The sequence below is a fragment of the Ochotona curzoniae genome, unplaced genomic scaffold, assembly GCF_017591425.1.
Source record: "Ochotona curzoniae isolate NIBS_2020 unplaced genomic scaffold, NIBS_Ocur_1.0 contig_4502, whole genome shotgun sequence".
Lineage (NCBI taxonomy): Eukaryota > Metazoa > Chordata > Mammalia > Lagomorpha > Ochotonidae > Ochotona > Ochotona curzoniae.
Genome location: NW_024466308.1, coordinates 1 through 53137, shown reverse-complemented (window position 1 = coordinate 53137; position 53137 = coordinate 1). Strand labels below are relative to the sequence as shown.

Genomic DNA, 53137 nt, shown 5'->3' with positions numbered 1-53137 from the left:
CCACCTGCCACAAGACACCCAACGGCTGATGTGTGTTCTCCACAGAGTTCCTTCTCACCAGGACAGGTAGAGTAGCAACATGCCTGGATCCCTCCTTTGTACCGGCTGCTCTCACAGCACGCAACGGCATAAGTTGTGCAAGCCAGGGGGACAGGCACCCTCACCAGTCTGGTGAAGGAGCTGCTGAAGAAACCATCAAGGGGTGGAGTCGGGTGCTGTGGGGTGGTGCTGTGGGGTGTTGTCCCAGTGGGTCAAGCGTCAGCCTGCCAGGCGGATGGTCTGTATGGGCGCTATTTTAAAGCCTGGCTGCTTCCCCTGCGGTCCAGCTCCCTGCTGGTACTCCTGAGAGAGCAGCAGAGGATGGTGCAGGGGCTTGTGCCCCTGTGCTCCTGTGGGAGATCTGGAGGAAGCTCCTGATTCCCAGGCTTGTCCTGGCCCAGCCACTGCTGGCTCTGGTGGTGGTCCCTGGGGAAGTGAGCCAGCAGATGCAAGAAAGATTGCTGCCAGTTAAACTGCATAACCACCTGGAAAGTGCACAATCCAGGAGTGAGAGACCTGGGAGGGAAATAGTGGGTTCCCCCCCTCTTGGGTTACGACTTCCACGGGTTGGCACAAAAACTAGGACAGGGGTTGGGGTGGCTAGACAGAGAGGCACTCATCGACACCCGTGAGGGCTTGGTTGTTGAGCTGCTTAGATGGATCTAAACTTCAATGCCATTTGCCGTGTACGAGAGCCAAGGGGGATGTGGGACAGACTACACTGGTCTGCTACACATACTGGCAAACCAGGGTAGGGGGCAGGCCTGGTGGGGATTATTGCGGGTCGCTCTCACCAGGCTGCAGCTCCCACGGGTTTATGTGAGGGCCAAGTATGCGCTGTGCAGAACCAGTCTGGACTGCAACACCCATTGGTTCCAGTGGAAAGCAGGGCTGAAAACAGAACCAACCCGGCAATTGCAACCACCAGCTGACCAGGGTGATGGACTGTGCCGGACCCTGTACTTGCTGGTGCATACAAGAATCTGGCCTGGGAACACCTCAGACGAAGTTTCTTTGGCGATCTCCCCAATTGAAATGCCAGACTCAGAACCCTAACCATGAAAGGACAGAAGATGGAACAAGTTCATCAACCACCTCAGCTATAGGTTGGCAACAAAATACCGGGCAAATAGAGACGCTATGATGGACAATGTCAATCAGTGGATTTTTCAACGACCTCATCGTGTTTGGAGGGGCGAGATTGGCAGCGATTCATAACTGGTGAACTATTGAAACCTCTTGAGCGAATATCTCAGAGCATGCCCCACTTGCAGGACTTGGGGTGGGTGGGTGGGAAACTGGCTGGGGCTTCTCCCTCAATATCCCCCTTTACCTCAGATACATGAAGGAAACAATATGGAAATAATAGTCTTACCCACTTTCCTGTAACCCTTGACCCTATTTACCCAAACTAACTATGCAAAGATAGTCAAAAAAAAAAAAAGAAAGAAAGAAAAAAAAAAAGAAAGATTGCTGCCTCTCCCTGTCTTGTTGCTCTGTGCTTCAAAGAAAATAGGACAGAGGGAGGCTGGCAGGTAGGCAGGCAGGAAGAGACAGAAAGCTGCTGGGCTCCTGGGAGGGAGTGTGCTGTGTCCTGTGCATTGCTGTGCTGTGCTGTGGCTCTAGACTGCTTTTTTCCGTGCGAATGCAGACCCCGAGGGCGTGCGTAAGGCTTCTGTCATGGAACTCCTGTGCAACCTCTGTCAAGAGGGTCTTGAGAGAGAATGCCTCTCTGGGCTGGGTCCGCTTCCCTTGATCTGGCAGGAGAGGCCTGGAGGAGCGTCCTGCAGTGAGTGCTATTGGCCACGAGAGGGCGCGCAAAGCTGCCCTTTGTATCCCGGGTGGGCTCGGGCCTTCTGAGTGCTAGACAGCCCAGCCGTGAGTCGCCGCAGCGTCAGGTGGGGGTCCCGGACAGCGCTCCCGGACACGTGTCGTTAAAAGACCAGGGGTCCAAGGCCGAACGGCCCGCATATCAAGGCCCAGGAGGGGGTGTAGGACGCTTGGTGCCTAGCATGAGCCTGGGCCTCTGTGGTAAAAGTGTCAGGGTGCCTTCACCAGCAAGATACTCCGTCAGGACACCCAAAGAACTCTGGGAGTTGCAGTCCCATGTCAGTGTGCGTGCTCAGGGCTCTGTGGGAGTTGCAGTCCCACGTCAGTCAGCATGCTCAGGGCATTGTGGGAGCTGGGGTCCTAGGTCAGCACGCTCAGGGCACTGTGGGAGTTCGAGGCCCACGTCAGTCTGCGTGCCCATGGGCTCTCTGGAAGTTGTAGTCCCACGTCGGGCCACTTAAATACTCTTGCCGCTGGAGTGATGAGGCATTTTGAAAAAAGATGTTCCACTAGGTAGCCTTCGAACGGGCGCTCTGGGACAATAGACACCATCCCCTTGTCTCTCGAGGTGCATTCTGAGGCGTCTATATTCCCAGCACCTTTCCCCCTCCACCCCCCCCTCCGCCGAGCACAATCGAGCACAGCTGAGCCCAGCCGAGCTCAACCGAGCAGGCATGCAGTGCTGTGTTCGTGTTGCAGTGCAAGGAGATGGTCAGGCTTTTATTTTTATTGGAAAGGCGGATATACAGAGAGGAGGAGAGACAGAGAGGAAGATCTTCTGTCCGATGATTCACTCCCCAGGTGGCCGCCACGGCTGGAGCTGAGCCAATCCGAAGCCAGGAGCCTCTTCCGGGTCTCCCATGTGGGTGCAGGGTCCCAGAGCCTTGGACTGTCCTCGACTGCTTTCCCGGGCCACAGGCAGGGAGCTGGATGGGAAGCGGGGCTGCTGGGAGTAGTACCGGCGCCCATATGGGATCCCGGGCATGCTCTTAACGAGGACCTTAACCACTGCGCCACCGCACCGGGCCCAATGGCCAGGCTTTTGGGGCACACTTGGGAACTTGTACTGCAGGTGGCAGAAGTCATGAGCAGGTATGACGGTGGCCGGGGAACCACTTGGGCCTGGACAAGGGAGCGCTTTCAGGGCCTGTGCTCCTGGCAGCACAGGCCTGGACCCCTGGACTGTTTCCCCGCAGCCCTTCCTGCCCTCTGCCCTGAACCCTTCTTTTGGAGAGGCTCTTTGGGGAGGTGCTCCCCCGTATCCCTGCCCTCTACTCACACACTCGTTACCCCCTCCCCGCTTGCCCGTGCCTTGGCCGTGCACCCCAGCCCCTCCTGGAGGCCCTCCACAGCTGTCCTGCCTACCCCTGCCCGCTCAGTGCTTGATCCAAGTTGTCCTGTTAGACACCGCTTTCCTGCTCGCTTGCTTAGTGCTGGTCTCTGGCAACAGGTCTGTTATCCTCCTGCTTTTCGGCAGAAGCCCTGCCCTTCCTCGTGGGTGTCTTCAGGCTCCAGGCCTTCTCCGGCGCTCTCTCTGGTGGCTCTCCCTTTCACAAGACACTTCTCGCCTCACCTGGTCGCTCGACAGCTCAAGCCCACGTGGATGGCTGCGGCCTCCCCACAATGACCTGCTTGCTTGCTTGCTTGCTGTTCGTGTGTCAGTGCTCATGACCCCCTTTCCCAGGTGCTGGAGTCTGTCCCTGCCCTCCTGCCTGCCTGCCCACTGTCTTTCTCTCCTACAGGGCCCGTGTGTGTATGTGTGTGTGTGTGTGTGTGTCCATGAGGGCCCACAAGCCTCCTCTTGCCACAACCTCGGTGGCATGGGTGTCCAGCGTGGCCTCCCATGCCATCTCCGGGCATGGGCTCATGAGGACCCCTTTCCCTTTAAAGTCAGGGGCTCCGAGGAAACACTCGAGGGCTTAGGCATCCCTGTCGTGTGCATTTGAGGCAGGAATTTGGCCCCACGGCCTCCAGCCAGATGCTGCTGCCCTCTCGTTCACCAGGGAACGCTTCACCCTCCTCCAGGGCCATCCCGGACTCAAGACTCTTTCTCCTGCAGGCCAGCCGTGGACCATCGGCCACCGCTGACGTGCCACCTGCCACAAGACACCCAACGGCTGATGTGTGTTCTCCACAGAGTTCCTTCTCACCAGGACAGGTAGAGTAGCAACATGCCTGGATCCCTCCTTTGTACCGGCTGCTCTCACAGCACGCAACGGCATAAGTTGTGCAAGCCAGGGGGACAGGCACCCTCACCAGTCTGGTGAAGGAGCTGCTGAAGAAACCATCAAGGGGTGGAGTCGGGTGCTGTGGGGTGGTGCTGTGGGGTGTTGTCCCAGTGGGTCAAGCCTCAGCCTGCCAGGCGGATGGTCTGTATGGGCGCTATTTTAAAGCCTGGCTGCTTCCCCTGCGGTCCAGCTCCCTGCTGGTACTCCTGAGAGAGCAGCAGAGGATGGTGCAGGGGCTTGTGCCCCTGTGCTCCTGTGGGAGATCTGGAGGAAGCTCCTGATTCCCAGGCTTGTCCTGGCCCAGCCACTGCTGGCTCTGGTGGTGGTCCCTGGGGAAGTGAGCCAGCAGATGCAAGAAAGATTGCTGCCAGTTAAACTGCATAACCACCTGGAAAGTGCACAATCCAGGAGTGAGAGACCTGGGAGGGAAATAGTGGGTTCCCCCCCTCTTGGGTTACGACTTCCACGGGTTGGCACAAAAACTAGGACAGGGGTTGGGGTGGCTAGACAGAGAGGCACTCATCGACACCCGTGAGGGCTTGGTTGTTGAGCTGCTTAGATGGATCTAAACTTCAATGCCATTTGCCGTGTACGAGAGCCAAGGGGGATGTGGGACAGACTACACTGGTCTGCTACACATACTGGCAAACCAGGGTAGGGGGCAGGCCTGGTGGGGATTATTGCGGGTCGCTCTCACCAGGCTGCAGCTCCCACGGGTTTATGTGAGGGCCAAGTATGCGCTGTGCAGAACCAGTCTGGACTGCAACACCCATTGGTTCCAGTGGAAAGCAGGGCTGAAAACAGAACCAACCCGGCAATTGCAACCACCAGCTGACCAGGGTGATGGACTGTGCCGGACCCTGTACTTGCTGGTGCATACAAGAATCTGGCCTGGGAACACCTCAGACGAAGTTTCTTTGGCGATCTCCCCAATTGAAATGCCAGACTCAGAACCCTAACCATGAAAGGACAGAAGATGGAACAAGTTCATCAACCACCTCAGCTATAGGTTGGCAACAAAATACCGGGCAAATAGAGACGCTATGATGGACAATGTCAATCAGTGGATTTTTCAACGACCTCATCGTGTTTGGAGGGGCGAGATTGGCAGCGATTCATAACTGGTGAACTATTGAAACCTCTTGAGCGAATATCTCAGAGCATGCCCCACTTGCAGGACTTGGGGTGGGTGGGTGGGAAACTGGCTGGGGCTTCTCCCTCAATATCCCCCTTTACCTCAGATACATGAAGGAAACAATATGGAAATAATAGTCTTACCCACTTTCCTGTAACCCTTGACCCTATTTACCCAAACTAACTATGCAAAGATAGTCAAAAAAAAAAAAAGAAAGAAAGAAAAAAAAAAAGAAAGATTGCTGCCTCTCCCTGTCTTGTTGCTCTGTGCTTCAAAGAAAATAGGACAGAGGGAGGCTGGCAGGTAGGCAGGCAGGAAGAGACAGAAAGCTGCTGGGCTCCTGGGAGGGAGTGTGCTGTGTCCTGTGCATTGCTGTGCTGTGCTGTGGCTCTAGACTGCTTTTTTCCGTGCGAATGCAGACCCCGAGGGCGTGCGTAAGGCTTCTGTCATGGAACTCCTGTGCAACCTCTGTCAAGAGGGTCTTGAGAGAGAATGCCTCTCTGGGCTGGGTCCGCTTCCCTTGATCTGGCAGGAGAGGCCTGGAGGAGCGTCCTGCAGTGAGTGCTATTGGCCACGAGAGGGCGCGCAAAGCTGCCCTTTGTATCCCGGGTGGGCTCGGGCCTTCTGAGTGCTAGACAGCCCAGCCGTGAGTCGCCGCAGCGTCAGGTGGGGGTCCCGGACAGCGCTCCCGGACACGTGTCGTTAAAAGACCAGGGGTCCAAGGCCGAACGGCCCGCATATCAAGGCCCAGGAGGGGGTGTAGGACGCTTGGTGCCTAGCATGAGCCTGGGCCTCTGTGGTAAAAGTGTCAGGGTGCCTTCACCAGCAAGATACTCCGTCAGGACACCCAAAGAACTCTGGGAGTTGCAGTCCCATGTCAGTGTGCGTGCTCAGGGCTCTGTGGGAGTTGCAGTCCCACGTCAGTCAGCATGCTCAGGGCATTGTGGGAGCTGGGGTCCTAGGTCAGCACGCTCAGGGCACTGTGGGAGTTCGAGGCCCACGTCAGTCTGCGTGCCCATGGGCTCTCTGGAAGTTGTAGTCCCACGTCGGGCCACTTAAATACTCTTGCCGCTGGAGTGATGAGGCATTTTGAAAAAAGATGTTCCACTAGGTAGCCTTCGAACGGGCGCTCTGGGACAATAGACACCATCCCCTTGTCTCTCGAGGTGCATTCTGAGGCGTCTATATTCCCAGCACCTTTCCCCCTCCACCCCCCCCTCCGCCGAGCACAATCGAGCACAGCTGAGCCCAGCCGAGCTCAACCGAGCAGGCATGCAGTGCTGTGTTCGTGTTGCAGTGCAAGGAGATGGTCAGGCTTTTATTTTTATTGGAAAGGCGGATATACAGAGAGGAGGAGAGACAGAGAGGAAGATCTTCTGTCCGATGATTCACTCCCCAGGTGGCCGCCACGGCTGGAGCTGAGCCAATCCGAAGCCAGGAGCCTCTTCCGGGTCTCCCATGTGGGTGCAGGGTCCCAGAGCCTTGGACTGTCCTCGACTGCTTTCCCGGGCCACAGGCAGGGAGCTGGATGGGAAGCGGGGCTGCTGGGAGTAGTACCGGCGCCCATATGGGATCCCGGGCATGCTCTTAACGAGGACCTTAACCACTGCGCCACCGCACCGGGCCCAATGGCCAGGCTTTTGGGGCACACTTGGGAACTTGTACTGCAGGTGGCAGAAGTCATGAGCAGGTATGACGGTGGCCGGGGAACCACTTGGGCCTGGACAAGGGAGCGCTTTCAGGGCCTGTGCTCCTGGCAGCACAGGCCTGGACCCCTGGACTGTTTCCCCGCAGCCCTTCCTGCCCTCTGCCCTGAACCCTTCTTTTGGAGAGGCTCTTTGGGGAGGTGCTCCCCCGTATCCCTGCCCTCTACTCACACACTCGTTACCCCCTCCCCGCTTGCCCGTGCCTTGGCCGTGCACCCCAGCCCCTCCTGGAGGCCCTCCACAGCTGTCCTGCCTACCCCTGCCCGCTCAGTGCTTGATCCAAGTTGTCCTGTTAGACACCGCTTTCCTGCTCGCTTGCTTAGTGCTGGTCTCTGGCAACAGGTCTGTTATCCTCCTGCTTTTCGGCAGAAGCCCTGCCCTTCCTCGTGGGTGTCTTCAGGCTCCAGGCCTTCTCCGGCGCTCTCTCTGGTGGCTCCTCATCCCTTTTCACAAGACACTTTCCTACCTGGTCGCTCGACAGCTCAAGCCCACGTGGATGGCTGCGGCCTCCCCACAATGACCTGCTTGCTTGCTTGCTTGCTGTTCGTGTGTCAGTGCTCATGACCCCCTTTCCCAGGTGCTGGAGTCTGTCCCTGCCCTCCTGCCTGCCTGCCCACTGTCTTTCTCTCCTACAGGGCCCGTGTGTGTATGTGTGTGTGTGTGTGTGTGTCCATGAGGGCCCACAAGCCTCCTCTTGCCACAACCTCGGTGGCATGGGTGTCCAGCGTGGCCTCCCATGCCATCTCCGGGCATGGGCTCATGAGGACCCCTTTCCCTTTAAAGTCAGGGGCTCCGAGGAAACACTCGAGGGCTTAGGCATCCCTGTCGTGTGCATTTGAGGCAGGAATTTGGCCCCACGGCCTCCAGCCAGATGCTGCTGCCCTCTCGTTCACCAGGGAACGCTTCACCCTCCTCCAGGGCCATCCCGGACTCAAGACTCTTTCTCCTGCAGGCCAGCCGTGGACCATCGGCCACCGCTGACGTGCCACCTGCCACAAGACACCCAACGGCTGATGTGTGTTCTCCACAGAGTTCCTTCTCACCAGGACAGGTAGAGTAGCAACATGCCTGGATCCCTCCTTTGTACCGGCTGCTCTCACAGCACGCAACGGCATAAGTTGTGCAAGCCAGGGGGACAGGCACCCTCACCAGTCTGGTGAAGGAGCTGCTGAAGAAACCATCAAGGGGTGGAGTCGGGTGCTGTGGGGTGGTGCTGTGGGGTGTTGTCCCAGTGGGTCAAGCCTCAGCCTGCCAGGCGGATGGTCTGTATGGGCGCTATTTTAAAGCCTGGCTGCTTCCCCTGCGGTCCAGCTCCCTGCTGGTACTCCTGAGAGAGCAGCAGAGGATGGTGCAGGGGCTTGTGCCCCTGTGCTCCTGTGGGAGATCTGGAGGAAGCTCCTGATTCCCAGGCTTGTCCTGGCCCAGCCACTGCTGGCTCTGGTGGTGGTCCCTGGGGAAGTGAGCCAGCAGATGCAAGAAAGATTGCTGCCAGTTAAACTGCATAACCACCTGGAAAGTGCACAATCCAGGAGTGAGAGACCTGGGAGGGAAATAGTGGGTTCCCCCCCTCTTGGGTTACGACTTCCACGGGTTGGCACAAAAACTAGGACAGGGGTTGGGGTGGCTAGACAGAGAGGCACTCATCGACACCCGTGAGGGCTTGGTTGTTGAGCTGCTTAGATGGATCTAAACTTCAATGCCATTTGCCGTGTACGAGAGCCAAGGGGGATGTGGGACAGACTACACTGGTCTGCTACACATACTGGCAAACCAGGGTAGGGGGCAGGCCTGGTGGGGATTATTGCGGGTCGCTCTCACCAGGCTGCAGCTCCCACGGGTTTATGTGAGGGCCAAGTATGCGCTGTGCAGAACCAGTCTGGACTGCAACACCCATTGGTTCCAGTGGAAAGCAGGGCTGAAAACAGAACCAACCCGGCAATTGCAACCACCAGCTGACCAGGGTGATGGACTGTGCCGGACCCTGTACTTGCTGGTGCATACAAGAATCTGGCCTGGGAACACCTCAGACGAAGTTTCTTTGGCGATCTCCCCAATTGAAATGCCAGACTCAGAACCCTAACCATGAAAGGACAGAAGATGGAACAAGTTCATCAACCACCTCAGCTATAGGTTGGCAACAAAATACCGGGCAAATAGAGACGCTATGATGGACAATGTCAATCAGTGGATTTTTCAACGACCTCATCGTGTTTGGAGGGGCGAGATTGGCAGCGATTCATAACTGGTGAACTATTGAAACCTCTTGAGCGAATATCTCAGAGCATGCCCCACTTGCAGGACTTGGGGTGGGTGGGTGGGAAACTGGCTGGGGCTTCTCCCTCAATATCCCCCTTTACCTCAGATACATGAAGGAAACAATATGGAAATAATAGTCTTACCCACTTTCCTGTAACCCTTGACCCTATTTACCCAAACTAACTATGCAAAGATAGTCAAAAAAAAAAAAAGAAAGAAAGAAAAAAAAAAGAAAGATTGCTGCCTCTCCCTGTCTTGTTGCTCTGTGCTTCAAAGAAAATAGGACAGAGGGAGGCTGGCAGGTAGGCAGGCAGGAAGAGACAGAAAGCTGCTGGGCTCCTGGGAGGGAGTGTGCTGTGTCCTGTGCATTGCTGTGCTGTGCTGTGGCTCTAGACTGCTTTTTTCCGTGCGAATGCAGACCCCGAGGGCGTGCGTAAGGCTTCTGTCATGGAACTCCTGTGCAACCTCTGTCAAGAGGGTCTTGAGAGAGAATGCCTCTCTGGGCTGGGTCCGCTTCCCTTGATCTGGCAGGAGAGGCCTGGAGGAGCGTCCTGCAGTGAGTGCTATTGGCCACGAGAGGGCGCGCAAAGCTGCCCTTTGTATCCCGGGTGGGCTCGGGCCTTCTGAGTGCTAGACAGCCCAGCCGTGAGTCGCCGCAGCGTCAGGTGGGGGTCCCGGACAGCGCTCCCGGACACGTGTCGTTAAAAGACCAGGGGTCCAAGGCCGAACGGCCCGCATATCAAGGCCCAGGAGGGGGTGTAGGACGCTTGGTGCCTAGCATGAGCCTGGGCCTCTGTGGTAAAAGTGTCAGGGTGCCTTCACCAGCAAGATACTCCGTCAGGACACCCAAAGAACTCTGGGAGTTGCAGTCCCATGTCAGTGTGCGTGCTCAGGGCTCTGTGGGAGTTGCAGTCCCACGTCAGTCTGCGTGCTCAGGGCATTGTGGGAGCTGGGGTCCTAGGTCAGCACGCTCAGGGCACTGTGGGAGTTCGAGGCCCACGTCAGTCTGCGTGCCCATGGGCTCTCTGGAAGTTGTAGTCCCACGTCGGGCCACTTAAATACTCTTGCCGCTGGAGTGATGAGGCATTTTGACAAAAGATGTTCCACTAGGTAGCCTTCGAACGGGCGCTCTGGGACAATAGACACCATCCCCTTGTCTCTCGAGGTGCATTCTGAGGCGTCTATATTCCCAGCACCTTTCCCCCTCCACCCCCCCCTCCGCCGAGCACAATCGAGCACAGCTGAGCCCAGCCGAGCTCAACCGAGCAGGCATGCAGTGCTGTGTTCGTGTTGCAGTGCAAGGAGATGGTCAGGCTTTTATTTTTATTGGAAAGGCGGATATACAGAGAGGAGGAGAGACAGAGAGGAAGATCTTCTGTCCGATGATTCACTCCCCAGGTGGCCGCCACGGCTGGAGCTGCGCCAATCCGAAGCCAGGAGCCTCTTCCGGGTCTCCCATGTGGGTGCAGGGTCCCAGAGCCTTGGACTGTCCTCGACTGCTTTCCCGGGCCACAGGCAGGGAGCTGGAAGGGAAGCGGGGCTGCTGGGAGTAGTACCGGCGCCCATATGGGATCCCGGGCATGCTCTTAACGAGGACCTTAACCACTGCGCCACCGCACCGGGCCCAATGGCCAGGCTTTTGGGGCACACTTGGGAACTTGTACTGCAGGTGGCAGAAGTCATGAGCAGGTATGACGGTGGCCGGGGAACCACTTGGGCCTGGACAAGGGAGCGCTTTCAGGGCCTGTGCTCCTGGCAGCACAGGCCTGGACCCCTGGACTGTTTCCCCGCAGCCCTTCCTGCCCTCTGCCCTGAACCCTTCTTTTGGAGAGGCTCTTTGGGGAGGTGCTCCCCCGTATCCCTGCCCTCTACTCACACACTCGTTACCCCCTCCCCGCTTGCCCGTGCCTTGGCCGTGCACCCCAGCCCCTCCTGGAGGCCCTCCACAGCTGTCCTGCCTACCCCTGCCCGCTCAGTGCTTGATCCAAGTTGTCCTGTTAGACACCGCTTTCCTGCTCGCTTGCTTAGTGCTGGTCTCTGGCAACAGGTCTGTTATCCTCCTGCTTTTCGGCAGAAGCCCTGCCCTTCCTCGTGGGTGTCTTCAGGCTCCAGGCCTTCTCCGGCGCTCTCTCTGGTGGCTCCTCATCCCTTTTCACAAGACACTTTCCTACCTGGTCGCTCGACAGCTCAAGCCCACGTGGATGGCTGCGGCCTCCCCACAATGACCTGCTTGCTTGCTTGCTTGCTGTTCGTGTGTCAGTGCTCATGACCCCCTTTCCCAGGTGCTGGAGTCTGTCCCTGCCCTCCTGCCTGCCTGCCCACTGTCTTTCTCTCCTACAGGGCCCGTGTGTGTATGTGTGTGTGTGTGTGTGTGTCCATGAGGGCCCACAAGCCTCCTCTTGCCACAACCTCGGTGGCATGGGTGTCCAGCGTGGCCTCCCATGCCATCTCCGGGCATGGGCTCATGAGGACCCCTTTCCCTTTAAAGTCAGGGGCTCCGAGGAAACACTCGAGGGCTTAGGCATCCCTGTCGTGTGCATTTGAGGCAGGAATTTGGCCCCACGGCCTCCAGCCAGATGCTGCTGCCCTCTCGTTCACCAGGGAACGCTTCACCCTCCTCCAGGGCCATCCCGGACTCAAGACTCTTTCTCCTGCAGGCCAGCCGTGGACCATCGGCCACCGCTGACGTGCCACCTGCCACAAGACACCCAACGGCTGATGTGTGTTCTCCACAGAGTTCCTTCTCACCAGGACAGGTAGAGTAGCAACATGCCTGGATCCCTCCTTTGTACCGGCTGCTCTCACAGCACGCAACGGCATAAGTTGTGCAAGCCAGGGGGACAGGCACCCTCACCAGTCTGGTGAAGGAGCTGCTGAAGAAACCATCAAGGGGTGGAGTCGGGTGCTGTGGGGTGGTGCTGTGGGGTGTTGTCCCAGTGGGTCAAGCCTCAGCCTGCCAGGCGGATGGTCTGTATGGGCGCTATTTTAAAGCCTGGCTGCTTCCCCTGCGGTCCAGCTCCCTGCTGGTACTCCTGAGAGAGCAGCAGAGGATGGTGCAGGGGCTTGTGCCCCTGTGCTCCTGTGGGAGATCTGGAGGAAGCTCCTGATTCCCAGGCTTGTCCTGGCCCAGCCACTGCTGGCTCTGGTGGTGGTCCCTGGGGAAGTGAGCCAGCAGATGCAAGAAAGATTGCTGCCAGTTAAACTGCATAACCACCTGGAAAGTGCACAATCCAGGAGTGAGAGACCTGGGAGGGAAATAGTGGGTTCCCCCCCTCTTGGGTTACGACTTCCACGGGTTGGCACAAAAACTAGGACAGGGGTTGGGGTGGCTAGACAGAGAGGCACTCATCGACACCCGTGAGGGCTTGGTTGTTGAGCTGCTTAGATGGATCTAAACTTCAATGCCATTTGCCGTGTACGAGAGCCAAGGGGGATGTGGGACAGACTACACTGGTCTGCTACACATACTGGCAAACCAGGGTAGGGGGCAGGCCTGGTGGGGATTATTGCGGGTCGCTCTCACCAGGCTGCAGCTCCCACGGGTTTATGTGAGGGCCAAGTATGCGCTGTGCAGAACCAGTCTGGACTGCAACACCCATTGGTTCCAGTGGAAAGCAGGGCTGAAAACAGAACCAACCCGGCAATTGCAACCACCAGCTGACCAGGGTGATGGACTGTGCCGGACCCTGTACTTGCTGGTGCATACAAGAATCTGGCCTGGGAACACCTCAGACGAAGTTTCTTTGGCGATCTCCCCAATTGAAATGCCAGACTCAGAACCCTAACCATGAAAGGACAGAAGATGGAACAAGTTCATCAACCACCTCAGCTATAGGTTGGCAACAAAATACCGGGCAAATAGAGACGCTATGATGGACAATGTCAATCAGTGGATTTTTCAACGACCTCATCGTGTTTGGAGGGGCGAGATTGGCAGCGATTCATAACTGGTGAACTACTGAAACCTCTTGAGCGAATATCTCAGAGCATGCCCCACTTGCAGGACTTGGGGTGGGTGGGTGGGAAACTGGCTGGGGCTTCTCCCTCAATATCCCCCTTTACCTCAGATACATGAAGGAAACAATATGGAAATAATAGTCTTACCCACTTTCCTGTAACCCTTGACCCTATTTACCCAAACTAACTATGCAAAGATAGTCAAAAAAAAAAAAAAAAGAAAGAAAGAAAGAAAAAAGAAAGATTGCTGCCTCTCCCTGTCTTGTTGCTCTGTGCTTCAAAGAAAATAGGACAGAGGGAGGCTGGCAGGTAGGCAGGCAGGAAGAGACAGAAAGCTGCTGGGCTCCTGGGAGGGAGTGTGCTGTGTCCTGTGCATTGCTGTGCTGTGCTGTGGCTCTAGACTGCTTTTTTCCGTGCGAATGCAGACCCCGAGGGCGTGCGTAAGGCTTCTGTCATGGAACTCCTGTGCAACCTCTGTCAAGAGGGTCTTGAGAGAGAATGCCTCTCTGGGCTGGGTCCGCTTCCCTTGATCTGGCAGGAGAGGCCTGGAGGAGCGTCCTGCAGTGAGTGCTATTGGCCACGAGAGGGCGCGCAAAGCTGCCCTTTGTATCCCGGGTGGGCTCGGGCCTTCTGAGTGCTAGACAGCCCAGCCGTGAGTCGCCGCAGCGTCAGGTGGGGGGTCCCGGACAACGCTCCCGGACACGTGTCGTTAAAAGACCAGGGGTCCAAGGCCGAACGGCCCGCATATCAAGGCCCAGGAGGGGGTGTAGGACGCTTGGTGCCTTGTGGCTTCAGATCGGCTCAGCTCTGTCAGTTTTGGCCGCCAGGGGAGTGAAGCAGAGGACAGAAGATCTTTCTCTCTGTATCTCCTTCTTTCTGTATATCTGTCTTCCCAATAAAAACAAATCTTAAAAATCTCTGAAGTCACAGGAGAAGAGATGCCCACAAAACAATATGGGAGAGGGGGCCCAGCACGGTAGCCTAGTGGCTGAAGTCCTTGCCTTGCGTGCCTGGAGTTCCCATATGGGCACTGGTTCGTATCCCCACAACCCACACTTCCCATCCAGCTCCCTGCTTATGGCCTGTGAAAGCAGTTGAGGACGGACCAAGCCCTTGAGATCGTATCCTGCACCCATGTGGGAGACCTCAGAGAGGCTCCTGGCTCCTGGCTTCAGATCAGCTCAGCTTCGACCATTGCAGTCACTTGGGGAGTGAATCATTGGATGGGGGAATCTTCCTGTCTTTCTTCCTGTGGATTTGACTTTGCAATAAAAATAAATAAATGTTTAAAAAGAAATTTGGGAGAGAAACTAGTTGGAGTCACTCTATGCGTATCAGGAAATGTACATTGAACAGAAAGCTCAGAGGTGTGGCATATGCAAGGGCACATACAGGCAGCTGTTTCACACACACAAAGCAGAAAATACAGAACTCTGAATTCAGCCACCCTACAAAAATTTCCATAAATAAGTCATATGTTTTATTTAAAGATTTATTTTTATTATTATTTTTTTTATTGGAAAGGCAGAGAGGAGAGACAGAGAGGAAGATCCTATGTCCGATGATTCACTCCCCAAGTGAGCGCAAGGGGCCGATACTATGCCGATCCGAAGCCAGGAGCCTCTTCCGGGTCTCCCACGCGGGTGCAGGGTCCCAAAGCTTTGGGCCGTCCTCGACTGCTTTCCCAGGCCACTGGCAGGGAGCTGGAAGGGAAGCGAGGCTGCCGGCGCCCACATGGGATCCCGGGCGTGCAAGGCGAGGACCTTTAACCACTTGCGCCACCGCGCCGGGCCCAATAAGTCATATGTTTTAAAAGTTTATACACATAGGGCCCGGCATGATGGCCTAGGGGCCAAAGTCCTCACCTTGAACATGCCAGGATCCTATATGGGCGCTGGTTCTAATCCTGGCAGTCCCGCTTCTCATCCACCTCCCCGCTTGTGGCCTGGGAAAGCAATCGAGGACACCCTAAATCTTTGGGACCCTGCACCCACATGGGATACCCGGAAAAGCTCCTGGCTCTTGGCTTTGGGTTGGCTCAGCTCCAGCCATTGCGGCTGCTTGGGGTGTGAATCATTGGACGGAAGATCTTCATCTCTGTCTCTCCTCTTCTCTGTATCTCTGCCTTTCCAATAAAAATAAAATAAAATTGTATTCAAGTCTGACCTGGCCCACCTTGGAAACCTACGTGGTCGGTCTGCAGCACAAGAGTCACGTGTCCCCGCACGCAGGGGCGAGGCCAGATCGTGGGGGCCGGTGTTGACGACAGGTGCCTAATGTCTTCCTCGGTGCGGTGGTCACTAGGGCTCAGGCCCTAGGGTCGGAACCCCTCCCTGCCCACAAGCAGAGCCCTTTTTGGGGCATTCAGAACCGTGCGCGTGTGGATTCCAATAGCGCCGTCTCCGGGGAGGCTGGGGACGGGGAGCGGGTGTCGGGGAGCAGCGCCCGGCGCCGGGAAACCGGGAGAGGGGGCGAGCGCGTGGGGCGAGCGCGCGCCTCTTCCCGCCCGCCCCGGGCAGAGGGCTCCCACCCCAGGCAGCTCCACTCCTTCCGGCTGCCCCTGAGCGCCCCCGCCCCGCCAGTCTGCCCCTCGTGATTGGCCGCGGGTGGGTACATGGTAGCGACCACTCCAGTCCTGGGCCAGCGGGCGACCGTGCCTCCGGTCCCGCGGGAGTGAGGAGCTCGTGCGGCACGTCCGCGCAGCGGAAGCGGGAAGTGGACGGTATTGCAGGTGAGTCGGCGTGGCGGGCGGGAGCCCTGGACGCCCAGCACGGGGTGTGAGCCTGGGCCTCCACCCGGGGCTGCACCCGGGCCCAGAGCAGCGAGAGCAGCGAGAGCAGCGGGCACGGTAGGGCAGGTCGGTTAGCCCGGTGGAGGCCCCGGCCGCCCGGTGCGCGCGTCCTTCCTTGCCGTCTGTCTTCCGGAGCTCCCCCACCTCCACCGCCCTGGTCTCCCGGAGCCCCGGTTTCTCTGAGGACGCGGGTCCAGGGCTTGGGACGCTGGCGCCGGGAGTGAAGACCCGTGAGAAGGTGACCCCGTGAGGGGGCGTCGGGACCCTGAGGGGTGTCGGGACCCTGAGGGGGCGTCGGGACCGAGTGAGGGGGTGTCGGGACCCTGAGGGGCGTCGGGACCGGGTGAGGGGGTGTCGGGACCCTGAGGGGGTGTCGGGACCGGGTGAGGGGGCGTCGGGACCCTGAGGGGGCGTCGGGGCCGGGTGAGGGGGCGTCGGGACCCTGAGGGGGCGTCGGGACTCTGAGGGGGTGTCGGGAACCTGAGGGGGCATCGGGACCCGGTGAGGGGGCGTCGGAACCCTGAGGGGGCGTCGGGACTGGTTGAGGGGGCGTCGTGACCCAGAGGGGGCGTCGGGTCGGGGTGAGGTGGCGTCGGGACCCTGAGGGGGCGTCGGGACCCTGAGAGGGCGTCGGGACCGGGTAGGGGGTGTCGGGACCCTGAGGGGCGTCGGGACCGGGTGAGGGGGCTGACCGGGTGAGGGGGCTTCGGGACCGGGTGAGGGGGTGTCGGGACCCTGAGGGGGTGTCGGGACTCTGAGGAGGCGTCGGGACCCTGAGGGGGCGTCGGGACCCTGAGGGGGCGTCGGGACTGGGTGAGGGGGCGTCCGGACCCTGAGGGGGCGTCGGACCGGGTGAGGGGGTGTCGGGACCCTGAGGGGGCATTGCGACTGGGTGAGGGGGTGTCGGGACCCTGAGGGGGCATTGCGACTGGGTGAGGGGGCGTCGGGACCGGGTGAGGGGGCGTCGGAACTGGGTGAGGGGGCGTCGGGACCCTGAGAGGGCGTCGGGACCGGGTGAGGGGGCGTCGGGACCCTGTGCGGGCTGACCGGGTGAGGAGGTGCTGGGACACGGGTTGAGGACATGTGAGGAGCTGCTGGGACTCGGGGTCGGGACGCAGTGAGGAGGCGGTGAGGGGTCAGGACCCCATGAGGAGAGAGCTGGCACTGTAGTGAGACCTGGCGGTGGCACAGGGCACCAGGCGAAGTGGAGGCCTAGGCTTTAGCCCGGGAGCATTTTTGGTAGGCTCTGGGTACAGACCCCGTTGCTCATGGCCGCCCTTTCCGGGGCTGAGCTGTGGAAGCTGAGCGTTTTCAGTGAGCAGCAGCGGCAGTGGGCAAGTGCCCCGGAACGCCTTGGGGGCCTCCCCGAGGAAACAGAATCAAGTTTAACAGAATCAAGTTTATCTTGTGCGGAAAAGGGAGGCTCAGGGAAGTCAGATGACTGGGGGCAGGCTCTGGAGTAACAGTTAAGTCTGCTGGGGATCCCACCTATCGTTGTGAGGTATCTGGGTTCAAGCCTGGCCCCCAACTGCACCCTGGGAGGCAGGGAAGCAGTGGGTGATAGCTCAGGTGGTCGGTTTGTGTTGTCCACGTGGGAGGTCCATACTAATTTTCACCTGGCTTTGCATAGCCTCTTGTGAATATTTGGGGAGTAGACTAGCAGGAGTTCTCTCCCCACCTCATTCCAATGACATCAGTAATAGTGTTGACAAAGAGGAGGACTAGTGCTGGCCACTCTCCCTTGGGGTCACCCTCTCAGGATTCAGACTTTTTCTGGTGGAGGGTAGAAGGAAATTTTGCAGGCGTGTGGTCCTTGGCCATTCCCAATTGGGCACCACAGCTGATCTGGCATGGAGGTTGCAGTGTGGCCTGCTGTGTCACATGGTCTGATCTTGGTCTTTGTTGGCAGAGTGGTATGATGCAGAGCTTCTTGATGTTGCTGAGGGAGCACGGGAACACCCACCCACCCCCGGCGGAGCTGGTGCCCCTCGCGGGCAGCCTATGCCGTGACATCCAAGATGACCTCACTCAGATGCAGCCTTTGGTTTCTGCCATTCTGGACAGCCAGCTGTGCCCGCACCTCCTGGACAATGCAGATGTGGCCCTGGTGTGTGCCCGTGTCCCGGCCCAGCGGGAGCAGCAACAGGCGGCCTGCCGGCTTCTGGAGGTACATGTGGGCTCAGTGGCCATTGGAAGGAGGGGCAGGGTGCACCATTCAAGCATTATCCGTATGCCGGGAGCTAGCAATGAGTTGCTGGCCCACATCTCACAGACCAACCCCTTAGGGCTGCCTGGGAGAGGTGTTTTATACAAAGATTAGTTCCGGTAATTCTCACTTGAGTGAGTGACAAGCAGCTTGGGAATCTGAGTACTGGATGTGCATCAAGTGGTGCCAGCTCATAAACACAGCAGGTGGAGTGAAACCCGATTTCTTTCTGGCTTTGAAGCGCTGACAGTGATCAGAAGGCCAGGTACACCCGTCATCACCCCGGTCCCCAGTCTGGCGGCACCTGGAGTCCCTCTCAGTATGTCATTCCCTCTGCAGGAGGCCAAGACCTTGCTCTGTGCAGTTGATGTCTCCCTGGCCGCTTGATGTCACTTGTTCCAGGTTCTAGCTTGTGCCTGTTTATTCCTTTCCCACTGTCGCCCTCAGCACTGCTAACCGTGGGTCCATCCAGACCTGGTTCTTCCTACCAACATGTGGCTTTAGTGGACTCTCCTTGACAGGGTTGTCGGGTGCCAGGAGGCAGCCGTGAGCTGGTGCAGCTCTGGAACGACATTCACTATGACCTGGCCAGGAGGAAGCTGGGTGTGGCTGCGCTGACCCCGGTGCAGAAGTTCCGCTGCAGGAAGAGATACTGCTGGGCTTTAGCTCTGTGTGTCAGGGGCTCCTGAGGGGGGTTGGCCATGCCCTTACGTTATTTTCTGTTGCCAAGCAAGGCTCACAGGTCTTGTTCTGAGTGCTACCCCACCCCTCCCTGTGGCTCCTGGAAGAAGAGATGGATTGTACTACAGAGGCTTGCTTGCAGGGAGGCCAATGTGAGGCAAGTCCTTCAGAGTCCAGCAGTCAGTGAGCCTGGGACCGCTAGGGCTGTGTGACCCACCACACAGAGGCTGACAGCCTGCCAGTGGAAGCCCAGCAGAGGCAGCCACTTGGTGACCAGTGTAGGGGTGGCATCTGTCACTCAAGCTGTTTGGGGAGCACTCCCTGGGTCTGGATGCTGGGGCACCCTAGGCTTTGCTTTCCTGCAGGTGGCACTGACACGAGACCACGGAGTGCTAAGCGGATCGACCGTCGCTAGCGGGAGGGTCTCTGCAGAGACCATGGTCTGAGGGGGCTGGGCTGTGGGGAGGGGCTTCTTCAGTGTTGGTAGTGCAGGTCTATCCCAGCCTTGGAAGGAGACCCTACCTGAGGGATGGTGGTGGTCTTGTGAGCACCAGTGTTTAAGGCAGAGAGAGTGGCAACCTCAGAGGTCTGGCTTAAGACCTCTGGTTTAGGGGATGTCCGCTGGCTGAAGGGGTGTTCACAGCCTTTGGAAAATGCAGCAGTGACCTTCGCCTGTAACCATAGGGACAGGTGGTGGCTGAATTTTCACCTGCGGGGAGAGTGACTGATGAACCACAAGGAGAGCCCAGGGCTGTATTCTGATGGTGCTGGCTGACCCTGAGGGCTGTCAGGAAGGGTGGTGTCTCTTTGCGGCTCAGGCATTGTCCAGGACCCAAATCATGGCCCAAGAACAGTTGTATGCAGTGAAAAGGGAAGAGATTCCAGGGCTTTGGGCCCTGGGTTGGAACCAGGAGTGTGGTGGTTCTTGTTTAGGCACACAGGGCAGGGGTGGGGTGAGTGGTTCCAGGGAGATGAGCTGCATTTGGGATGTGTAAGGTGCCCACTGCATTATGTACGTCCACATAGGCTTTGCAGCTGAAATCTTCAACTGAAGTGATATTTGTCCTCAGTAGAAATGAAGATATATTCAGTGGTGGCGAAAAACTGTGACCAACTTGGACATGTCCTCTGCCTAGCTCCAGGAGGCTTCAATCTCAGGAGTAGTGCTGGGGATGTTGTCCAGTGGCCTGAGCAGCCTAGCTGCTCCTCATACCCCCTGCAGTGGTCAGCTGAGGAGTGGCCAGGGGGTGAGGGGAAGTGCGGGGTGTGGCATGCAGGGAGGGAAGTCCAGGGTGATAAAGGAGAACAGCAGTGACCCTCTGCTGCCCGTGGTGAGGGGAGGAGCTGGCTCAGTGACCCTGGGTGAAGCTAGAGAAGTTTTACTGGGAGAGCCCTGACTGAGGCAGCAGCCGGAGGGCTGGGGGGAGGTGAGAGCCGCCAGAATGTTTACCAGCCCCGATGCCTCTGGTGCAAGAAACACTTGAATTGGAATGGAATCTGGAAGGTCCTTAGGGAGGCAGGGAAGTGGAGCCAATACACAGAACATCAGCTGCAGCCTCATTGCCGGGGTCCCATGGGTTTGAGGGGTGCAGTGGGCTGGCAGGCACCATGGTGGCAAGTCAGTGATGATAACTCAGTGAAATCTAGGGAGGAAGTGCTGGGCAGAGAAGGGCACAAGGGTATGGGGGTGGGGCTGCACTGAGAGATGGGTGGGAAGGCCAAGGACTTTGCCTCATAAGTCCCATGGGCAGACAGGGAGGACAGGGAAAAGCCATATGGAAATGTGAAAACATAGGGGTGGGAACCCAGATCCTGGAGCCCTCTTTGGGGGTCTTGGGGCTGAGCTCCCCGCCATGGCCTGCAGGTGTGTGGGTTAGACGCTGATTTTCACTTGTGGGACAGGCTTGCCTCAGAAATGTTGCTGTCACAGGGCAGGGGACCGCTGGGCCCCCTCACTGTGCTGTTCTCATCTCCTCCAGGAATCCCCCACCCGCAGGCCTCTGCCCGGATGGCCTCAAGAGTCGGAACTTCCCCAGAGAGGTCCGCAGGAGGCTTCAAGACTTTGCCTTGGCCGTGAGCATTAACCCCAGCAAGGCTCAGCGGGTAAGAACAGGTGGAAGCCTTACCTCTGCCTCAGCTGCCTGTCCCTGGGCCTTTGCCCCCACGCCTGTTCTTTATCCTCTTTTGGGAGGGCGTGCCCTGTGCCTAGTCTACAGAGGGCAGTCCCAGTCGCCTTCTTAGGTTCTCAGTGTGGCTGTAGGCATGGAGGCTGAGATGGCTGGTACTGGGTGTGGGTTGAGGGTAGGGGCATTGGCCCACAGTGCCTGGTTCCTGCTCCCTCAGCACATCCGTCCCGCGGTCGCATGGCTCCTCCTGGTGGCCTCTCCTGTCTGCTGCTTACTGGGCTGGGTCCCCCCCCTCTCTGCTGGGGCTTTTGCTCAGGGTCGCCCCATGTGTGGGGTGCATGGTGCTGGGGGCGGTGACTGCACACAGCAGGCCCCTCCCGAGGTGGCCTCTCCTGTCTGCTGCTTACTGGGCTGGGTCCCCCCTCTCTGCTGGCGCTTTTGCTCAGGCTCGCCCCATGTGTGTGGGGTGCATGGTGCTGGGGGCGGTGACTGCACACAGCGGGCCCCTCCCGAGGTTCAGGACACTGCGGGCCCGCTCTGCAAGGTTCAGGACACCGCGGGCCTGCTCTGCAAGGTTCAGGACACTGCGGGCCTGCTCTACAAGGTTCAGGACACTGTGGGCCTGCTCTGCAAGGTTCAGGACACTGTGGGTCCGCTCTGCAAGGTTCAGGACACCGTGGGCCCGCTCTGCAAGGTTCAGGACACTGCGGGCCCCTTCCGAGGTTCAGGACACTGCGGGCCTGCTCTGCAAGGCCTGCTGAGGCTCTGCTCCCTAGGACGCTTGGCCTGGCCTGACTCCCGAACTGAGCCTGGGCCTGGGAGGTGTTGTGTCTTCTCCAAGCAGGTGGCTAGGAGAGGCCCTGGTCAGCCACCAGCGCAGCGGGTGCCGATTCTGCTGCCTCTGGAGGGGTCAGCTTGGTTTCTGTGGAAGTGTGGGCACGGACCAGGAGTTAACAAAGCTAATTGTGCTGTTTTCGGACAGGAGAGTTTGGCTTGACTGCAGAGCGGGTCTACAACTGGTTTGCTAATTACCGGCGGTGCCAGCAGTCCCTGCTCCAGCATGTGCAGCCAGCCCAGCGGGTGGTGGCCAAAGACCCCGGTACAAAGGAGAGACGTCTGGACCGCTGGTGTCATTGGTCCGGTGGGTGTCTCCAAGGCCCTAGCATCATGGTATCTGGAGGTTTGCTTTCTGACAAGCCCCCTCGTTGCATTAACTGTTACGGGACGCTGGAACAGGGGCACTGTGGCTATAGGTGCAGACCTCACCAATGTTCAGCACAGTCAAGACCTCACCTGGTGGCCAGCTAATCCTGAAGGTAGAGAGAGTCAGACTGTGCCGAGGAATGGTGTAGGTGAGGTTGTAGGTGCCCGGCCCCCCGCCCGTGTGCCCAGATTGCCATGTGGAGATAGATGGGCATCGGTGTGGGGATCAGGGAGTAGATGTGGGTCTGGGGATAGCTCACAGCAAAGATTGATGACCCAGTGGCCACACCCTGCTCTACTTGCTGGAAGGGAGGCCGAGATAGAGTCCCGAAGCCTCTCCTTCCCTCTGTTTTTTTCCAGCCTGGCCCAGGGACGGCGTACCTCCGCAGTCTCCAGACGCCCTCCAATGACCTTGGGAGGCCCTGGCCCTGGTCACAGACCTTCCTGGAGCTGAGACGATCTCAAGGCCCCTGGCTCCCAGGTACTGTTGTCCTCACGTGCTATGGGGCCATCTCACCTGTTCGTTCGCCTTCTCAGCTGAAGGTGAGGATGGGAAGTGGGCGTGAGTGTGCTGGGGCCACCGCACAGGTACCAGGTCAGTGACTGCTGATTGATTGGAGGAAGGGGAAGCCACATCAGAGACAGAGCAGCTGTGACTCTGGAACCTGACATGGAGCGAGGCCCACCTTCATGTGTGTTTGGGAAAAGGGGGGAGATTGACTTCGCCTGCAGACGACCCCAGCTTTTGTGGTTTGTGAGTCTGCTGTAGTCTGTCTGTTGTGCATCCCGTGCGGTCAGCACCTTTCTCCTTTGCAGAATGCTGTCTGAGCACTCTGCTTTGTGTACTGCCAGGAAGACCTCGCAGAAGGAATGTGGGAAGGAAGAAGCTGAGCACCTGCAGCAGGCATTTTTGAACCTTGGAGAAGAAGTATATGGCTTTATTACAGGAAAACCAAGTGCACTTTTTAAAACAATGTATTTGAAAGGAGAACAAGAGATTTTTTTTTTTTCTATTTTATGGTTCATTTCCCAAATGGCTTCAACAGTTGGAGCCAGGTGAGGCCAAAGCCAGGAACCAGCTCTTTCCGGGTCTTGCGTTTGGGTGGCAGGGGTCCCGGCACCCAGGGCGGCATCTTTCACTGCTTCCCCAGGTATATTGCTGGGGAGGTAACTTGGAAAGTGGAGCAGCTGAGACTGCTGGGTCCAGTATGGGATGTCAGAGTTGCAGGCCACAGCTTAACCCAACACACTTCAACGCCAGCTTCGAAAGAGTGTGAGTGAACCAAGAATCCAAGCTCAGACCAAGGCTGAGGCTGAGTCCTGAGGGCAGCTGGGGGTGTGGTTTCCTAGTGGTGAGGTGTCCAGAAGTCACCTAGGGGGAGGCCATGCTGCTGCTAAGTGAAGGATTTTTAAGCGTGTAGTGTTTTTTCTTGGCTTATTTCGTTAGTCCTTCTCACAGTAGGCAGATAGAGAAAAGGAGGAACAGGTCATGAAAGAGTTTTAGAATTTGATTTTTGCTGCTTTTCCAACCAGCCCATATTTGTCTGCTGCCTCATAAAGATAAGGAAAGTACAGAGAGCTCGGTGTTTGTCAGCTGTGGGCCTGAGGTTCATGTCAGGTCTGATCGTTAGGTCACACGCTTGTGTTGCATGTGGTCCCTCCTGAGGACATTTGTACCTGGGCCTCTGGTAGGTTCGTATGACCTCGATTCCAGCTGTAAAATGGTGTGTTACTGAAGTCCAGGGAGGGGATGCAGTGAGCGTTCCTTGAAATGCAATGCTTCGTTACCAACTTCTGCCTTGTATGCCTTTAAAATCAACTGGCATTTATTTTCTGGACTATTGGGCTTTTGCTAATCATGTTAAGTTGCCAACACTGCATTGAAGCTCATTGTAAATAAACTATGAATGCTTTTGTGGTTGGTCTTCATGAAGTAATCTCTGGAAGCCAGGTCTGGTGCAGTCTAGCCCTGGGTCTGGCGTTGCAGTGTGGTGCGTAAAGCTGCCCCTGCAGTGCCGCCATTCTGTGTGGTTGCTGGTTTAAATTTTAGTTGCTTCCTGCTGATAGCCTGGGAAAGCAGCAGAGGATGGACCAACTCCCTGGGTCTTTGCACCCATGTGGGAGACCCAGATGGAATTCCTGGCTTTGGACCGGCTCAGCCGAGCCATTTGGGAAATAGACCAGTGGATGGAAGATTTGTCTCTATGTGTCTTCTTTCTCTTTCTATAACTCTGCCTTTCAAATTAATCAATCTTTTACATAAATGTCTTTTGTATTTCTAGATTTTTTTCGTAGGAATACAGTCCTTGTAGTGGCAGTCATAGGTTTAGAATAGGGGCCTGGCGCGGTGGCGGGGTGGTTAGGGTCCTCGCCTTGCACACCCGGGATCCCATATGGGCGCCGGTTCTAATCCCGGCAGCCCTGCTTCCCTTCCAGCTCCCTGCCTGTGGCCTGGGAAAGCAGTCGAGGACGGCCCAAAGCTTTGGGACCCTGCACCCGCGTGGGAGACCCGGAAGAGGCTCCTGGCTTCGGATCGGCATAGTATTGGCCCGTTGCGCTCACTTGGGGAGTGAATCATCAGATGGAAGATCTTCATCTCTGTCTGTCCTCTCTGTATATCCGCCTTTCCAATAAAAAAAATAATAATAAAAATAAAGAAAACCCTTCTTCTTAAAAAAAAAATAGAATAGGAGCAGTGTGTTAGTGCTGTGCTGGGCCCTGCAGCCTTTGTGGTTGAACCTAGACGAGCCTACATTGTGTAGCCCCCACTGTCGATGGAGGGACAGTCTTTGCTATGTTTTCCAGGTTCCTGCAGGGTGGTGAGATGCACCAGGAAGAGCATGGCAATGATCCTGCCTCCGTCCTCACCATCTGCCCTGGCTCTGGTCTCTGCACTCTGCCTGCCAACAGTAGCGTTGTGGAGCCCTCTCTGGTGGCCTCTGAATCGTGGTTGATGTCCCTTGCGCTTGCATCCTCCAAGGATATTTCCTTGCAGGCTGGACATCTGGTCCCCGGTCACAGGCAGGACTTTGTGATGCACCCTGCAGATGATGCTCTGGCTGTGTCTGTCGCTGCCCTCAGCGATCCTAACCTCACAGGTGAGTCTACTTGGAGCAGACCGTGTCTGCACCCGTTACTGACCTACTTAGATCCTGTTTGTTGGCGGGGAGAGCCAGGCTCTTCTGCTGGGACTCCTGGTCTTTTAATTAGACCCAGACTCAGTGCCACCATAGCAGAGACTGCCCCACAGGCATCCTGGATCACTCATCCTCTCTCTTTTTTTTTAATTTATTTTTATTATTTTTTCATTGGAAAGGCGGATATACAGAGAGGAGAGACAGAGAAATAGAATTTGAATAAATAAAAATAGATAGATATAGAAATAGGAATGTAAAGGAATATAGAAAAATATATAAATAAATAAAACTAAAAATAAATTTAAATATAAAAATAGAAATATATCAATACATAAATAAATATAATTTGATATATAAATAGCAATTTAAATAAACATAGAAAAATATATCAATAAATAAAAATATAAAAATATAAATGTATCAATATATAAATAAATATAATTTGATATAGAAATATGAATGTAAAGAAATATAGAAAAATATAAAAATTAATCTAAATATTAAAAATATGAATATATCAATATATAAATGAATATTTGAATAAATAAAAATAGATACATATATAAATATGAATGTAAATAAATATACAAAAATATCAGAAATATATATAAATATAAAAAATATAAATATATCAATAAATAAATATAATTTGAATAAATAAAGATGGATATATATAAATAGGAATGTAAATCAATATAGAAAAATATATAAATAAATAAAAAATATAAATATAAAAAATATAAATATATCAATATATAAATAAATATTTGAATAAATAAAAATTGATAGATATATAAATAGGAATGTAAATAAATATAAAAAATATCCGAAATAAATGTAAATAGAAAAGATATGAATATATCAATATGTAAATAAATATAATTTGATATATAAATAGGAATGTAAATAAATATAGAGAAGTATATAAATAAATAAAAATAAAAATAAATAGAAATATTAAAATCTATAAATATAAATAGCTATGTAAATATGAAATGGTGAAATAAATATAAATAAACATATAAATAAAAACAGACATAAATATAAAAACTTAGATAAATAAATAAAAATAAATATATCAATAAATAAAAATATAACTATGCCGATCCGAAGCCAGGAGCCTCTTCCGGGTCTCCCACGCGGGTGCAGGGTCCCAAAGCTTTGGGCCGTCCTCCACTGCTTTCCCAGGCCACAGGCAGGGAGCTGGAAGGGAAGCGAGGCTGCCGGCGCCCACATGGGATCCCGGGCGTGCAAGGCGAGGACCTTTAACCACTTGCGCCACCGCGCCGGGCCCAATAAGTCATATGTTTTAAAAGTTTATACACATAGGGCCCGGCATGATGGCCTAGGGGCCAAAGTCCTCACCTTGAACATGCCAGGATCCTATATGGGCGCTGGTTCTAATCCTGGCAGTCCCGCTTCTCATCCACCTCCCCGCTTGTGGCCTGGGAAAGCAATCGAGGACACCCTAAATCTTTGGGACCCTGCACCCACATGGGATACCCGGAAAAAGCTCCTGGCTCTTGGCTTTGGGTTGGCTCAGCTCCAGCCATTGCGGCTGCTTGGGGTGTGAATCATTGGACGGAAGATCTTCATCTCTGTCTCTCCTCTTCTCTGTATCTCTGCCTTTCCAATAAAAATAAAATAAAATTGTATTCAAGTCTGACCTGGCCCACCTTGGAAACCTACGTGGTCGGTCTGCAGCACAAGAGTCACGTGTCCCCGCACGCAGGGGCGAGGCCAGATCGTGGGGGCCGGTGTTGACGACAGGTGCCTAATGTCTTCCTCGGTGCGGTGGTCACTAGGGCTCAGGCCCTAGGGTCGGAACCCCTCCCTGCCCACAAGCAGAGCCCTTTTTGGGGCATTCAGAACCGTGCGCGTGTGGATTCCAATAGCGCCGTCTCCGGGGAGGCTGGGGACGGGGAGCGGGTGTCGGGGAGCAGCGCCCGGCGCCGGGAAACCGGGAGAGGGGCGAGCGCGTGGGGCGAGCGCGTGGGGCGAGCGCGTGGGGCGAGCGCGTGGGGCGAGCGCGTGGGGCGAGCGCGCCTCTTCCCGCCCGCCCCGGGCAGAGGGCTCCCACCCCAGGCAGCTCCACTCCTTCCGGCTGCCCCTGAGCGCCCCCGCCCCGCCAGTCTGCCCCTCGTGATTGGCCGCGGGTGGGTACATGGTAGCGACCACTCCAGTCCTGGGCCAGCGGGCGACCGTGCCTCCGGTCCCGCGGGAGTGAGGAGCTCGTGCGGCACGTCCGCGCAGCGGAAGCGGGAAGTGGACGGTATTGCAGGTGAGTCGGCGTGGCGGGCGGGAGCCCTGGACGCCCAGCACGGGGTGTGAGCCTGGGCCTCCACCCGGGGCTGCACCCGGGCCCAGAGCAGCGAGAGCAGCGAGAGCAGCGGGCACGGTAGGGCAGGTCGGTTAGCCCGGTGGAGGCCCCGGCCGCCCGGTGCGCGCGTCCTTCCTTGCCGTCTGTCTTCCGGAGCTCCCCCACCTCCACCGCCCTGGTCTCCCGGAGCCCCGGTTTCTCTGAGGACACGGGTCCAGGGCTTGGGACGCTGGCGCCGGGAGTGAAGACCCGTGAGAAGGTGACCCCGTGAGGGGGCGTCGGGACCCTGAGGGGTGTCGGGACCCTGAGGGGGCGTCGGGACCGGGTGAGGGGGTGTCGGGACCCTGAGGGGCGTCGGGACCGGGTGAGGGGGTGTCGGGACCCTGAGGGGGTGTCGGGACCGGGTGAGGGGGCGTCGGGACCCTGAGGGGGCGTCGGGGCCGGGTGAGGGGGCGTCGGGACCCTGAGGGGGCGTCGGGACCCTGAGGGGGCGTCGGGACTGGTTGAGGGGGCGTCCGGACCCTGAGGGGGCGTTGGGACCCTGAGGGGGCGTCGGGACTCTGAGGGGGTGTCGGGAACCTGAGGGGGCATCGGGACCCTGAGGGGGCGTCGGGACCCTGAGAGGGCGTCGGGACCGGGTGAGGGGGTGTCGGGACCCTGAGGGGCGTCGGGACCGGGTGAGGGGGCTGACCGGGTGAGGGGGTTTCGGGACCGGGTGAGGGGGTGTCGGGACCCTGAGGGGGTGTCGGGACTCTGAGGAGGCGTCGGGACTGGGTGAGGGGGCGTCGGGACCCTGAGGGGGCGTCGGGACTGGGTGAGGGGGCGTCCGGACCCTGAGGGGGCGTCGGACCGGGTGAGGGGGTGTCAGGACCCTGAGGGGGCATTGCGACTGGGTGAGGGGGTGTCGGGACCCTGAGGGGGCATTGCGACTGGGTGAGGGGGCGTCGGGACCGGGTGAGGGGGCGTCGGGACTGGGTGAGGGGGCGTCGGGACCCTGAGAGGGCGTCGGGACCGGGTGAGGGGGCGTCGGGACCGGGTGAGGGGGCGTCGGGACCCTGTGGGGGCTGACCGGGTGAGGAGGTGCTGGGACACGGGTTGAGGACATGTGAGGAGCTGCTGGGACTCGGGGTCGGGACGCAGTGAGGAGGCGGTGAGGGGTCAGGACCCCATGAGGAGAGAGCTGGCACTGTAGTGAGACCTGGCGGTGGCACAGGGCACCAGGCGAAGTGGAGGCCTAGGCTTTAGCCCGGGAGCATTTTTGGTAGGCTCTGGGTACAGACCCCGTTGCTCACGGATGGCCGCCCTTTCCGGGGCTGAGCTGTGGATGCTGAGCGTTTGAGGTATCTGGGTTCAAGCCTGGCCCCCAACTGCACCCTGGGAGGCACCTCATTCCAGGGATTCAGACGTTTTCTGGCGGAGGGTAGAAGGAAATTTTGCATGCGTGTGGTCCTTGGCCATTCCCAGTTGGGCACCACAGCTGATCTGGCATGGAGGTTGCAGTGCGGCCTGCTGTGTGCACATGGTCTGATCTTGGTCTTTGTTGGCAGAGTGGTATGATGCAGAGCTTCTTGATGTTGCTGAGGGAGCACGGGGACACCCACCCGCCCACCCACCCCCGGCGGAGCTGGTGCCCCTCGCGGGCAGCCTATGCCATGACATCCAAGATGACCCTCACTCAGATGCAGCCTTTGGTTTCTGCCATCCTGGACAGCCAGCTGTGCCCAGCTGCACCTCCTGGACAATGCAGATGTGGCCCTGGTGTGTGCCCGTGTCCCGGCCCAGCGGGAGCAGCAACAGGCGGCCTGCCGGCTTCTGGAGGTACATGTGGGCTCGGTGGCCATCGGAAGGAAGGGGCAGGGTGCACCATTCAAGCATTATCCACATGCCGGGAGCTAGCAATGAGTTGCTGCTGGCCCACATCTCACAGACCAACCCCTTAGGGCTGCCTGGGAGAGGTGTTTTATACTAAGATTCGTTCGGGTAATTCTCACTTGAGTGAGTGACAAGCAGCTTGGGAATCTGAGTACTGGATGTGCATCAAGTGGTGCCAGCTCATAAACACAGCAGGTGGAGTGAAACCCGATTTCTTTTCTGGCTTTGAAGCGCTGACAGTGATCAGATGGCCAGGTACACCCGTCATCACCCCGGTCCCCAGTCTGGCGGCACCTGGAATCCCTCTCAGTATGTCATTCCCTCTGCAGGAGGCCAAGACCTTGCTCTGTGCAGTTGATGCCTCCCTGGCCGCTTGATGTCACTTGTTCCAGGTTCTAGCTTGTGCCTGTTTATTCCTTTCCCACTGTCGCCCTCAGCACTGCTAACCGTGGGTCCATCCAGACCTGGTTCTTCCTACCAACATGTGGCTTTAGTGGACTCTCCTTGACAGGGTTGTCGGGTGCCAGGAGGCAGCCGTGAGCTGGTGCAGCTCTGCGACGACGTTCGCTACGACCTGGCCAGGAGGAAGCTGGGTGTGGCTGCGCTGACCCCGGTGCAGAACTTCCGCTGCAGGAAGAGATACTGCTGGGCTTTAGCTCTGTGTGTCAGGGGCTCCTGAGGGGGGTTGGCCATGCCCTTACGTTATTTTCTGTTGCCAAGCGAGGCTCACAGGTCTCGTTCTGAGTGCTACCCCACCCCTCCCTCCCTGTGGCTCCTGGAAGAAGAGATGGATTGTACTACAGAGGCTTGCTTGCAGGGAGGCCAATGTGAGGCAAGTCCTTCAGAGTCCAGCAGTCAGTGAGCCTGGGACCGCTAGGGCTGTGTGACCCACCACACAGAGGCTGACAGCCTGCCAGTGGAAGCCCAGCAGAGGCAGCCACTTGGTGACCAGTGTAGGGGTGGCATCCTGTCACTCAAGCTGTTTGGGGAGCACTCCCTGGGTCTGGATGCTGGGGGCACCCTAGGCTTGCTTTCCTGCAGGTGGCACTGACACGAGACCACGGAGTGCTAAGCGGATCGACCGTCGCTAGCGGGAGGGTCTCTGCAGAGACCATGGTCTGAGGGGGCTGGGCTGCGGGGAGGGGCTTCTTCAGTGTTGGTAGTGCAGGTCTATCCCAGCCTTGGAAGGAGACCCTGCCTGAGGGATGGTGGTGGCCTTGTGGGCACCAGTGTTTAAGGGGTGTCCGCTGGCTGAAGGGGTGTTCGCGGCCTTTGCAAAATGCAGCAGTGGGCCCGGCTCGGTGGCGCAAGTGGTTAAAGGTCCTCGCCTTGCACGCCCGGGATCCCATATGGGCGCTGGTTCTAATCCCGACAGCCCCTCTTCCCTTCCAGCTCCCTGCCTGTGGCCTGGGAAAGCAGTCGAGGACGGCCCAAAGCTTTGGGACCCTGCACCCGCGTGGGAGACCCGGAAGAGGCTCCTGGCTTCGGATCGGCATAGTATCAGCCCGTTGCGCTCACTTGGGGAGTGAATCATCGGACGGAAGGTCTTCCTCTCTGTCTCTCCTCTCTGTATATCCGCCTTTCCAATGAAAAAATAATAAAAATAAATCTTTAAAAAAAAATAAATCTTTAAAAAAAAAAAAAAGAAAGAAATGTTGCTGTCACGGGGCAGGGGACCGCTGGGCCCCCTCACTGTGCTGTTCTCATCTCCTCCAGGAATCCCCCACCCGCAGGCCTCTGCCCGGATGGCCTCAAGAGTCGGAACTTCCCCAGAGAGGTCCGCAGGAGGCTTCAAGACTTTGCCTTGGCCGTGAGCATTAACCCCAGCAAGGCTCAGCGGGTAAGAACAGGTGGAAGCCTTACCTCTGCCTCAGCTGCCTGTCCCTGGGCCTTTGCCCCCACGCCTGTTCTTTATCCTCTTTTGGGAGGGCGTGCCCTGTGCCTAGTCTACAGAGGGCAGTCCCAGTCGCCTTCTTAGGTTCTCAGTGTGGCTGTAGGCATGGAGGCTGAGATGGCTGGTACTGGGTGTGGGTTGAGGGTAGGGGCATTGGCCCACAGTGCCTGGTTCCTGCTCCCTCAGCACATCCGTCCCGCGGTCGCATGGCTCCTCCTGGTGGCCTCTCCTGTCTGCTGCTTACTGGGCTGGGTCCCCCCCCTCTCTGCTGGGGCTTTTGCTCAGGGTCGCCCCATGTGTGGGGTGCATGGTGCTGGGGGCGGTGACTGCACACAGCAGGCCCCTCCCGAGGTGGCCTCTCCTGTCTGCTGCTTACTGGGCTGGGTCCCCCCTCTCTGCTGGCGCTTTTGCTCAGGCTCGCCCCATGTGTGTGGGGTGCATGGTGCTGGGGGCGGTGACTGCACACAGCGGGCCCCTCCCGAGGTTCAGGACACTGCGGGCCCGCTCTGCAAGGTTCAGGACACCGCGGGCCTGCTCTGCAAGGTTCAGGACACTGCGGGCCTGCTCTACAAGGTTCAGGACACTGTGGGCCTGCTCTGCAAGGTTCAGGACACTGTGGGTCCGCTCTGCAAGGTTCAGGACACCGTGGGCCCGCTCTGCAAGGTTCAGGACACTGCGGGCCCCTTCCGAGGTTCAGGACACTGCGGGCCTGCTCTGCAAGGCCTGCTGAGGCTCTGCTCCCTAGGACGCTTGGCCTGGCCTGACTCCCGAACTGAGCCTGGGCCTGGGAGGTGTTGTGTCTTCTCCAAGCAGGTGGCTAGGAGAGGCCCTGGTCAGCCACCAGCGCAGCGGGTGCCGATTCTGCTGCCTCTGGAGGGGTCAGCTTGGTTTCTGTGGAAGTGTGGGCACGGACCAGGAGTTAACAAAGCTAATTGTGCTGTTTTCGGACAGGAGAGTTTGGCTTGACTGCAGAGCGGGTCTACAACTGGTTTGCTAATTACCGGCGGTGCCAGCAGTCCCTGCTCCAGCATGTGCAGCCAGCCCAGCGGGTGGTGGCCAAAGACCCCGGTACAAAGGAGAGACGTCTGGACCGCTGGTGTCATTGGTCCGGTGGGTGTCTCCAAGGCCCTAGCATCATGGTATCTGGAGGTTTGCTTTCTGACAAGCCCCCTCGTTGCATTAACTGTTACGGGACGCTGGAACAGGGGCACTGTGGCTATAGGTGCAGACCTCACCAATGTTCAGCACAGTCAAGACCTCACCTGGTGGCCAGCTAATCCTGAAGGTAGAGAGAGTCAGACTGTGCCGAGGAATGGTGTAGGTGAGGTTGTAGGTGCCCGGCCCCCCGCCCGTGTGCCCAGATTGCCATGTGGAGATAGATGGGCATCGGTGTGGGGATCAGGGAGTAGATGTGGGTCTGGGGATAGCTCACAGCAAAGATTGATGACCCAGTGGCCACACCCTGCTCTACTTGCTGGAAGGGAGGCCGAGATAGAGTCCCGAAGCCTCTCCTTCCCTCTGTTTTTTTTTCCAGCCCGGCCCAGGGACGGCGTACCTCCGCAGTCTCCAGACGCCCTCCAATGACCTTGGGAGGCCCTGGCCCTGGTCACAGACCTTCCTGGAGCTGAGACGATCTCAAGGCCCCTGGCTCCCAGGTACTGTTGTCCTCACGTGCTATGGGGCCATCTCACCTGTTCGTTCGCCTTCTCAGCTGAAGGTGAGGATGGGAAGTGGGCGTGAGTGTGCTGGGGCCACCGCACAGGTACCAGGTCAGTGACTGCTGATTGATTGGAGGAAGGGGAAGCCACATCAGAGACAGAGCAGCTGTGACTCTGGAACCTGACATGGAGCGAGGCCCACCTTCATGTGTGTTTGGGAAAAGGGGGGAGATTGACTTCGCCTGCAGACGACCCCAGCTTTTGTGGTTTGTGAGTCTGCTGTAGTCTGTCTGTTGTGCATCCCGTGCGGTCAGCACCTTTCTCCTTTGCAGAATGCTGTCTGAGCACTCTGCTTTGTGTACTGCCAGGAAGACCTCGCAGAAGGAATGTGGGAAGGAAGAAGCTGAGCACCTGCAGCAGGCATTTTTGAACCTTGGAGAAGAAGTATATGGCTTTATTACAGGAAAACCAAGTGCACTTTTTAAAACAATGTATTTGAAAGGAGAACAAGAGATTTTTTTTTTTCTATTTTATGGTTCATTTCCCAAATGGCTTCAACAGTTGGAGCCAGGTGAGGCCAAAGCCAGGAACCAGCTCTTTCCGGGTCTTGCGTTTGGGTGGCAGGGGTCCCGGCACCCAGGGCGGCATCTTTCACTGCTTCCCCAGGTATATTGCTGGGGAGGTAACTTGGAAAGTGGAGCAGCTGAGACTGCTGGGTCCAGTATGGGATGTCAGAGTTGCAGGCCACAGCTTAACCCAACACACTTCAACGCCAGCTTCGAAAGAGTGTGAGTGAACCAAGAATCCAAGCTCAGACCAAGGCTGAGGCTGAGTCCTGAGGGCAGCTGGGGGTGTGGTTTCCTAGTGGTGAGGTGTCCAGAAGTCACCTAGGGGGAGGCCATGCTGCTGCTAAGTGAAGGATTTTTAAGCGTGTAGTGTTTTTTCTTGGCTTATTTCGTTAGTCCTTCTCACAGTAGGCAGATAGAGAAAAGGAGGAACAGGTCATGAAAGAGTTTTAGAATTTGATTTTTGCTGCTTTTCCAACCAGCCCATATTTGTCTGCTGCCTCATAAAGATAAGGAAAGTACAGAGAGCTCGGTGTTTGTCAGCTGTGGGCCTGAGGTTCATGTCAGGTCTGATCGTTAGGTCACACGCTTGTGTTGCATGTGGTCCCTCCTGAGGACATTTGTACCTGGGCCTCTGGTAGGTTCGTATGACCTCGATTCCAGCTGTAAAATGGTGTGTTACTGAAGTCCAGGGAGGGGATGCAGTGAGCGTTCCTTGAAATGCAATGCTTCGTTACCAACTTCTGCCTTGTATGCCTTTAAAATCAACTGGCATTTATTTTCTGGACTATTGGGCTTTTGCTAATCATGTTAAGTTGCCAACACTGCATTGAAGCTCATTGTAAATAAACTATGAATGCTTTTGTGGTTGGTCTTCATGAAGTAATCTCTGGAAGCCAGGTCTGGTGCAGTCTAGCCCTGGGTCTGGCGTTGCAGTGTGGTGCGTAAAGCTGCCCCTGCAGTGCCGCCATTCTGTGTGGTTGCTGGTTTAAATTTTAGTTGCTTCCTGCTGATAGCCTGGGAAAGCAGCAGAGGATGGACCAACTCCCTGGGTCTTTGCACCCATGTGGGAGACCCAGATGGAATTCCTGGCTTTGGACCGGCTCAGCCGAGCCATTTGGGAAATAGACCAGTGGATGGAAGATTTGTCTCTATGTGTCTTCTTTCTCTTTCTATAACTCTGCCTTTCAAATTAATCAATCTTTTACATAAATGTCTTTTGTATTTCTAGATTTTTTTCGTAGGAATACAGTCCTTGTAGTGGCAGTCATAGGTTTAGAATAGGGGCCTGGCGCGGTGGCGGGGTGGTTAGGGTCCTCGCCTTGCACACCCGGGATCCCATATGGGCGCCGGTTCTAATCCCGGCAGCCCTGCTTCCCTTCCAGCTCCCTGCCTGTGGCCTGGGAAAGCAGTCGAGGACGGCCCAAAGCTTTGGGACCCTGCACCCGCGTGGGAGACCCGGAAGAGGCTCCTGGCTTCGGATCGGCATAGTATTGGCCCGTTGCGCTCACTTGGGGAGTGAATCATCAGATGGAAGATCTTCATCTCTGTCTGTCCTCTCTGTATATCCGCCTTTCCAATAAAAAAAATAATAATAAAAATAAAGAAAACCCTTCTTCTTAAAAAAAAAATAGAATAGGAGCAGTGTGTTAGTGCTGTGCTGGGCCCTGCAGCCTTTGTGGTTGAACCTAGACGAGCCTACATTGTGTAGCCCCCACTGTCGATGGAGGGACAGTCTTTGCTATGTTTTCCAGGTTCCTGCAGGGTGGTGAGATGCACCAGGAAGAGCATGGCAATGATCCTGCCTCCGTCCTCACCATCTGCCCTGGCTCTGGTCTCTGCACTCTGCCTGCCAACAGTAGCGTTGTGGAGCCCTCTCTGGTGGCCTCTGAATCGTGGTTGATGTCCCTTGCGCTTGCATCCTCCAAGGATATTTCCTTGCAGGCTGGACATCTGGTCCCCGGTCACAGGCAGGACTTTGTGATGCACCCTGCAGATGATGCTCTGGCTGTGTCTGTCGCTGCCCTCAGCGATCCTAACCTCACAGGTGAGTCTACTTGGAGCAGACCGTGTCTGCACCCGTTACTGACCTACTTAGATCCTGTTTGTTGGCGGGGAGAGCCAGGCTCTTCTGCTGGGACTCCTGGTCTTTTAATTAGACCCAGACTCAGTGCCACCATAGCAGAGACTGCCCCACAGGCATCCTGGATCACTCATCCTCTCTCTTTTTTTTTAATTTATTTTTATTATTTTTTCATTGGAAAGGCGGATATACAGAGAGGAGAGACAGAGAAATAGAATTTGAATAAATAAAAATAGATAGATATAGAAATAGGAATGTAAAGGAATATAGAAAAATATATAAATAAATAAAACTAAAAATAAATTTAAATATAAAAATAGAAATATATCAATACATAAATAAATATAATTTGATATATAAATAGCAATTTAAATAAACATAGAAAAATATATCAATAAATAAAAATATAAAAATATAAATGTATCAATATATAAATAAATATAATTTGATATAGAAATATGAATGTAAAGAAATATAGAAAAATATAAAAATTAATATAAATATTAAAAATATGAATATATCAATATATAAATGAATATTTGAATAAATAAAAATAGATACATATATAAATATGAATGTAAATAAATATACAAAAATATCAGAAATATATATAAATATAAAAAATATAAATATATCAATAAATAAATATAATTTGAATAAATAAAGATGGATATATATAAATAGGAATGTAAATCAATATAGAAAAATATATAAATAAATAAAAAATATAAATATAAAAAATATAAATATATCAATATATAAATAAATATTTGAATAAATAAAAATTGATAGATATATAAATAGGAATGTAAATAAATATAAAAAATATCCGAAATAAATGTAAATAGAAAAGATATGAATATATCAATATGTAAATAAATATAATTTGATATATAAATAGGAATGTAAATAAATATAGAGAAGTATATAAATAAATAAAAATAAAAATAAATAGAAATATTAAAATCTATAAATATAAATAGCTATGTAAATATGAAATGGTGAAATAAATATAAATAAACATATAAATAAAAACAGACATAAATATAAAAACTTAGATAAATAAATAAAAATAAATATATCAATAAATAAAAATATAACTATGCCGATCCGAAGCCAGGAGCCTCTTCCGGGTCTCCCACGCGGGTGCAGGGTCCCAAAGCTTTGGGCCGTCCTCCACTGCTTTCCCAGGCCACAGGCAGGGAGCTGGAAGGGAAGCGAGGCTGCCGGCGCCCACATGGGATCCCGGGCGTGCAAGGCGAGGACCTTTAACCACTTGCGCCACCGCGCCGGGCCCAATAAGTCATATGTTTTAAAAGTTTATACACATAGGGCCCGGCATGATGGCCTAGGGGCCAAAGTCCTCACCTTGAACATGCCAGGATCCTATATGGGCGCTGGTTCTAATCCTGGCAGTCCCGCTTCTCATCCACCTCCCCGCTTGTGGCCTGGGAAAGCAATCGAGGACACCCTAAATCTTTGGGACCCTGCACCCACATGGGATACCCGGAAAAAGCTCCTGGCTCTTGGCTTTGGGTTGGCTCAGCTCCAGCCATTGCGGCTGCTTGGGGTGTGAATCATTGGACGGAAGATCTTCATCTCTGTCTCTCCTCTTCTCTGTATCTCTGCCTTTCCAATAAAAATAAAATAAAATTGTATTCAAGTCTGACCTGGCCCACCTTGGAAACCTACGTGGTCGGTCTGCAGCACAAGAGTCACGTGTCCCCGCACGCAGGGGCGAGGCCAGATCGTGGGGGCCGGTGTTGACGACAGGTGCCTAATGTCTTCCTCGGTGCGGTGGTCACTAGGGCTCAGGCCCTAGGGTCGGAACCCCTCCCTGCCCACAAGCAGAGCCCTTTTTGGGGCATTCAGAACCGTGCGCGTGTGGATTCCAATAGCGCCGTCTCCGGGGAGGCTGGGGACGGGGAGCGGGTGTCGGGGAGCAGCGCCCGGCGCCGGGAAACCGGGAGAGGGGCGAGCGCGTGGGGCGAGCGCGCCTCTTCCCGCCCGCCCCGGGCAGAGGGCTCCCACCCCAGGCAGCTCCACTCCTTCCGGCTGCCCCTGAGCGCCCCCGCCCCGCCAGTCTGCCCCTCGTGATTGGCCGCGGGTGGGTACATGGTAGCGACCACTCCAGTCCTGGGCCAGCGGGCGACCGTGCCTCCGGTCCCGCGGGAGTGAGGAGCTCGTGCGGCACGTCCGCGCAGCGGAAGCGGGAAGTGGACGGTATTGCAGGTGAGTCGGCGTGGCGGGCGGGAGCCCTGGACGCCCAGCACGGGGTGTGAGCCTGGGCCTCCACCCGGGGCTGCACCCGGGCCCAGAGCAGCGAGAGCAGCGAGAGCAGCGGGCACGGTAGGGCAGGTCGGTTAGCCCGGTGGAGGCCCCGGCCGCCCGGTGCGCGCGTCCTTCCTTGCCGTCTGTCTTCCGGAGCTCCCCCACCTCCACCGCCCTGGTCTCCCGGAGCCCCGGTTTCTCTGAGGACGCGGGTCCAGGGCTTGGGACGCTGGCGCCGGGAGTGAAGACCCGTGAGAAGGTGACCCCGTGAGGGGGCGTCGGGACCCTGAGGGGTGTCGGGACCCTGAGGGGGCGTCGGGACCGAGTGAGGGGGTGTCGGGACCCTGAGGGGCGTCGGGACCGGGTGAGGGGGTGTCGGGACCCTGAGGGGGTGTCGGGACCGGGTGAGGGGGCGTCGGGACCCTGAGGGGGCGTCGGGGCCGGGTGAGGGGGCGTCGGGACCCTGAGGGGGCGTCGGGACTCTGAGGGGGTGTCGGGAACCTGAGGGGGCATCGGGACCCGGTGAGGGGGCGTCGGAACCCTGAGGGGGCGTCGGGACTGGTTGAGGGGGCGTCGTGACCCAGAGGGGGCGTCGGGTCGGGGTGAGGTGGCGTCGGGACCCTGAGGGGGCGTCGGGACCCTGAGAGGGCGTCGGGACCGGGTAGGGGGTGTCGGGACCCTGAGGGGCGTCGGGACCGGGTGAGGGGGCTGACCGGGTGAGGGGGCTTCGGGACCGGGTGAGGGGGTGTCGGGACCCTGAGGGGGTGTCGGGACTCTGAGGAGGCGTCGGGACCCTGAGGGGGCGTCGGGACCCTGAGGGGGCGTCGGGACTGGGTGAGGGGGCGTCCGGACCCTGAGGGGGCGTCGGACCGGGTGAGGGGGTGTCGGGACCCTGAGGGGGCATTGCGACTGGGTGAGGGGGTGTCGGGACCCTGAGGGGGCATTGCGACTGGGTGAGGGGGCGTCGGGACCGGGTGAGGGGGCGTCGGAACTGGGTGAGGGGGCGTCGGGACCCTGAGAGGGCGTCGGGACCGGGTGAGGGGGCGTCGGGACCCTGTGCGGGCTGACCGGGTGAGGAGGTGCTGGGACACGGGTTGAGGACATGTGAGGAGCTGCTGGGACTCGGGGTCGGGACGCAGTGAGGAGGCGGTGAGGGGTCAGGACCCCATGAGGAGAGAGCTGGCACTGTAGTGAGACCTGGCGGTGGCACAGGGCACCAGGCGAAGTGGAGGCCTAGGCTTTAGCCCGGGAGCATTTTTGGTAGGCTCTGGGTACAGACCCCGTTGCTCATGGCCGCCCTTTCCGGGGCTGAGCTGTGGAAGCTGAGCGTTTTCAGTGAGCAGCAGCGGCAGTGGGCAAGTGCCCCGGAACGCCTTTGGGGCCTCCCCGAGGAAACAGAATCAAGTTTAACAGAATCAAGTTTATCTTGTGCGGAAAAGGGAGGCTCAGGGAAGTCAGATGACTGGGGGCAGGCTCTGGAGTAACAGTTAAGTCTGCTGGGGATCCCACCTATCGTTGTGAGGTATCTGGGTTCAAGCCTGGCCCCCAACTGCACCCTGGGAGGCAGGGAAGCAGTGGGTGATAGCTCAGGTGGTCGGTTTGTGTTGTCCACGTGGGAGGTCCATACTAATTTTCACCTGGCTTTGCATAGCCTCTTGTGAATATTTGGGGAGTAGACTAGCAGGAGTTCTCTCCCCACCTCATTCCAATGACATCAGTAATAGTGTTGACAAAGAGGAGGACTAGTGCTGGCCACTCTCCCTTGGGGTCACCCTCTCAGGATTCAGACTTTTTCTGGTGGAGGGTAGAAGGAAATTTTGCAGGCGTGTGGTCCTTGGCCATTCCCAATTGGGCACCACAGCTGATCTGGCATGGAGGTTGCAGTGTGGCCTGCTGTGTCACATGGTCTGATCTTGGTCTTTGTTGGCAGAGTGGTATGATGCAGAGCTTCTTGATGTTGCTGAGGGAGCACGGGAACACCCACCCACCCCCGGCGGAGCTGGTGCCCCTCGCGGGCAGCCTATGCCGTGACATCCAAGATGACCTCACTCAGATGCAGCCTTTGGTTTCTGCCATTCTGGACAGCCAGCTGTGCCCGCACCTCCTGGACAATGCAGATGTGGCCCTGGTGTGTGCCCGTGTCCCGGCCCAGCGGGAGCAGCAACAGGCGGCCTGCCGGCTTCTGGAGGTACATGTGGGCTCAGTGGCCATTGGAAGGAGGGGCAGGGTGCACCATTCAAGCATTATCCGTATGCCGGGAGCTAGCAATGAGTTGCTGGCCCACATCTCACAGACCAACCCCTTAGGGCTGCCTGGGAGAGGTGTTTTATACAAAGATTAGTTCCGGTAATTCTCACTTGAGTGAGTGACAAGCAGCTTGGGAATCTGAGTACTGGATGTGCATCAAGTGGTGCCAGCTCATAAACACAGCAGGTGGAGTGAAACCCGATTTCTTTCTGGCTTTGAAGCGCTGACAGTGATCAGAAGGCCAGGTACACCCGTCATCACCCCGGTCCCCAGTCTGGCGGCACCTGGAGTCCCTCTCAGTATGTCATTCCCTCTGCAGGAGGCCAAGACCTTGCTCTGTGCAGTTGATGTCTCCCTGGCCGCTTGATGTCACTTGTTCCAGGTTCTAGCTTGTGCCTGTTTATTCCTTTCCCACTGTCGCCCTCAGCACTGCTAACCGTGGGTCCATCCAGACCTGGTTCTTCCTACCAACATGTGGCTTTAGTGGACTCTCCTTGACAGGGTTGTCGGGTGCCAGGAGGCAGCCGTGAGCTGGTGCAGCTCTGGAACGACATTCACTATGACCTGGCCAGGAGGAAGCTGGGTGTGGCTGCGCTGACCCCGGTGCAGAAGTTCCGCTGCAGGAAGAGATACTGCTGGGCTTTAGCTCTGTGTGTCAGGGGCTCCTGAGGGGGGTTGGCCATGCCCTTACGTTATTTTCTGTTGCCAAGCAAGGCTCACAGGTCTTGTTCTGAGTGCTACCCCACCCCTCCCTGTGGCTCCTGGAAGAAGAGATGGATTGTACTACAGAGGCTTGCTTGCAGGGAGGCCAATGTGAGGCAAGTCCTTCAGAGTCCAGCAGTCAGTGAGCCTGGGACCGCTAGGGCTGTGTGACCCACCACACAGAGGCTGACAGCCTGCCAGTGGAAGCCCAGCAGAGGCAGCCACTTGGTGACCAGTGTAGGGGTGGCATCTGTCACTCAAGCTGTTTGGGGAGCACTCCCTGGGTCTGGATGCTGGGGCACCCTAGGCTTTGCTTTCCTGCAGGTGGCACTGACACGAGACCACGGAGTGCTAAGCGGATCGACCGTCGCTAGCGGGAGGGTCTCTGCAGAGACCATGGTCTGAGGGGGCTGGGCTGTGGGGAGGGGCTTCTTCAGTGTTGGTAGTGCAGGTCTATCCCAGCCTTGGAAGGAGACCCTACCTGAGGGATGGTGGTGGTCTTGTGAGCACCAGTGTTTAAGGCAGAGAGAGTGGCAACCTCAGAGGTCTGGCTTAAGACCTCTGGTTTAGGGGATGTCCGCTGGCTGAAGGGGTGTTCACAGCCTTTGGAAAATGCAGCAGTGACCTTCGCCTGTAACCATAGGGACAGGTGGTGGCTGAATTTTCACCTGCGGGGAGAGTGACTGATGAACCACAAGGAGAGCCCAGGGCTGTATTCTGATGGTGCTGGCTGACCCTGAGGGCTGTCAGGAAGGGTGGTGTCTCTTTGCGGCTCAGGCATTGTCCAGGACCCAAATCATGGCCCAAGAACAGTTGTATGCAGTGAAAAGGGAAGAGATTCCAGGGCTTTGGGCCCTGGGTTGGAACCAGGAGTGTGGTGGTTCTTGTTTAGGCACACAGGGCAGGGGTGGGGTGAGTGGTTCCAGGGAGATGAGCTGCATTTGGGATGTGTAAGGTGCCCACTGCATTATGTACGTCCACATAGGCTTTGCAGCTGAAATCTTCAACTGAAGTGATATTTGTCCTCAGTAGAAATGAAGATATATTCAGTGGTGGCGAAAAACTGTGACCAACTTGGACATGTCCTCTGCCTAGCTCCAGGAGGCTTCAATCTCAGGAGTAGTGCTGGGGATGTTGTCCAGTGGCCTGAGCAGCCTAGCTGCTCCTCATACCCCCTGCAGTGGTCAGCTGAGGAGTGGCCAGGGGGTGAGGGGAAGTGCGGGGTGTGGCATGCAGGGAGGGAAGTCCAGGGTGATAAAGGAGAACAGCAGTGACCCTCTGCTGCCCGTGGTGAGGGGAGGAGCTGGCTCAGTGACCCTGGGTGAAGCTAGAGAAGTTTTACTGGGAGAGCCCTGACTGAGGCAGCAGCCGGAGGGCTGGGGGGAGGTGAGAGCCGCCAGAATGTTTACCAGCCCCGATGCCTCTGGTGCAAGAAACACTTGAATTGGAATGGAATCTGGAAGGTCCTTAGGGAGGCAGGGAAGTGGAGCCAATACACAGAACATCAGCTGCAGCCTCATTGCCGGGGTCCCATGGGTTTGAGGGGTGCAGTGGGCTGGCAGGCACCATGGTGGCAAGTCAGTGATGATAACTCAGTGAAATCTAGGGAGGAAGTGCTGGGCAGAGAAGGGCACAAGGGTATGGGGGTGGGGCTGCACTGAGAGATGGGTGGGAAGGCCAAGGACTTTGCCTCATAAGTCCCATGGGCAGACAGGGAGGACAGGGAAAAGCCATATGGAAATGTGAAAACATAGGGGTGGGAACCCAGATCCTGGAGCCCTCTTTGGGGGTCTTGGGGCTGAGCTCCCCGCCATGGCCTGCAGGTGTGTGGGTTAGACGCTGATTTTCACTTGTGGGACAGGCTTGCCTCAGAAATGTTGCTGTCACAGGGCAGGGGACCGCTGGGCCCCCTCACTGTGCTGTTCTCATCTCCTCCAGGAATCCCCCACCCGCAGGCCTCTGCCCGGATGGCCTCAAGAGTCGGAACTTCCCCAGAGAGGTCCGCAGGAGGCTTCAAGACTTTGCCTTGGCCGTGAGCATTAACCCCAGCAAGGCTCAGCGGGTAAGAACAGGTGGAAGCCTTACCTCTGCCTCAGCTGCCTGTCCCTGGGCCTTTGCCCCCACGCCTGTTCTTTATCCTCTTTTGGGAGGGCGTGCCCTGTGCCTAGTCTACAGAGGGCAGTCCCAGTCGCCTTCTTAGGTTCTCAGTGTGGCTGTAGGCATGGAGGCTGAGATGGCTGGTACTGGGTGTGGGTTGAGGGTAGGGGCATTGGCCCACAGTGCCTGGTTCCTGCTCCCTCAGCACATCCGTCCCGCGGTTGCATGGCTCCTCCTGGTGGCCTCTCCTGTCTGCTGCTTACTGGGCTGGGTCCCCCCCCTCTCTGCTGGGGCTTTTGCTCAGGGTCGCCCCATGTGTGGGGTGCATGGTGCTGGGGGCGGTGACTGCACACAGCAGGCCCCTCCCGAGGTGGCCTCTCCTGTCTGCTGCTTACTGGGCTGGGTCCCCCCTCTCTGCTGGCGCTTTTGCTCAGGCTCGCCCCATGTGTGTGGGGTGCATGGTGCTGGGGGCGGTGACTGCACACAGCGGGCCCCTCCCGAGGTTCAGGACACTGCGGGCCCGCTCTGCAAGGTTCAGGACACCGCGGGCCTGCTCTGCAAGGTTCAGGACACTGCGGGCCTGCTCTACAAGGTTCAGGACACTGTGGGCCTGCTCTGCAAGGTTCAGGACACTGTGGGTCCGCTCTGCAAGGTTCAGGACACCGTGGGCCCGCTCTGCAAGGTTCAGGACACTGCGGGCCCCTTCCGAGGTTCAGGACACTGCGGGCCTGCTCTGCAAGGCCTGCTGAGGCTCTGCTCCCTAGGACGCTTGGCCTGGCCTGACTCCCGAACTGAGCCTGGGCCTGGGAGGTGTTGTGTCTTCTCCAAGCAGGTGGCTAGGAGAGGCCCTGGTCAGCCACCAGCGCAGCGGGTGCCGATTCTGCTGCCTCTGGAGGGGTCAGCTTGGTTTCTGTGGAAGTGTGGGCACGGACCAGGAGTTAACAAAGCTAATTGTGCTGTTTTCGGACAGGAGAGTTTGGCTTGACTGCAGAGCGGGTCTACAACTGGTTTGCTAATTACCGGCGGTGCCAGCAGTCCCTGCTCCAGCATGTGCAGCCAGCCCAGCGGGTGGTGGCCAAAGACCCCGGTACAAAGGAGAGACGTCTGGACCGCTGGTGTCATTGGTCCGGTGGGTGTCTCCAAGGCCCTAGCATCATGGTATCTGGAGGTTTGCTTTCTGACAAGCCCCCTCGTTGCATTAACTGTTACGGGACGCTGGAACAGGGGCACTGTGGCTATAGGTGCAGACCTCACCAATGTTCAGCACAGTCAAGACCTCACCTGGTGGCCAGCTAATCCTGAAGGTAGAGAGAGTCAGACTGTGCCGAGGAATGGTGTAGGTGAGGTTGTAGGTGCCCGGCCCCCCGCCCGTGTGCCCAGATTGCCATGTGGAGATAGATGGGCATCGGTGTGGGGATCAGGGAGTAGATGTGGGTCTGGGGATAGCTCACAGCAAAGATTGATGACCCAGTGGCCACACCCTGCTCTACTTGCTGGAAGGGAGGCCGAGATAGAGTCCCGAAGCCTCTCCTTCCCTCTGTTTTTTTCCAGCCTGGCCCAGGGACGGCGTACCTCCGCAGTCTCCAGACGCCCTCCAATGACCTTGGGAGGCCCTGGCCCTGGTCACAGACCTTCCTGGAGCTGAGACGATCTCAAGGCCCCTGGCTCCCAGGTACTGTTGTCCTCACGTGCTATGGGGCCATCTCACCTGTTCGTTCGCCTTCTCAGCTGAAGGTGAGGATGGGAAGTGGGCGTGAGTGTGCTGGGGCCACCGCACAGGTACCAGGTCAGTGACTGCTGATTGATTGGAGGAAGGGGAAGCCACATCAGAGACAGAGCAGCTGTGACTCTGGAACCTGACATGGAGCGAGGCCCACCTTCATGTGTGTTTGGGAAAAGGGGGGAGATTGACTTCGCCTGCAGACGACCCCAGCTTTTGTGGTTTGTGAGTCTGCTGTAGTCTGTCTGTTGTGCATCCCGTGCGGTCAGCACCTTTCTCCTTTGCAGAATGCTGTCTGAGCACTCTGCTTTGTGTACTGCCAGGAAGACCTCGCAGAAGGAATGTGGGAAGGAAGAAGCTGAGCACCTGCAGCAGGCATTTTTGAACCTTGGAGAAGAAGTATATGGCTTTATTACAGGAAAACCAAGTGCACTTTTTAAAACAATGTATTTGAAAGGAGAACAAGAGATTTTTTTTTTTTCTATTTTATGGTTCATTTCCCAAATGGCTTCAACAGTTGGAGCCAGGTGAGGCCAAAGCCAGGAACCAGCTCTTTCCGGGTCTTGCGTTTGGGTGGCAGGGGTCCCGGCACCCAGGGCGGCATCTTTCACTGCTTCCCCAGGTATATTGCTGGGGAGGTAACTTGGAAAGTGGAGCAGCTGAGACTGCTGGGTCCAGTATGGGATGTCAGAGTTGCAGGCCACAGCTTAACCCAACACACTTCAACGCCAGCTTCGAAAGAGTGTGAGTGAACCAAGAATCCAAGCTCAGACCAAGGCTGAGGCTGAGTCCTGAGGGCAGCTGGGGGTGTGGTTTCCTAGTGGTGAGGTGTCCAGAAGTCACCTAGGGGGAGGCCATGCTGCTGCTAAGTGAAGGATTTTTAAGCGTGTAGTGTTTTTTCTTGGCTTATTTCGTTAGTCCTTCTCACAGTAGGCAGATAGAGAAAAGGAGGAACAGGTCATGAAAGAGTTTTAGAATTTGATTTTTGCTGCTTTTCCAACCAGCCCATATTTGTCTGCTGCCTCATAAAGATAAGGAAAGTACAGAGAGCTCGGTGTTTGTCAGCTGTGGGCCTGAGGTTCATGTCAGGTCTGATCGTTAGGTCACACGCTTGTGTTGCATGTGGTCCCTCCTGAGGACATTTGTACCTGGGCCTCTGGTAGGTTCGTATGACCTCGATTCCAGCTGTAAAATGGTGTGTTACTGAAGTCCAGGGAGGGGATGCAGTGAGCGTTCCTTGAAATGCAATGCTTCGTTACCAACTTCTGCCTTGTATGCCTTTAAAATCAACTGGCATTTATTTTCTGGACTATTGGGCTTTTGCTAATCATGTTAAGTTGCCAACACTGCATTGAAGCTCATTGTAAATAAACTATGAATGCTTTTGTGGTTGGTCTTCATGAAGTAATCTCTGGAAGCCAGGTCTGGTGCAGTCTAGCCCTGGGTCTGGCGTTGCAGTGTGGTGCGTAAAGCTGCCCCTGCAGTGCCGCCATTCTGTGTGGTTGCTGGTTTAAATTTTAGTTGCTTCCTGCTGATAGCCTGGGAAAGCAGCAGAGGATGGACCAACTCCCTGGGTCTTTGCACCCATGTGGGAGACCCAGATGGAATTCCTGGCTTTGGACCGGCTCAGCCGAGCCATTTGGGAAATAGACCAGTGGATGGAAGATTTGTCTCTATGTGTCTTCTTTCTCTTTCTATAACTCTGCCTTTCAAATTAATCAATCTTTTACATAAATGTCTTTTGTATTTCTAGATTTTTTTCGTAGGAATACAGTCCTTGTAGTGGCAGTCATAGGTTTAGAATAGGGGCCTGGCGCGGTGGCGGGGTGGTTAGGGTCCTCGCCTTGCACACCCGGGATCCCATATGGGCGCCGGTTCTAATCCCGGCAGCCCTGCTTCCCTTCCAGCTCCCTGCCTGTGGCCTGGGAAAGCAGTCGAGGACGGCCCAAAGCTTTGGGACCCTGCACCCGCGTGGGAGACCCGGAAGAGGCTCCTGGCTTCGGATCGGCATAGTATTGGCCCGTTGCGCTCACTTGGGGAGTGAATCATCAGATGGAAGATCTTCATCTCTGTCTGTCCTCTCTGTATATCCGCCTTTCCAATAAAAAAAATAATAATAAAAATAAAGAAAACCCTTCTTCTTAAAAAAAAAATAGAATAGGAGCAGTGTGTTAGTGCTGTGCTGGGCCCTGCAGCCTTTGTGGTTGAACCTAGACGAGCCTACATTGTGTAGCCCCCACTGTCGATGGAGGGACAGTCTTTGCTATGTTTTCCAGGTTCCTGCAGGGTGGTGAGATGCACCAGGAAGAGCATGGCAATGATCCTGCCTCCGTCCTCACCATCTGCCCTGGCTCTGGTCTCTGCACTCTGCCTGCCAACAGTAGCGTTGTGGAGCCCTCTCTGGTGGCCTCTGAATCGTGGTTGATGTCCCTTGCGCTTGCATCCTCCAAGGATATTTCCTTGCAGGCTGGACATCTGGTCCCCGGTCACAGGCAGGACTTTGTGATGCACCCTGCAGATGATGCTCTGGCTGTGTCTGTCGCTGCCCTCAGCGATCCTAACCTCACAGGTGAGTCTACTTGGAGCAGACCGTGTCTGCACCCGTTACTGACCTACTTAGATCCTGTTTGTTGGCGGGGAGAGCCAGGCTCTTCTGCTGGGACTCCTGGTCTTTTAATTAGACCCAGACTCAGTGCCACCATAGCAGAGACTGCCCCACAGGCATCCTGGATCACTCATCCTCTCTCTTTTTTTTTAATTTATTTTTATTATTTTTTCATTGGAAAGGCGGATATACAGAGAGGAGAGACAGAGAAATAGAATTTGAATAAATAAAAATAGATAGATATAGAAATAGGAATGTAAAGGAATATAGAAAAATATATAAATAAATAAAACTAAAAATAAATTTAAATATAAAAATAGAAATATATCAATACATAAATAAATATAATTTGATATATAAATAGCAATTTAAATAAACATAGAAAAATATATCAATAAATAAAAATATAAAAATATAAATGTATCAATATATAAATAAATATAATTTGATATAGAAATATGAATGTAAAGAAATATAGAAAAATATAAAAATTAATCTAAATATTAAAAATATGAATATATCAATATATAAATGAATATTTGAATAAATAAAAATAGATACATATATAAATATGAATGTAAATAAATATACAAAAATATCAGAAATATATATAAATATAAAAAATATAAATATATCAATAAATAAATATAATTTGAATAAATAAAGATGGATATATATAAATAGGAATGTAAATCAATATAGAAAAATATATAAATAAATAAAAAATATAAATATAAAAAATATAAATATATCAATATATAAATAAATATTTGAATAAATAAAAATTGATAGATATATAAATAGGAATGTAAATAAATATAAAAAATATCCGAAATAAATGTAAATAGAAAAGATATGAATATATCAATATGTAAATAAATATAATTTGATATATAAATAGGAATGTAAATAAATATAGAGAAGTATATAAATAAATAAAAATAAAAATAAATAGAAATATTAAAATCTATAAATATAAATAGCTATGTAAATATGAAATGGTGAAATAAATATAAATAAACATATAAATAAAAACAGACATAAATATAAAAACTTAGATAAATAAATAAAAATAAATATATCAATAAATAAAAATATAACTATGCCGATCCGAAGCCAGGAGCCTCTTCCGGGTCTCCCACGCGGGTGCAGGGTCCCAAAGCTTTGGGCCGTCCTCCACTGCTTTCCCAGGCCACAGGCAGGGAGCTGGAAGGGAAGCGAGGCTGCCGGCGCCCACATGGGATCCCGGGCGTGCAAGGCGAGGACCTTTAACCACTTGCGCCACCGCGCCGGGCCCAATAAGTCATATGTTTTAAAAGTTTATACACATAGGGCCCGGCATGATGGCCTAGGGGCCAAAGTCCTCACCTTGAACATGCCAGGATCCTATATGGGCGCTGGTTCTAATCCTGGCAGTCCCGCTTCTCATCCACCTCCCCGCTTGTGGCCTGGGAAAGCAATCGAGGACACCCTAAATCTTTGGGACCCTGCACCCACATGGGATACCCGGAAAAAGCTCCTGGCTCTTGGCTTTGGGTTGGCTCAGCTCCAGCCATTGCGGCTGCTTGGGGTGTGAATCATTGGACGGAAGATCTTCATCTCTGTCTCTCCTCTTCTCTGTATCTCTGCCTTTCCAATAAAAATAAAATAAAATTGTATTCAAGTCTGACCTGGCCCACCTTGGAAACCTACGTGGTCGGTCTGCAGCACAAGAGTCACGTGTCCCCGCACGCAGGGGCGAGGCCAGATCGTGGGGGCCGGTGTTGACGACAGGTGCCTAATGTCTTCCTCGGTGCGGTGGTCACTAGGGCTCAGGCCCTAGGGTCGGAACCCCTCCCTGCCCACAAGCAGAGCCCTTTTTGGGGCATTCAGAACCGTGCGCGTGTGGATTCCAATAGCGCCGTCTCCGGGGAGGCTGGGGACGGGGAGCGGGTGTCGGGGAGCAGCGCCCGGCGCCGGGAAACCGGGAGAGGGGCGAGCGCGTGGGGCGAGCGCGCCTCTTCCCGCCCGCCCCGGGCAGAGGGCTCCCACCCCAGGCAGCTCCACTCCTTCCGGCTGCCCCTGAGCGCCCCCGCCCCGCCAGTCTGCCCCTCGTGATTGGCCGCGGGTGGGTACATGGTAGCGACCACTCCAGTCCTGGGCCAGCGGGCGACCGTGCCTCCGGTCCCGCGGGAGTGAGGAGCTCGTGCGGCACGTCCGCGCAGCGGAAGCGGGAAGTGGACGGTATTGCAGGTGAGTCGGCGTGGCGGGCGGGAGCCCTGGACGCCCAGCACGGGGTGTGAGCCTGGGCCTCCACCCGGGGCTGCACCCGGGCCCAGAGCAGCGAGAGCAGCGAGAGCAGCGGGCACGGTAGGGCAGGTCGGTTAGCCCGGTGGAGGCCCCGGCCGCCCGGTGCGCGCGTCCTTCCTTGCCGTCTGTCTTCCGGAGCTCCCCCACCTCCACCGCCCTGGTCTCCCGGAGCCCCGGTTTCTCTGAGGACGCGGGTCCAGGGCTTGGGACGCTGGCGCCGGGAGTGAAGACCCGTGAGAAGGTGACCCCGTGAGGGGGCGTCGGGACCCTGAGGGGTGTCGGGACCCTGAGGGGGCGTCGGGACCGAGTGAGGGGGTGTCGGGACCCTGAGGGGCGTCGGGACCGGGTGAGGGGGTGTCGGGACCCTGAGGGGGTGTCGGGACCGGGTGAGGGGGCGTCGGGACCCTGAGGGGGCGTCGGGGCCGGGTGAGGGGGCGTCGGGACCCTGAGGGGGCGTCGGGACCCTGAGGGGGCGTCGGGACTGGTTGAGGGGGCGTCCGGACCCTGAGGGGGCGTTGGGACCCTGAGGGGGCGTCGGGACTCTGAGGGGGTGTCGGGACCTGAGGGGGCATCGGGACCCGGTGAGGGGGCGTCGGAACCCTGAGGGGGCGTCGGGACTGGTTGAGGGGGCGTCGTGACCCAGAGGGGGCGTCGGGACGGGGTGAGGTGGCGTCGGGACCCTGAGGGGGCGTCGGGACCCTGAGAGGGCGTCGGGACCGGGTGAGGGGGTGTCGGGACCCTGAGGGGCGTCGGGACCGGGTGAGGGGGCTGACCGGGTGAGGGGGTTTCGGGACCGGGTGAGGGGGTGTCGGGACCCTGAGGGGGTGTCGGGACTCTGAGGAGGCGTCGGGACCCTGAGGGGGCGTCGGGACCCTGAGGGGGCGTCGGGACTGGGTGAGGGGGCGTCCGGACCCTGAGGGGGCGTCGGACCGGGTGAGGGGGTGTCGGGACCCTGAGGGGGCATTGCGACTGGGTGAGGGGGTGTCGGGACCCTGAGGGGGCATTGCGACTGGGTGAGGGGGCGTCGGGACCGGGTGAGGGGGCGTCGGAACTGGGTGAGGGGGCGTCGGGACCCTGAGGGGGCGTCGGGACCGGGTGAGGGGGCGTCGGGACCGGGTGAGGGGGCGTCGGGACCCTGTGGGGGCTGACCGGGTGAGGAGGTGCTGGGACACGGGTTGAGGATATGTGAGGAGCTGCTGGGACTCGGGGTCGGGACCCAGTGAGGAGGCGGTGAGGGGTCAGGACCCCGTGAGGAGAGAGCTGGCACTGTAGTGAGACCTGGCGGTGGCACAGGGCACCAGGCGAAGTGGAGGCCTAGGCTTTAGCCCGGGAGTGTTTTTGGTAGGCTCTGGGTACAGACCCCGTTGCTCATGGCCGCCCTTTCCGGGCTAACCTGTGGAAGCTGAGCGTTTTCAGTGAGCAGCAGCGGCAGTGGGCAAGTGCCCCGGAACGCCTTGGGGGCCTCCCCGAGGAAACAGAATCAAGTTTATCTCGTGCGGAAAAGGGAGGCTCAGGGAAGTCAGGTGACTGGGGGCAGGCTCTGGAGTAACAGTTAAGTCTGCTGGGGATCCCACCTATCGTTGTGAGGTATCTGGGTTCAAGCCTGGCCCCCAACTGCACCCTGGGAGGCAGGGAAGCAGCGGGTGATAGCTCAGTGCAGGTGGTCGGTTTGTGTTGTCCACGTGGGAGGTCCATACTAATTTTCACCTGGCTTTGCATAGCCTCTTGTGGATATTTGGGGAGTAGACTAGCAGGAGTTCTCTCCCCACCTCATTCCAATGACATCAGTAATAGTGTTGACAAAGAGGTGGACTAGTGCTGGCCACTCTCCCGTGGGGTCACCCTCTCAGGATTCAGACTTTTTCTGGTGGAGGGTAGAAGGAAATTTTGCAGGCGTGTGGTCCTTGGCCATTCCCAGTTGGGCACCACAGCTGATCTGGCATGGAGGTTGCAGTGTGGCCTGCTGTGTGCACATGGTCTGATCTTGGTCTTTGTTGGCAGAGTGGCATGATGCAGAGCTTCTTGATGTTGCTGAGGGAGCACGGGAACACCCACCCACCCCCGGCGGAGCTGGTGCCCCTCGCGGGCAGCCTACGCCGTGACATCCAAGATGACCCTCACTCAGATGCAGCCTTTGGTTTCTGCCATCCTGGACAGCCAGCTGTGCCCGCACCTCCTGGACAATGCAGATGTGGCCCTGGTGTGTGCCCGTGTCCTGGCCCAGCAGGAGCAGCAACAGGCGGCCTGCCGGCTTCTGGAGGTACATGTGGGCTCAGTGGCCATTGGAAGGAGGGGCAGGGTGCACCATTCAAGCATTATCCATATGCCGGGAGCTAGCAATGAGTTGCTGGCCCACATCTCACAGACCAACCCCTTAGGGCTGCCTGGGAGAGGTGTTTTATACAAAGATTAGTTCCGGTAATTCTCACTTGAGTGAGTTACAAGCAGCTTGGGAATCTGAGTACTGGATGTGCATCAAGTGGTGCCAGCTCATAAACACAGCAGGTGGAGTGAAACCTGATTTCTTTCTGGCTTTGAAGCGCTGACAGTGATCAGATGGCCAGGTACACCCATCATCACCCCGGTCCCCAGTCTGGCGGCACCTGGAATCCCTCTCAGTATGTCATTCCCTCTGCAGGAGGCCAAGACCTTGCTCTGTGCAGTTGATGCCTCCCTGGCCGCTTGATGTCACTTGTTCCAGGTTCTAGCTTGTGCCTGTTTATTCCTTTCCCACTGTAGCCCTCAGCACTGCTAACCGTGGGTCCATCCAGACCTGGTTCTTCCTACCAACATGTGGCTTTAGTGGACTCTCCTTGACAGGGTTGTCGGGTGCCAGGAGGCAGCCGTGAGCTGGTGCAGCTCTGGAACGACATTCACTACGACCTGGCCAGGAGGAAGCTGGGTGTGGCTGCGCTGACCCCGGTGCAGAAGTTCCGCTGCAGGAAGAGGTACTGCTGGGCTTTAGCTCTGTGTGTCAGGGGCTCCTGAGGGGGTTGGCCATGCCCTTACGTTATTTTCTGTTGCCAAGCAAGGCTCACAGGTCTTGTTCTGAGTGCTACCCCACCCCTCCCTGTGGCTCCTGGAAGAAGAGATGGATTGTACTACAGAGGCTTGCTTGCAGGGAGGCCAATGTGAGGCAAGTCCTTCAGAGTCCAGCAGTCAGTGAGCCTGGGACCGCTAGGGCTGTGTGACCCACCACACAGAGGCTGACAGCCTGCCAGTGGAAGCCCAGCAGAGGCAGCCACTTGGTGACCAGTGTAGGGGTGGCATCCTGTCACTCAAGCTGTTTGGGGAGCACTCCCTGGGTCTGGATGCTGGGGCACCCTAGGCTTTGCTTTCCTGCAGGTGGCACTGACACGAGACCACGAAGTGCTAAGCGGATCGATCATCGCTAGCAGGCAGGTCTCTGCAGAGACCGTGGTCTGAGGGGGCTGGGCTGTGGGGAGGGGCTTCTTCAGTGTTGGTAGTGCAGGTCTATCCCAGCCTTGGAAGGAGACCCTACCTGAGGGATGGTGGTG

General features: G+C 56.1%; 2 protein-coding genes, 1 long non-coding RNA gene and 1 pseudogene across 3 annotated transcripts; all 4 read left to right on the top strand.

The window, feature by feature from the left end:
• The first annotated feature begins 17860 nt into the window (after window positions 1-17860).
• LOC121160433 (anomalous homeobox protein-like) lies at window positions 17861-22568 on the top strand. Its single transcript, XM_040986224.1, has 5 exons — window positions 17861-18109; window positions 18670-18818; window positions 20809-20942; window positions 21941-22096; window positions 22519-22568. The coding sequence occupies exons 1-5, from the start codon at window positions 17861-17863 to the stop codon at window positions 22566-22568; spliced, it is 738 nt and encodes a 245-aa protein (XP_040842158.1).
• Window positions 22569-27530: 4962 nt separating this feature from the next.
• Window positions 27531-38041, top strand: LOC121160431 (annotated as a pseudogene).
• Window positions 38042-39898: 1857 nt separating this feature from the next.
• Window positions 39899-44606, top strand: LOC121160405 (anomalous homeobox protein-like). The gene is made up of 5 exons (XM_040986186.1): window positions 39899-40147; window positions 40708-40856; window positions 42847-42980; window positions 43979-44134; window positions 44557-44606. Exons 1-5 carry the CDS (start codon window positions 39899-39901, stop codon window positions 44604-44606), a joined length of 738 nt encoding a protein of 245 aa, XP_040842120.1.
• Window positions 44607-49510: 4904 nt separating this feature from the next.
• On the top strand, window positions 49511-52530 carry LOC121160406. The gene is made up of 3 exons (XR_005884549.1): window positions 49511-49562; window positions 51621-51879; window positions 52440-52530. It is a non-coding gene; the product is annotated as an uncharacterized LOC121160406 (long non-coding RNA).
• The last annotated feature ends 607 nt before the right edge of the window (window positions 52531-53137 follow it).

What these genes read in the sequence shown, in the direction of transcription:
- LOC121160433 (XM_040986224.1), top strand. Translation starts at nt 17,861, where the DNA reads ATGCAGAGCTTCTTGATGTTGCTGAGGGAGCACGGGAACACCCACCCA. An exon ending in GGCTCAGCGGGTAAGAACAG is followed by an intron (nt 20,943 to 21,940) that starts GTGGAAGCCTTA and finishes TTCGGACAGGAG; the next exon opens with AGTTTGGCTTGACTGCAGAG. An exon ending in CCGCTGGTGTCATTGGTCCG is followed by an intron (nt 22,097 to 22,518) that starts GTGGGTGTCTCC and finishes GTTTTTTTCCAG; the next exon opens with CCTGGCCCAGGGACGGCGTA.
- LOC121160405 (XM_040986186.1), top strand. Translation starts at nt 39,899, where the DNA reads ATGCAGAGCTTCTTGATGTTGCTGAGGGAGCACGGGAACACCCACCCA. An exon ending in CGGCCTGCCGGCTTCTGGAG is followed by an intron (nt 40,148 to 40,707) that starts GTACATGTGGGC and finishes TCTCCTTGACAG; the next exon opens with GGTTGTCGGGTGCCAGGAGG. An exon ending in GGCTCAGCGGGTAAGAACAG is followed by an intron (nt 42,981 to 43,978) that starts GTGGAAGCCTTA and finishes TTCGGACAGGAG; the next exon opens with AGTTTGGCTTGACTGCAGAG.